Source organism: Hibiscus syriacus, unplaced genomic scaffold (assembly GCF_006381635.1).
Source record: "Hibiscus syriacus cultivar Baekdansim isolate YM2019G1 unplaced genomic scaffold, ASM638163v2 tig00112507_pilon, whole genome shotgun sequence".
Lineage (NCBI taxonomy): Eukaryota > Viridiplantae > Streptophyta > Magnoliopsida > Malvales > Malvaceae > Hibiscus > Hibiscus syriacus.
In genome coordinates, this window is record NW_024063351.1 from 471,873 (window position 1) to 543,961 (window position 72,089).

At 34.3% G+C, this 72,089-nt stretch overlaps 1 protein-coding gene, 3 long non-coding RNA genes, 1 other non-coding gene and 1 pseudogene across 6 annotated transcripts in view; 3 read left to right on the forward strand and 3 right to left on the reverse strand.

The window, feature by feature from the left end:
- Positions 1-2,988, reverse strand: part of LOC120181082 (pyruvate kinase 1, cytosolic-like) — a 16,428-nt gene extending 13,440 nt beyond the window's left edge. For both annotated transcript variants that reach the window (XM_039186297.1, XM_039186296.1), the window contains exons 1-12: positions 2,859-2,988; positions 2,647-2,743; positions 2,458-2,555; positions 2,071-2,226; positions 1,694-1,771; positions 1,434-1,565; positions 1,243-1,323; positions 1,091-1,162; positions 908-997; positions 486-630; positions 210-298; positions 1-29 (exon numbers count right to left, since the gene is read on the reverse strand). The exon at positions 1-29 is cut by the window's left edge and continues 67 nt beyond it. In XM_039186297.1, coding sequence (XP_039042228.1) covers positions 1-29; positions 210-298; positions 486-630; positions 908-997; positions 1,091-1,162; positions 1,243-1,323; positions 1,434-1,565; positions 1,694-1,771; positions 2,071-2,226; positions 2,458-2,555; positions 2,647-2,743; positions 2,859-2,927 — 1,136 coding nt within the window. In that variant the 5' untranslated portion in view covers positions 2,928-2,988. The remainder of the gene's footprint in view (positions 30-209; positions 299-485; positions 631-907; positions 998-1,090; positions 1,163-1,242; positions 1,324-1,433; positions 1,566-1,693; positions 1,772-2,070; positions 2,227-2,457; positions 2,556-2,646; positions 2,744-2,858) is intronic.
- Positions 2,989-19,116: 16,128 nt separating this feature from the next.
- LOC120181081 lies at positions 19,117-19,585 on the forward strand. Its single transcript, XR_005521731.1, has 3 exons — positions 19,117-19,251; positions 19,341-19,394; positions 19,493-19,585. It is a non-coding gene; the product is annotated as an uncharacterized LOC120181081 (long non-coding RNA).
- A 277-nt stretch (positions 19,586-19,862) lies between these two features.
- LOC120181069 lies at positions 19,863-20,707 on the forward strand. Its single transcript, XR_005521727.1, has 3 exons — positions 19,863-20,095; positions 20,237-20,351; positions 20,434-20,707. It is a non-coding gene; the product is annotated as an uncharacterized LOC120181069 (long non-coding RNA).
- Positions 20,708-23,063: 2,356 nt separating this feature from the next.
- LOC120181047 lies at positions 23,064-24,572 on the forward strand (annotated as a pseudogene).
- A 16,587-nt stretch (positions 24,573-41,159) lies between these two features.
- TRNAR-UCU lies at positions 41,160-41,232 on the reverse strand. The gene has a single exon. It is a non-coding gene; the product is annotated as a tRNA-Arg (tRNA).
- A 3,102-nt stretch (positions 41,233-44,334) lies between these two features.
- LOC120181066 lies at positions 44,335-50,576 on the reverse strand. Its single transcript, XR_005521726.1, has 4 exons — positions 50,555-50,576; positions 50,411-50,453; positions 50,286-50,333; positions 44,335-44,386 (listed from the first exon to the last, which is right to left on the reverse strand). It is a non-coding gene; the product is annotated as an uncharacterized LOC120181066 (long non-coding RNA).
- Between the last annotated feature and the right edge of the window lie 21,513 nt (positions 50,577-72,089).

Consider the following 72,089-nt stretch of genomic DNA (forward strand, 5'->3'; position numbering starts at 1 on the left):
TACAAGTCTTGGTTGAATACCTTCTCTGCCTGTGAAATTTATAATAAAAACGAGAAAACTCAGATAAAATGCAGTCTCATCAGCGGCTATTGTGTGTCAAAACCATATTACGCCTATGCCGTCTCTCGGAGGGCATCAAGGACATAGATCTCCAAAGTGGGAGCTGTTTATGACGAAAGATTCAACCATACACATTTACAACAATTTACCTCTGCACAAATTCTGCCAACAGTAGAAATTGTTTCAACAGGGTACAATCCACGGAGCGTCTCAGCGCCGAGAAGGATAGCATCACTTCCTGCAGCAGAGTAAATGGATCATTTATAGGTTTTGAGGTGTTAAATATTAAACAAAAGAAACAGATTTATGCCTCAATGGAAACAATTTGTCAGTTTCATATAATTTGAAAGATATATAATATATGAACCAAAAGGAAGTCCAAAGCAGCAAATGTCCACATTCCACAGTAAAGCATATTAATATACCATCAAGAACAGCATTGGCAACATCAGTTGCCTCAGCACGAGTTGGCCTCAAGTTGTCAGTCGTACTGTCCACAACACGGGTGACCACCGCAGGCTTTCCAGCCATGTTACACTTATAAAGGGCAGCCTTTTGAAATAAGAAAACCTGCAAGGGAAAAGGAAGTTGATCAGCTGCACGCTCCGACAAATTACACGCATTTAAAACTAGGAACAAAAATCCAAGGTTGCTAAAAAGCTATAAGTTATACATACTAGAACAGACCACGAGATCTATTCAATGAAAACATTTTGCAGAAAAACTTACCACATAATATCCCCTTTACAGATTGGATCTCTGGTATTTTATATAGATGACTCGCATACTTTATAACAAAAACTTCAAGACTAGCAAATTACAGCTGGTTCAAGTAAAAGGAACATACCTTCTCAGGTGGGAGATCGATGCCCAAATTTCCACGAGAAAGGATTATACCATCTGCTTCTTGTAGGATCTCATCAAAATGGTTTAAACCCTGAAAATATAAAAGAATCGTCATTCTTATTTACAACTACGGTAAAGAAAACCTACATGTTCATCATTCACAATAACATAACATATAATGCACCTCTATATTCTCAATCTTAGCTAAAATTTGTGTCTGAGAGAGTTCACCCAGCTTTGAAAGGAACTCGCGAGCCTACAAGGGGCATACCAGGAGCAATCAGAGAACTGCAAAAACTTCAAAATATCACAATGATATGCAAGAGTGATACTTACTTGACAAACATCTTCCGCATGCCGTGTGTATGATAGAGAGAGGAAGTCGATTTTGTTTTGAACTCCCCAAGAACTTATAACCTGAAGTATCACCAGGTCAGAAAAGGAACTATCTGGAAATTATCAATGTAACAACTTACAACGAGAGAAATTGCTTTCTGTAACTTGTTAAATGGGAATAATATTCTTACCTCCTTGTCTTTATTAGAGAGGGTAGGCAACTCAATACGAATTTGAGAGGCGTGCAAAGTGAACAACGGACCAGTTAATGTTGCAGTATTCTTTATCACACAAACTACATCATTTCCTTGTACCTCATTAACCTGCACAATTTAATTCACAGTGTAAGGCTTTAAGCAATTGAAAATGTATAGGAATTCTGATTGTAATTTTCAGATTCCCTAATTAACCACTCCGCAAATAGTAGTATTAGTAGTTCCTCTTTCCTTACCTCCAGCCATACAGATGTGGTTTCACTCCCGGTAAACAGGTACTGACCAATAAAAATAGTGTCTCCCTTCTTCACTGCCTGCAAAAGCCAGATTGACAAACTTTTCAGAAAGATGCATGGACTTAGGGCAACCACCACAAATATGAACTCTTGTGAGATAAATCCAATATAAATGATACGGAATTATCCGTATCATGAATCCATAAGCATTGCACTAGCCGATACAAACCTCCCAACCCCTAATTAATGAAAAGCTGTTCGTAGAGCCATGAAGTCTAAAACAGATTGTGTTTAAAACAGGGCTCATAGATACTTCTCAGAGCCAAACACAAAATTGGATACAGAATACAATGGGAGGTAGGGGATTAGCATTAGACCTTTGATAGTCCATCAAAATTGATTGGTAATAAGTTTGAAGACGCCTCTTGTCCATCATCTGGTGTCAAAACAACAGTAGCATCAGCCTCGAGTGAAATCGCTTTCTCGCTTTTATTTACAACCTGCAACTCAGGCCCCACTGTATCCAACATAACCTGGTAGGCAAAAGCCAAATACAAATCACTTTATCATCATCTTAAGTAAGAATTTACAGCAAAAGTGATAATTGATAAAAAAGTCCTAATGTAACATAAATAACCACTTAAAAGAGAAAAACTTGACAACTATTCTGTGTTTTTTCCCTGAACACATGTTACATCAAGACAGACAATTTTTCTAGGAAAGAAACACAAGTTACAAAACCAACAAAAATACAAAGAACGTACCGCACAAAGCTTTTTAGTTAGCTTAACGGATGCCTTTAAATTTTCTAAAGTTTCCTGATGATACTCCGGGTCATGCCACGAGAAATCGAACCTAGCCACTGAAGAAAAACATACAACCAGATAAAATAAATATTACTTCCAATAACACAGTGATACCTAAACACAAAGGTTGGCAGAAAAAAACAGTACCAGACATTCCAGCTTTGAGACAACCAGAAATAACCTCAACGGATCGGGACTTTGGACCTAAAGTTCCCACTATCTTCGTCATTGCCGGGAAAAAACTCTGAAAAGAAGACGATCAACCAATCAGTTTCCAAATCTACTCGGATCCGATCAGGTTCGCTAAAAAAACCAAAACCCAAAACAGATTTGACTTGAAAAACGAAAGTGTAACTCACAGCCTTAGATGGCTCCAGGATTGAAACCATCCTGATGGGCTCTTCCAGAAGCAAATGACTCGAATGCATTTTTTCCGACTAAAACAAGAACAGATTTACTTTCTAAAGAGAAGCAAGTGTTTATAATTTAGTTACTAATTTTGGTTTCTTTTGGCTTCGTAAAACCTTGAACCCGAAGAATAAGCTCTTGATCCGAGTAAAGTAGCTCCTTTTTATTGAAGGAAACCTGCCTCCAGCAGCGCCCTGGTGGTACAGTTTCTTGGAGAAGGGGTAACCGTAGCTGGAATAACCAGTCGAGACCATAGCGCGTGTTTCAAACTAAAGGGTTGGATTGGGTAGATGGAGGCACGTGGTTTAGGGAGCAGCCAATGGTGGAAACTAAAACAACACACACAAGGGTCAAATCCTATGGGCGTGTCTCTTCTAGAAGGGGCGTTGGCCGTTGCGGCTTGCGGGGGGTGTTTGGTCGGGCACGCTTTTTTAGTCTATACGCACATAGTAATAGATCTAGAAGGAAGGATGGGCCCCAACTATACCATCCATTCCAATTTCCCGGAATTAGAGTTTGTACTTTTTTTGCACGACAGTTTTACGTCAAACTCCAAGACCCTCACAAAATTTCGATTTAATATATTTTTTTGGATAATTAAATTTCGATTTATTATAGTATATGTATTAGAGTGCATTTAAATTAATCATACATTTTTATTTATAAATAGAGATAAGTTTAAATAATTTAAATATGGTCTTTATAAAAATATTTATAATATTATATATAATTGTTAAGACAAGGACATCAGCCTTCAGCTTACGGTGATGAAAAGTGATTCTAAGACGGTAATCACCAAAATCAAAGGCCATGAAGATAATCTTTAAGAAATTGGAGCATTCACAAGAGATGCAAAGTCTTTAGCAGGATTTTCCCCCTAATTTTTTCAACTAAATACTTAAAATATTTTTTGATCAAAATTAGTATTTAAAATGATCTTTTTGGCCAAAATAGGTACTTAAGGTATTTAATTTTTTCATCTAAGTACCTAAAGTATTCTTTAATTAATATCGCATGTTAACTTTTTTATATCCCAAATGAAAAAGATTCAATATTTTAGGTATTTATTTTGATCAAAAAATACTTTAGGTACACTTTTTGACTAAAAAGATAAATTTAAGTACTTATTTTGATAAAAAAAAAACTTTAGGTACTTAAATAAAAAATAACAATACACTTTAAGTAATTATATGTGATATAAATCTTTTTTTTTTATGCTTTCTTAAGTTTTCAGCCAGACAGAGGTTTGCTATCATGTTCTGATTGTTGAAACATGGAAAAATTTGTTTTCTTTTTTAAAATAATAAAAGCTATCAGCTATTATAGAAAAAAGTTGTTAAGAATCAAAATATAACTATATCATCTTAAAGAGAAATTCAATTAAAATAAGTGTTCTTTTAAAGTGAATTTTTGAGTTAAGATTGAGCAAGGAAATAAAAAAAATGATCCAAATCATATTATGCGATTCCATTTTGTTCCAGTTATTCATTTAATTTGATTCGGTTTCAATTTTTTCACGTTTAGACATTTAATTTACAATTTGATTCGGTTTCAATTTTTTCATATGAATCTTTTTTGTTCTAAATCAAATCGAATTTAAAAAACAATGATCCAAATCAAATCCATTTTGAATTTGTCCCAATATAAACTTTAAAGAATAATATTATTTTTTGTGAATTTAAACTTGTGTGTTTGCACTCAATTTAATCTTGAAGTTTTTTTTTATGTTGAATTTAAAAAATAGTGAATGATTAAAAATCACAAAATCGAATTGAAACGAACCAATCCAAACCGAGAATTATGCTTTATGTAATTCGATTTCGATTTCATTTTTAGAAAAACCACATAGTATGATTTTATTTATCTTTTATAAAAAAAACCTAATCTCTATTCACCTTCCATTCATGTCCTTTTCTTAAATCTTCCTACTCGGCCTTACAAATTGCTCTAAAATCTCGGATTGCTTTATGTTTTCAGCTCGTTTATGTTTATTTTTTCAAGCTATCTTATCTAGCTGGGTACAATTTCCTTTTGTTCAAAGCTACTCAAGAGGTTTGGCTTAACATTATGCTTCTTTTCAGTTATAATTGCAAATGTTTAGGAAATGTTGAGACAACTAGTCCTCAGAAAACTGATTCTCTAATATAGGGTATATGAACCCCTATCATGCCGAGATGGAAACCCGATTGTCACCCTCTTTGTAGGGAACCTATCTCCGTCGTTGCATTGGAGTGGCCCGCTGCAAGCTTTTGATTTTCATGGAGATGTGTTTGATTTTTACATAGCGAGTAAAATAGATATGGAAATAAGTTCGGTTTTGTCAGATTCAGCAATAGACGGATGCGAACAGAGCTCTATCTCGTTTGAATGGCTTTAGACTTTTTGGATCTCGTATCTTTGTTTCTTATGCCAAGAGCATCAGTAGAACAAAATATTGGAGAGAAGTGTGCCCGAACTCGAAGAATGCTCCGGTGTCTATTCAAAATAATTGTAATGGTCAAGCAGGAAAGGAAAGGTTAGGCAAAAAGGTGAGGGTTGGATCGGTGGAAGACACAGTTATTAAATCTGTTGAAAGCGGCGAAACCAATAATCAAAATTCAGAAGCTCAAGTAGTTTACAGAAGAATCAAAGGGCATGCAGAGGACGAATTGTTGTGGAAATATGGTCGATGCTTGATTGGTACTATGGCTTCTGTTTGTAGTGCAGATTCGATAATGGACAAATTGAATTCATGGGGTTTAGGCGAAATTTCAGTAAAACACATTGGTGGCTTCCAGTATCTCATTCAGATCAAAGACAAGGACTACTTGAATTGCTTGAAGACTTAAATTGGTCTTACCCGAAGGAAATCTTTTTGGATATTTTCCCGTGGACAGCCTCTTTTAAGCCAGCTGAGAGATTTGCTTGGGTGATGATTTCAGGCCTGCCATTACATTGCTGGAATTCAGAAACACTCAAAAGAATAGCAAGTTTATGGGGTTCCATGGAGGGGCTTGGTGAGAATGCTACACAGTTTTTCGACTGTGAAAAAATTTCAATATTGATTGCTACAAAACAACTCAATTTTATTAATGAAGTGATGGAATTAGAGGTGGAGAAGGAGTTGTTTCTTATTAGAGTAGTGGAATGTGGCCCTTCATCTAATCGTTAAAGGTAAGTCGGAAGTTCAAGGTAGTGCATCGGAGGAATCTGCATCGTCCTTCCAGATTCCGGGGAACTCGACTGACAGACAGACAAGAGACAAATCTGTGGATTCAGTCGATGCAATTAATGCAATCTATTTGGAGAAGACCGAAATGGAAGAGGGCGTGAAAGGCAACATGGAAGCTATTAATTCCCTAGATGAATTTGAAATAAATGGAGAAACAAAAAGTAAGCTTGAGAGTCGAAGACAACTGGGTGGAGAAGATGCAATGATTATAACAGATCTGGGAAAGAGTCCTGTCGGATGCAATCCTGATTTGAAAAAGTTAAATGACAGCTTGCTAGAAGAGGCGGGGGTTTCTGTTCTGGAATGTGAAAATCACGTGTTTGGTATAACGGGTTTCAATGAAGGAGTTAGATCGTTGAGCATTGAGTCGAAGTCCAATCAAGAATCATGTAAAGAAAATTTTCGATTACCTGTTAGGTAGTCTACAGATGAAGTTGAGACCGATGGATTAAATCCAAGAGAATTGGAATACATAAGAGGAATGGGCCTTAGTGGTCTTGGGATTAATAAGTGTCCATTAACGTGGGCCTCTATGAGGAAATGAATGGTAAGGCAATTGGGAATTGTGATGTGTTATCTAGTCGTAGCCTTGAGGAGGATGTGCCTGCTTCTTTCTTTCCTGAACTTGATCAAATGAGTGGTAGGAAAAAAGGAACAAGGAAATTCGGCTCTTTAATGAAATTACAAGATAAAGTGCTTTCGATAACAGACAAAAAAAAGAAGGGACAGAGCTTTAAAGAAGAGCAAATCGAAAAGCGGCGAAAAGGGAGGCGGAATTGATTCTGGAGCTGGGTAAAAAGTTGGGGTTACAGGTAATTGCGGATGAGCACCCTTTTTGCTTTGCCAGGAGTTGTTGGTCAAAGAGGTGGACCCCGAAGAGTATATACAATCGTTCTTCCCGCAATTTGATAAGGTTGTTCGGATGATCAAAGTGGTGCAATGTTGTTACGTGCCTTGTGATCGAAATGGAATGGCGCCTTGGATTGCGCTTGTTGATGTGCGTAGAATCGATTGCTTTTGGGTTAGTTCTGATGGAAGTTGGTTAATATCGTGCATAATTATGGTGCTGGTGTTGTCATGTCTAGAGGGAGAAGTGTTGTGATGTTGCTAGTCGGTATGGAGGACCTCTACAGTTGCTGGGGTCTTCGTTAGCTGCTCTGCTTGTTATGTTGGCCTTGTCTTTGTCGGTTAGGTGATAACCAATCAAAATTTCTAGGTACGGTTAGGAGCGTTGTTGTCGAGTCATGCAGCCGTATTTTGTTATTCATCTAGATGATGTTGGCTTTGTTTTGTTCTGCTCGGTTTGCTGTGTTGGTTGTAGAGATGATGTTTTTGTTAAGTCTTTTAGAGTGTCCGTTGAAGGTGTTGTTTGTCGTAATGTTGACATGTTCTCAGCCTTGTCTTTGATCGAGTAAGTAGTCTTTGGTCAAGGGACTTGTTTTGAAGGGGCATCACCGAGTGTTTTATGTTTTGTTTCGTTTGTTGTAAAGAGTACTCTTTTCCCCACCTAGGTCTAGTTAAGAGTACTCTTCTCCCTTTAATACATTGATTAAACTAATTTTATAACAAATTTTCTCAAGAGATAACTTAAAAAATTTTATGGTGTAACCCAATACTCTGAACTACATGATCTCACCTTTAATGGTGTTTGGTTTATTTGAGAAAATCAGGTAATTTATGATGGGTTACTCCAAAGGTTGTTTAAGTGTAGCTTAGCTTAACAGCTAAATTGAGGAAGTATTGGATTCGTTTCTAAATTATCTTTCAAAGTAAGGTAGTAAAAAAAACCCTAATTTCAAAGTAAGGCATTCTGGAAGACGAGGAAAATTTGTACAAGTAGCTGGCTAGCAATACCGGAAGCAAGCAACAATAAACAACAACACTACCACTATCCTCAAGATTACAAACGACTGATAGCATGTAAAACTGACACACACTTGGGCTTACTTAATATGGAAAAGAGGCTTTCGTTACTGTTAAAGAGAATCAACCTTATTTACAAAATGCAATAACCAGTATATTTATATTTCTAACTCGACATAAAAAAATCTAACTTGAAGATACTCGTTGATAGGTTTCAATAGTAAAATAAAATATTATTTTTTATAGATGACTCGAACTTAAACAATTGGGTTAAAAAGATGTACATATTTTGTTTATAATTAATTTTTTTTTTGAATAGATGATTTTCTTTTAAAAATGTGACTTCAACTATACCAGCTGAAATGCCAACAAAGTTGCCCGCTAAGGATCGAAACAGGGTTAAAGATGCTTCGAAAAAGGGCCAACGCCTGGCCGCTAAGGATCGACGTTTCCTAGACCTATCGTAACATTTTTGAGATGTGGGTTGGAATAGGGTTCAGTTAGATCTAGTGACAATATCATACATCATCTTTTTGAAGTTGTCAATCGCATCCACCATCGGATTCCCTTCTCACGACACATGGATAAATTAAAGTTGTCAATCCCGCTCTACCATGTCAACCATGTGTGGGATTATATGGGAGGGACCATCCGTAACTTTACCTTGTTGAAGTAAGTCGTCAACCTCTTTGCAATTTGTCTCGACAATGATGTTTCGTAGTCCTAACTCTCACGCCAAGTTTAAGCCTTCAAGCACTCCCCACAGCTCTGCATCCAATATCGAATATCCCTCTACTACAAGAAAATTTTAAATTATTGATGGAAAATTTCCGACTGATTTAAAATCTATCACAATTTACCGATGAAAATAAATGATTCCGTCACAAAATTATGACAATATTGTAATTTTCGTTCGAATTATTTTTTCCGTCAGAAAGTTTATTCATTTCAATAAAAAAAATATCAATTTAATTTATGACATGACAATGATTCCGTCGCAAATTTTGTTCAACTTTAATTAAAATATTACAATTTAATTTCTGATGGAATAGTCATTCCGTCGGAAAAAAAATATCAATTTAATTTATGACATCACAATGATTCCGTTGGAAATTTTGTTCAACTTTAATTAAAATATACCAATTTAATTTGTGATGGAATAGTCATTCCGTCGGAAATAAAAAATAACTACATTTAATATATAACTACCTATTTCTCTTTTCAACCCCACCACTAAAATTAATTATATGTAATTAAAACTTATTAAATGTTAGAGTTGTAAATAATTTTAAATTATTTTAACAACCTACCCGTTTTCTTTACCTTTCCCATTTCTCATTTCCGTGGTATCCCATTTTCCATTCTTTCTCAATTGGCACTAGAAATTCTACCAACTCTTTCAAATCTACTCTGCGATACCACACCAACAAAGCCACTCTTCTAAATATTCTCTGCGGGACCACACTAACAAAGACACACTAGAATCTTAGTTGAAAGTAAATGTGTTAGTATTTCTTTTTTATTTCTATTATATATTTTTTAGATTATTTTTCTTACAATTTTTTTTTGCAAAATTTTAATATTTTATGGTGAATGAATTTTGAAGGTGTAAATTGATTCATGTAAGTATTTCTTATTTTTATTTTATATTATCTTAATTATTTAATTTTTCATTTATATGTCCACTTGAAATTATAATGTAATGATTTATGGATTTATCTTTTATTTTTTTATTTATATGCATTTTTTTATTTGATATTGTAATTTTAGATTGGAGAATGTTGTTTTATCTAAATGATTTAGATATTTACTTTCATGACTTATATATAGCATACTCAATCATCTTGTTATAAAAAATAAAATTTTTATGCCTCGACTTGTCGCACCTAACCAAACCAGCTTCATTCAAGGCCGTAGCATCTCAGAGAATATTATTATTAATCAGGAGGTTATTCACTCCATGAAATTCAAGAAGGACAAAGAAGGTTGGATGGCAATAAAGGTGGACTTAGAAAAAGCTTTTGATCGTCTGCGCTGAGACTTTATAGTCGACACTCTTTATGAAGAAGGCTTTCCACCAGCAATTACGCGACTTATCTTACATTGTATTTCATCTTCTTCTATGCATGTTCAATTTAATAGAGGCCTTAGCAATGATTTTAAACCATAATGTGGAGTTCGACAAGGAGATCCAATCTCTCCTTACCTTTTTGTTCTTACCATGGAAAGGCTTGGACATCGTATTCACCTTGCTTCTGAGGAGGGCGCTTGGAAACCATTTAAGCTAATACATGGAGGTCTTCCTATCACTCACCTATTATTTGCATATGACTTAGTATTGTATGCCAAAGCAACTGCAGCACAAGCAATTCTAATTGACAGTATCCTACAGGAATTTGGTCACTACTCGGTCCATAAAGTCAACAAGCTCAAATCTCATGTGTACTGCTCGCCCAATACAAGCGTAGAAACAACAAATGCAGTCTGTTCTCATCTCGGCATCAAGCAAGTTCCTAACTTGGGTGTCTATCTTGGAATGTCGGTGATGCACAAGTGTGCCACCTGCGAATTCTTTAGCTTCATTATTGATAAAATAAAATCAAAGATCCATGGATGGTCGGTTAGAACCCTATCTTTTGCGGGACGGATTACCCTCGCTAACTTCGTGCTCATGGCTATCCCTACTTACTTCATGCAAACTTGTCACTTCCCCTCTCAAGCCTGTCAAGACATTGAAAAGCTTGTTCAGCATTTTATATGGAGTTCTAGTAATCAAACTCGAGGCATTCCCCTTGTTAGCTGGGAAACCTTAACTCAACCTAGGCACAATGGAGGCCTTGGCATTTGGAGGTTACAACAACATAATTTTGCCTTCCACATGAAACTTTGTTATGCCATTGCTTCGGATACGAAGAAATATTACATAAAGCTTCTTCGCCAAAAGTATAATGTGCTCTCTAATTGCCCCCTCCATATTCCGGCCGAGTTGCTCTCATTTGTGGAGGTCGTTATCCAAAGTCTGGAATAGTTTCTACAACTTCTTATCTTGGTCTATAGGCGATGGAACTACAACCAGATTTTGTCATGACAATTGGATGCCGAAACTTGGGCGTCTCTCAGAATGGAAACAAGAGCATATTACTGTTGAAGATAATATGTTGGTCCGTGATGTTGCTCTGCCGAACGATAATTGGAACTGGAATATGCTTCGGTAGTCTCTCCAGCCCTCCACAATTTAGCATATGCTGAATGTTCAACCTCCTAATTCGAATGTTGGTAATGATCGTTGTTACTGGTCTCAAGGAAAACACGGTCAGTTCACAGTAAAATCTACTTATGATCTTATAACCAAGGATCTGTGGGACCCTAAATATATCAAATGGACTAAGCTTAGGCGTATGACTATCCCGAAGGGCATTAAACATTTCCTATGGCTTTCATATAAAGATCGCTTGCTTACGAACGTTAATCGTTGTGCAAAGAAGCTTACGGATGATCCTTTATGTCAAATATGTGGCTTAGCTAACGAAAATACTCTGTATGTTCTACGTGACTGTCAGCACTCTGTAGCTCTTTGGCAACTGATTATCCGAAAGCAACCCCTACCGAACTTCTTCACCACTAACGCCTCTGATTGGATCACGATGAACCTAGAATCAAATAGTCTTTTTGCTAGCTCAAACATCCCATGGAAAATACTATTCTCTTCCATAGCCTGGCAGATCTGGAAGCGAAGAAATTCTTACATATTTTCATATTTGTTCATCCATAATGACCAACTCCTCTACCTATGTAAAAATTGGTCCCTCTATATCATTGTAGTAAAGACCATCTCCCCAACAGATTATGTTGCTGCTCGTCCAAAACTTATTCAATGGAAGGTTGCACCTACAGACTGGTACACTCTTAACACAAATGAAGCGGTACACAAAATTTCCTTTCTCGGATCGATGGGTGGCCTCATTCGAAATATGAATGGTGGCTGGATCATTGGATTTAATAAACCGGTTGGAATCTCAACTCCACTTCAAGATGAACTTTGGGGAATTTTTGAAGGACTTCAATTGGCGCTGTCCCATAATATCGAATGCCTTCAATGCCAAACACACTGTGTCGAAGCTCTTAATCTCGTGTCTTCGCCAATGGCTAACTGCATCCCAATAGCCCTTGTTCGCTCTATTGCAAATCTCATATCAAAACAATAGACGATCGAATTCATTGTCATTCGCCGTGAAGCTAATGTTGCAGTAGACTCCCTTGTAAAATCTACCGTTGTTACAAATGAACAAGCACAAACCTATATAGAACCCCCAAGAGTTTATATCACTTCTTCACCGTGACCTCTATGGTCCTGCTTTCCTCCGCACTTAGTATTTCATTGTAATAGTCTTCTTTATAATTTAAAAAAAAAATAAAATAAATTTTTTCTCTATAAAGGTTACTGTTTTGCATATGCTCAATGATAATATATATAGTGTAAATTGTTTCTTATATATATATATATATATATAGTTAAGGCATGTTGCTTTTGATTAATTAATAAACTTCTTTTTAATGATATTGATAATATAGTTATTATTTTTTACATTTAAAAGAAGAATAATATTCTTTTTTTTGTTTTTTTTGCAGAACTCTGAAATTTTTTACTGAATTTGTGAGCTAAGATAAGTTTTAATTTATTTTTTACAATATAATGCTATCAATTTATTAGTATTAACATTTTAATTAAAAAGGTGCAAAATATATATAAAAAAATAGAGAAAATATTTTTGCATGTAACATAGTTTAACAATGTTCTTTTTTGTATGTTAATAAAAATAATAATTAAATTTTTTTACATGTAATGTACAATAATAATACCAAAAGTCCTTATTTTTTTATTTTTTAGGAAATTTTAAAAATAAAATTTATTATTTAAAATTTTACTAATTTAATTATCTTAATTTAATATTACAATAGAAACAGGTTTTGGTATTCAATATGGATCGATCTTGGATGTACAAAATTGATAGGCTGATAAATGATCACATTATTATTCCAGGTTTTGAGCGGCCACTGTTGGAATTCATCACATTTGCGTTAAGTAAGCCTAGATTTTCGGATTGAGGAAATATTAGGTGTTCATGTTATCGACCTAAATGCACAAATAAAAGTTTTCGAGATCCAAAAACGGTTAAAGTTCATGTGATCACTGAAGGGTTTGTTTCGCATTATCACAATTGGGTGCATCATAGAGAGCCACGTTTTTCTTATACTGGTTACTATAACCCTATGACGGATTTTAATACTCCAGTTCCAAAGGATGCATACGATTTGTGTGGTAGTAATCATGAATCCAATAAGATAGATGTTGATTGTCATAGAAGATGATCAATCACCATCTGATTCGACGTAGATATTGTACAACAGACTTAGTGCTTCTTCTGAACCGATATGGCCTGGTAGCAATCAATCCAAGTTATCCGTGGTTTCTGAATTAATACACTTAAAAGCACAATATCGGATTCCTAATGCATGCTACGATGACCTTTGTCGAATAATGCAAAGGTTAATGCCCAAAGATAATGTCATGCCCAAAGATAATGTCATGCCCAAAAACATTTATGAGATAAAGAAGTTGGTTCGTGATATGGGTTTGTCGGTTCAAAAAATCTGTTGTTATAGAAATTGTTGCATGATTTACTGGGGTAGTGATTTTGAATTGAGCTAATATAAGTTTTGCGATCATCCTAGGTACAAGGATAATGCTAGTGAAGAATCTAGTAACATAAAGGAGTATAAAAAGATGTATTACTTCCCCTTAACTCATCGGTTACAAAGGTTATATGCCTCAGAAGTTACTGCTAAGCATATGAGGTGGCATGCTGAGCATCAAACTGATGAAGTCGGTCTCATGTGTCATCATTCTGATTCTCTTGCTTGGAAACATTTTGATCAGGAGCATCTAACATTTTCTTATGAGACTCGTAATGTCAGGCTTGGGTTATGCACAGATGATTTTTAACCTTTTGGTCAATCCGAACAACAATATTCTTTGTGGCCTGTTATAGTAACACCGTACAATTTGCCTCCTTTTATGTGCATGAAAGATGAGTTTATGTTTTTTTACAATAATTGTGCAAGGTCCTAGAAATCCAAAATATAATATAGATGTCTTCTTGCAACCCTTAATTGCCAAGTTGATATATTTGTGGGAAATAGGGGATGTAACATATGATTTGTCAATGAAGAAAAATTTTCTGCTTCGTGTTGCCTTGTTATGGACTATCAATGATTTTCCTGGGTACGACATGATGTCGGGTTGGAGTATAACTGGAAGAATGGCTTGTCCATATTGCATGGAAGAATCTGAAGCATTTACTCTTCAGCATGGTGGGAAACAATCTTGGTTCGATAATCATCGTAAATTTTTACCTCATAATCATCATTTTAGAAGAAATACTACAACTTTTAGAAAAGGTTTTGTTGCATGATCCTTTTGCTAAGTAAGTATTGGATTATCTAATTACTAACTTTATTCAGAAGCTCAAATAGCACTTCAATGCCTTTGCACCCACAAACGAGAGATGTCACACCTTTGGCACCTTTTGTCTAGCCACCCAACAATTAAGAAGAAGCTTATTATCCTATTCCTCCATCACAAAATTGCAAATAGGATAATGCTTCTTGAATTTCTTATGATATTTATTTTTAAGTTTCTAACTTTATTTCAAGTTTTTTAATATTAACTGGTGTTTTGTTGAATTGTAATACTTCTATACTTTTATTTTCTTATCAATGAAAATACAACAAGGTTAATGCGCTTTTCCTCCCTTAGGATATATAGGGATGTTTTTAGAGATGGTTACCTTGTTTATTACCAAAACAAATTAATGCCACACTTTAAACATATAATATACTACAAAAATAATTAGATAATACTTCTTGAAATTACATTTTATTGCTATCTATTTTACTAATTTTTTAAATAATTTTTGAATTTTTTAATATAGTTATTTAGACAACTAGATTAGAGAGATGGAGTTGGTTATTCGATCCAACTTGTCCGTCTTCGTTCTGCTGCTTGTGGCATTAGTTACTGCAGGAAACATATTTTTTAAGTGGTTGGATGATTCTTTTTTATATGATATTTTTAAAAAAAAATATATGATTTTTAGAAAAAAAATATTTTTAAATTTGTGATGGAATATGTGGACCCATTACAAATTTGTGATGGAATATGTGGATTCATCACAAATTTATGACAGATTCACCTATTCCATCACAAATTTCTAACAGATTCACCTATTCCGTCACAAATTTCTTACGGTCCTACATGTTCCGTCACAAATTTTAGAGTTTTTCACATGCTCTGCCTTTTCAATTTCCCTCCATTCCACCATCTAATTTTAATCTAACCTATTCCCCCCTTATTTTCTCCTATTTAAACATGTCTAAACTCAATCTTCTCTCATTTCCTTCATTAATCTCTTATTAACTTTTTTTTTCTCTCCAAAAGTTCTCTTAATTTCATCATCTTTTATTATCATCAACTATCAATATTGATATAAGTTCTAATTTTGTTTAATGTAATTTTTCTTAATACATACTTTATTTATTATATTATATTATTTTTAATTATTCACTAACATCTTTCATTATATTTTGTAGGTTGCTTAAAAACTTTTAAATGATAATAATTATTTAGTGTACAAACTTTGTATTTTACTCTTTCTTTATTATTGAATATTGTATTTTTATGTATAGTGTACAACCATATATATTTATATTTATTACAAACATTGTATTGTGAAATATATGTTGTAAAGTCATGTTTATCTTAGTTAATATGATGAATTTAATTTTGTATCATATGCTACTATTTTCTTATTAATGCATTATCAAAATACAATATGAACTTGTTAGTATTATTATTACCTAATTTTTCAAATTAATATAATTATTTGAATTATATTATTATTAATTTTTGGTACATTAATTAATTAAACAAAAATTTGGATTCATAATAATTTTTTTTGGAGGGAATGAATATATTTTTCGGGTAGAATCCCAATACATTTTCCTTCTTTTTTTTTATAAAAAATTAAGATTTAAATTTCCGACAGAAAAAATGTAATCTATCAGAAATTAAAAATTTAGATTTTCTTTTCATTTTTATAAATCTCCCGAAGGAAAAGATATGTTCATCAGAAACATAAAATATATTATTATTATATATATAAATATTCCGAAGAATTTTAAATAATTCCTTAGTAATATTTTGATGGATTTCCGTCAGTAAATTTATGACGGACTAGTTTATTTCCTCGGAAATATTGTTTTCGACCAGCGTTTTACTAACTACTCTCTTTCCTCAGAAATTCTGTTACTAAACTTAAATTCCGTCATAAATTCCCACATAAATTCCATCAGCAATCACACATTTTTATTAGAGTAGTGCTTTGGAAAAACCCAATTGCCATCTCCCTTCCGAGTCTCTCAGGGAATCCTCGCAAGTTGTAGGTCTCGTCATCATATTTCAAGCTCCATCCGTGTTCAACTTATTCCATCCAGGCGGAGATGGACTCCAAGAGACTATAGTTCGATTCGGTCGTAAGGCAACCATATGTAGCAAGCCATAAAGTCCAGCTGCATTTGTTGCCTCCGAGCATAGCTTTCGGGCACGCTATAAGATACTCTCAACGTCCATACCATCTGGTTCGAAGATAACTTTATTCCTTTGAGTCCAAAGGCACCATAAAATCGAGTCAAATAACACATCCCAACTATTTAAATCCATAGTAAGGAACTCATTTAGCACTTCGGGCTTGACAACTTCTATCCAAGTCGAGAGGGCATCAACACCCCCCGTAAGATGCGCGAGAGGGACTTCATAGTCGCACCACAATCAGGATCGTGTCTAGATTATCTAGGGCCCTGTACAAATTTTTATAAAGGGACCTTTTTATGCATCCAAGTTCCCCTTTGATTTCTCCCAAATATTTGACCACATGATATATTTTTTATATGCCCTTTTTTATATATCAAAACCCTTTTTATGCATCCAAGCAAAAGTTGTATGACACTAAATTAATGACGTGGTTCTCCACTGACTATTAATGAACAATATTATATTAATGAGCAGTATTAATACAGGTGTATTACACCAAATGGGTGATGTTTTCCAGTTTTCGTGTTCCCCAAAGACAGGGGCAATGCTTAGCTGTATTACAGCTGTTTTCGTGTTCCCCACCTTTTCTAATGGAGTTTCGCCTTACAGTATTATATTAAGGCCAATCACCCTTTTCAAAGGGTGACGTCAAACACTTTTTTCATTTCATTTGACATGAGGTGATTACATATTAATAAAATAAGCATTTTAACACACAACAAGCCTTTGTACAGTGAAATGCTTTGCCCCAGTCGTGTATTGGACTGTCCTGGTCCTCTTAGTCTTCGTTCATATGCACTCATTGTCGGAAAATGACGTCACTTATCCCACTTTCATCCCAGACGATCATTTTCACCATTGACCAATTGAAGCTTAACCGCAGCAAGAGCGAGTACTGTACCATCATATAGTAAGGTTAAGAGTTCTCCCCATCACCAATCACCATCCTTGCCAGCCATAGAGCGAACCAAGGCCTGGTCCGATGTGTCCTACATATTGACCAAACGTTGTTTTTAAAGTGGATCAATATCACCAAGCCATTCATCTCGTCAGAAATCAACAGAGTCATCGCTTATAAGGTCCATACAAGGTTCTCTCTAACTTCTGACCATACTGCACTAATGCACTTCCAAACTCGAGTACATCATTGTCAATCTTGTATTTGAAGCAAAACAAGCGCGCCAATAGCTGGGTTTTGCAATGTTGGAAATATTGAATGCAAAATCACACCGTTTGTTTTCACTAGAAAATAAAAAAAAATAGATAATTCATTTGTTGTAAACGGTGTCGAGGTAAAAAATCACTATCTTAAAAATGAATTCGTCCCGATGTGTGTAATCGTTGCGTCAGGCGGATCGTCCTTCGAGGTTAACACGGTCGCTCCAAAATTACGTACATCCAAAATTGGAGTGGATCGCTGATGTTATTGCTCTTCTGATCGAAAAGAAGCTAAAAAGAATATCTTAAAACACTTGAGAATGATTTGTGAGCTATAGGATGAGTTGAGAAGCCAAATGAGTTCTCTATTTATAGGCTAGATATAGGGCTATTTTTGTCCAACAAAAAATTAGAATAAATTTCTGATTTTAATTTTGAAATAAAAACCCTAAAAAATAACAACTAAAAAACAAATGAACCTAGCCTAAAATTAGTTCGTTCACCGCATCAATACTCAACAACAACCTATAAATAACAGAAGACTTTCACATTTTTTTTCATTTGTTCAAAAAAATTTCTCTAAAAAGATAGCAACCGCACGAACGTGTCAAAGACACGTATTACCACGACCACGTCCACGTCTATTTCCACGAGCACGAGAAGAGACGGACGGCGGGGGCGCACGAGAAACCCCCTTGTTCTCTATCACTCAACAAGGGAGTGAAGAATGAAAGCCTTAAATACCCAAGCCCAATGTATTTCCCACTCTATGTGGGATTGAGCATTACTAGCATTCCCCCACTAATACAAAGAATTCTTCTGAAACTCGAAAACAATCTTTCCAGAAGAGCAATAGCGAGATTTGTTGCTTAAGCACTAGTGAACGTATCTTGAACTAGTACATAGTGATGATGAGCAATCATTCTCTTAAATAAGTGAAACTAGTCTTGAACTTTCTAAGATAATGGTAAACTCATAACACAACTAACCCTTCCATCCACCTGAGTCCTCAATGTGTAAGATATATATATATATATATATATATATATATATATATATATATATACAAAAGTATATATTTGACCATCTTACCTCAGGATTCTAGTAAGTATAAATATATATATATATATAAAAGTATATATTTGGCCATCTTACCTCAAGATTTTAGTAAGTGTACTAGAAAAATGACCCATCTATTTAGGAAAATGACCCATCATTTTCATAGAAGGTGGCTAACCCTTCTCATTTATGTAGTTTATTTCATCAGGTTTATCTCAGGTATGTCTCGTTTCTTCTTCTCCCTTTTCTTTTTCCTTATAAGTTTCTCATTTATCGACTTCCCCCTCATTTTTGCTTTTGAGCAAATAATGAATCTTTCAACTAAGCAGAGTGTTAATAGAGCTATGAATCCTTGGGCTCTTCATCTTCAAAAACTGGGTCTGGAGCTTAAATGTCCTCTCTGGTTTGTTCTCTCTCATTGTGCTGTATTTTCTTTGTTTTTTTAATTTGAGGTTTTGAAGTTGATATTATTAAAAATTGTTATCTTGACAGTTTGAATTTGTTTAAACGACCATTGTTGATGCCGTGCGACCATCTGTTTTGCGAGTTAGTACCATTTCTCCTTCTATCTTTATCTTCACTTCTGAAATTTTTTGGTTTTCATTGCTTTCTTTTCATTTTTTTTGTTTTTGAAATTGTTACAGTACGTGCATAGCCAGAACTGAGTTTGGCTCAGAGTGCCCTATTTGCAAAGACCAATCTGCAGATCGAGGTAATTTTCATTTAATTACTTCTATTTGTTTTTTTTTGGTAAAACATTGTTGGTAGCTAAATAAGGTTAGTATCTGGGTTATCTTATTTCTAAACCCTATTATTTTTGTTTTGACCCATTTATAAGTTTTGAGTAGTTATTTTTTAAGTACTGTATCTTTGAATTGTTTGTGTTTTATCAAGTTGAAAGGTGAAACTGGTATATTTTTCAAGCATTGATTTCTTTTAATCTATCTTTTTGGTGTTGGAAATGGACGCATAGTATCTTACATAGAGATTATTTCGTTGATAAGATATCCTTGAATAGGCTTTTTATTTTAACAACAATGTACTCTTATTGTATATATTTATTGTTTTACCTTGTTGCAGTTCCTTTTGATCAAGTTTGCGAACATGATTGGTGCAACTGTATCCAAGTGCTGGAAGCCGGATGTCACTCATGTGATTGCTTCTACAGATGGGAACGGTGCATACACCAGGACACTTAAAAGTTCTCATGGCCATTTCAAACGGGAAGTGGATTCTTAATATAAATTGTAAGTTCAATTGTTCCTTTTTCCACTCTATATTCATAAGCATCTGTTTCTTTTACTTTGTTGAATGTGTGTTGGTTGAAGTTCAAACACTAAAACAATAAGTTGTATCGTCACCACTGATATGTAAGCTTAACTTTACAGGGGTAAAGGAGTGCTTGAAAGCCATGCATCCTTTGAGTGAGGAACCTTACAGTTAGTCTCGATAACCACAGGTGTCGTGATGGCCCTAAAACTGGCAGACTCGATATTGAATGATGTAAGTTATGTCTGCTAGTTTTTAAAGTTGGCAACACTATTACCTTTTGCTTCGCAAGCAAAGTAATGTGTTCCTCTAGCAGGCACCAAAGCTCTTTGATGGCTTTAACTTTTATTTTGTGGGCGATTTCGTGTCTGGTTACAAGGAAGATCTTTAAAATCTGGTTGTCACCGCGGGTGGTATTGTTCTGATGAGAATGGAGGAACTAATCGAACATAATAACAGCAGTGATCAGACATCTCAAGCAAAGATGGTTGTTGTGTATAACCTGGATGCTCCCCAAGGATCCGAGTTAGGAGAAGAGGTTTCAATTATTTGGCAGAGGGTTAGTGAAGCACAGGATTTAGCCTAAAAAATTAGAGGAACAAGTTACTTTCAAATGTGAACTTTAATGTGTTGTATTATTATTTATGACTTAGACAATATTTTAGTTCTAATGTGTTGTAGTATAGATTTCAGTATTTGTATTGTTGGTTTGATGTGTTTAGCACTAATTATGAATTAGACTATGTATTATTACGGTTGAATATTATTGTTGGTTTAATTTGATAAACCCTTTAATTATATATTTTGATACTATTATTATTAGTATAATGTTATGTACTATTGTTGTTTTAATTTGGTGTACTATTAATTAAACATTCTTAGGATTTATAAACTTTTATAATATATTTTTAATCAATTATTAATATTATCTAAAATTCATATTTTTATAAAATATAATTATATATAAAAAATGAACCTTTAAAAATAATAAATAATAAAACATATTCAATATGTACAACTTCTTCATTAAAAACATATTCTGAAAACAGTTTTCAGGAAAATTATCTAAACAGTGTAAAACATTTTACAATGTACCATCCAAACACTGAAAAATATTTTCTGAAAAATGATTTACATTTCTGTAAAACATTTTCCAGATTTCATTTTCCAGAAACTGTTTTCAGTGAAACAAACAGACCCTTAATAAGTCGTTCTCATTAGGACCATCCAAATTTTTGGATTTGAATTCATTAAGGGAGTGTTTGGTTCAAGGATTGTGGGATTCCCATGGGATGAGAATCCTACATTCCCATGTTTGGTTGGTCGGGAATCTCATTCCCGGTAATGTTTTATTACCAATAGTAGATTTTTGGGGTATATTACCGGGAATGTCATTACCTCCATTCCCTTAGGTATTGTAACATTACTGGCGTTTTAGACTAAAATGCCCTTAATTTTTTTATTTTTTTTTCAAAAATATCCTTCTTCTGTCATTGAATAATAAAAATTCTACGAAGGTTAAATTACAAATTTATCCTTAAATTATTTTAGATTTACAAAAAAAAAAAGTCTATAATTAAAATTTTATATGAAGTTCATGGGTTAAATTTTTTTTTACCCTTTCATTAAACCTTTTTTATATTTTTTATTTTGTAAAAAAAATTATATAAATATTATGAATTTAATTTTTTAAAGAAAATATATAAATATTTTACAATTTGTAATATTATACAAATATATAATAAGTACAATTTGGTCAAATATACATTCCAATAATCTTTTATTCCTTTAACCAAACACGGTAATCTTACATTCCTGCTAAACCAACCAAACACAAAATACAACATTCCCAGTAATCCTATTCCCTAGTAATCTTTTATTCCCACTGGTAATCCTACATTCCTTGAATCAAATGCACCCTAATAGTTTTCATAAAACTCAACCTTTCTAGTGGGTAAATTCAGCCAAAGTTGGTAAATTCATCAAGTTTTTCTCACTAAGACCACCCAAAGCCTAGGGTCTGAATTTATTAAGAGCAATTAAGCTCAACCTGGGTATGTACATTGTTCGTCATAGGGATAGGTAGGAAAATGTACACTATGAGTCTTTCCATGGTTTTGTTTGACCACATTAAACTTAGATAACTAAGCTGTGTATCCACCATGAATTCCTCAACCAATGGGCTTTAAACTCACCCCCTCGATGAATCTAATACCAGTTTTCGACTTAACCCTTTTAGTAAGTAGATTTGCTAGGTTTCTTTCTCACTTTACATACTCTAAGGAGAGTACTCCATTATTTATTAAGTGTCTCTTATTACTATTGTAAGCTTAGATAACTAAGTTGGGTATCCACCATGAATTCCTCAACCAATGGACTTTAAATTCATCCCTTTACGAATCTAAGACCAGTCTCTGACTTAACCCTTTGGTAAGCATGTCTGCTAGGTTCCTTATATGAATATGCCTCTTCTTACCATTGTAAGCTTGGTTCTTAGCCACACCAATCGCAACTTGTGAATCATACAATAAGGAAACAAGAGAAGTCATCTTTCCTACAACGAAATTTCAACTAATAAATTTTTGAGTCACTCAACTTCTTCTCCAGATAAGTCAAGAGCTATAAACTCTGACTCCATAGTAGAAAAAACAATACAAGTCTGCTTCACTGATTTCCACGAGATTGATGCTCCACCCAAAGTAAAAACATACTCACTTGTAGAGCTTACTTCATCATTGTCAGAAACCTAGTTGGAGTCACAATATCCTTCCAGTACCGTAGGATAGCCAACAAACTCAAGTTTCCAATCTATTGTACCCTTAAGATACTTGAGTAAGCGTCTGAGAGCAAACCAGTGCTCACTACTCGAATTATGGGTATATCTACTAAGTCTGCTCATAACATAAGCATTATCAGGCTTAGTATAATTCATTAAGAACCATAATCATGATTTCTGCAATCGTAAATGTTCCCTTGCACTGACTGCTCTTGATTACTATCTATGATCGCTTGCGTTCGGGAGATATGGCGAGTCATGACGCATGCTTCGTCGTATCTGCTCAAAAGAGCTCTTAGTGAACTGGTGAACCAACGAGACGACTCATCTCCAACGAAAGTGTATCGACGACATGATTCGATACATCGAGGAAGATGCAGTGGCATCACGTGAACGGGGAGAAGAAGGTAAGGTAAACTTGCCTCACTTCTTTTTCCTCATGCCTTTTAACCTTGTTGGCAACCTGGTGTTGTCAAGAGATCTTTTGAGTTCTCGATCAAAGGAAGGGAAAGAGTTCTTTGACGCCATGAACGAGGTGATTGTATTTGCCGGAAAGCCGAACTTGGCCGATTTCCTAACGGTGTTGAAATGGTTGGATCCCCAGGGGACAATGGTGGATCTAGAAATTAAAAAATGGGTGTCCAAAATTTTAATGCTCATATTCTAAAAAATTTGGGTATGCAATTTTTTTTTATTTTTTTCTATTTTCATTAACAAATTAAACTAAATTTAATATTTTTCTCAAAATAATGGGTGTTCAGTGACTCCCCTAGGGAGCCACATACATCCGCCCCTGCCAGGAGATCAAGAGGAACATGGTTCGGGAGATGGGTCGAGCCATGAAAATTATGAGCAGCTTTGTTGAAGACAGGATCGATGAGGTAAAGCTCCGCAAAGAAAAACCAACAAAGGACTTGCTAGATGCATTGCTGGAGCATACAGGTGAAGGAACAATATCGAATCAGAATGTTATATAATCATACTGGTAAAACTGCATCAACAACAAGTAGATTATTGTGCACTGTTGAATATGTTACGTATAATTCTTTGTATATTATTGTGTAGGAAATGTTCTTTGCCGGCTCAGAAACAACAAGCAGCACCATGGAATGGGCAATGGCGGAGCTGCTCCGTAATCCTGAGTCAATGAAAAAGGCGAAAGAAGAGCTCGACCGAGTTATCGGGGTGTACAGGAAAATTGAGGAGGGTGACATGGATAATCTGTCATACTTGCAAGCTGTGACAAAAGAAACGCTGAGATTACACCCTGCACTTCCTTTACTAATTCCTAGAAATGGCATGCGAGAGACCAACTATTTTGGGTATTTGATACCAAGGAGACACAGATCTTTGTCAATGCATGGGCGATCGGAAGAGACCCGGAATCATGAGGATCCCCTGGCATTCAAACCCGAAATATTTTGTCTTCGAAGATAAACTACAGGGGACAGAATTTCGAGTTGATTCCTTTTGGTTCAGGGAGAAGAATTTGTGTAGGCATCTCATTAGCTCACAAAGTAGTTCATCTTGCTCTGGCTAGCTTGCTATATTACTTTGACTGGGAGCTTGGGAACAACATGAGCCCCGAAGCGATTGATATGAACAAAAGGTTCGGGATTACAGTTATAAAGCTCATACCACTGGAAGCTATATCGAAGAAACGAGTCATGTATCCATGATCATGGAAGTAGACAACTAATATGCTAGGCATGAATATACTTATCATATTAATCATGCAATGCTTGAGTAATGCTGATTCTCTTATGAGGGTAAAGCAAGCTAATGTTATTGAGAGTAATATTTGTTACAAATGGCAAGCAACCCAAATTCAGAAACTTTACAAACAAGCTAATGTCAAAAACTGCGCACAGCCAACGCCAGCAGAGTCTCAAAAAGCTATATTATTGTGTGCTCTATTGATCCTACAGACATAATTAAGGCCGACAAGAAGATTGGTAATAACGGTTTCTGTTTTCGCTCGATTTGCAAAGTGGAGTGTCTGTACCAAAAGTACATTAGACCGGGAAACCATATGCTGTTCCTTGAAACTGCGTTCGGAGTGCCACCTGATCATGTTGTTAGCAAGAGGAGCCAACAATCCCAATATCCAAACCAGTACCAGACTCCGTTCTGCAGCAACGGAAGCACTAGAGATAAACGATGCGACATCTTTGTATTGGACTTCAGTTTAGAATGCAGAGCATTTCTCAAAGTCGAAGGTAACATATTGTACAGGTCATCCCTTGCGTCGAGGCCGATCATGTGAGGTGCTGAAACTAGTTTCTCTATGAAGAAAATAATGTGTGCATACCGGAGAGCTAAAGCAGCATCACCGAGTGTCGAAGTAGGAGCATCCAACAATCGCTTGGTATTACAATAAATTTTAATATTCTGAACACTGATTCAATCGTCGATTCGTTTAGCTTGCCGATCTTTCCAGTGTAAGCACCAGTGAGCCTGAAAGATCCAGTTCCAATCTGCTTGCAGCTGTCTACAATTGGGGAATTACTTCCGACCGACATGCATCTTTTAAAAGGTCCAATTCCGACAAGACCGTATCGTTTTCGAATATGACATCTTGCCACTGATCTGTTCGGACTTATTATTATCGGAAGGATATGCTGAACATCGTTGGGGAGCGGCAAACCAATCGCTGGACGAAAAACAGAGACTACTAATAGATTCAAAATCTTTGTTCCCACCTATGGATACCATTTGGTTGTTGTGGAAGACATATTTTATCCTCTCGAGTATTGTTAAAAGTGATCTTAACAGAATTCGAACAACATAATCATTTGTTCGAACCCACGGAGACATCTTCCGTAGATGTTTCACTTCCTGGCGCTGCAACATTTTGAAACTCGAACAATTTCACTCGATTCCACCCGGCATTTCTCCGCATCCTCCTAAGAGTTCGCTCCTGTTCCTCCAGCACTTACATCTCTCGAGTCAACTGTATTGTAACTGCGACGAATCTTTCCATCTTCTTTACTTACCTCTCCATCTTCTTCAACCGATATTCCCACCTGAGCCAATACGAATTGTTCGAAATCGGGTCTCTTACCAAGTGTTCCAAAGAGTGATACACGGGGTCAGTGCATTTCTTCCCAAGCCTGGCCACGGATGTTACTAAATTACCGAAATTATTGATTATCTCATTCAATGCAAGATCCATAAGGTAATTTTCATCGTCAGATACAAGTCTTCGAATTCCGATCGAGTTCATGATCTGTTTCCTCAAATCAAGATCTCTCCATCGTCCAAAAATGCCACAATTTCACCACCTTCGATATCAAACCAGCGACTTCAAATGCCAAGATTCCAAGTATCTTACCATTACTCTCTGAACTACTCTCCCTTGGATTCAACCATGAGCCGCTAAACCACGAGTCCATCACCATCTCACGTCCCATCTTTCGGATAAATTACAGGTTAAGCACTAAGCAAAGATGTGAGGGAACATAAAACAAAGGCAGATATTAGACAACTATCTCAACTACAATTGAAGGCAGAATCACTTGAATAGGGCGATGGGAAGGATTTAAATACCCGTTCAATAGCACTCATTATATAGCGGTAGTGGTGTCGTCCAAAATTATTATTGCATGACCGCGATACTCGGAGTCACCGTAATAACGTTCACTATGTCCACAATCACGATAATTGCAACGCAACAAAAAAACGACTACAACCGTAATTTAAATCCCTGGTGAAAGAAAAACCATTCATTGATCAGGATCATATGAAACACTTGATGTCTTCTGTCATTCACTTTTTCATCGCTCGTACCCATACCTTCCCTAGGAGAAGACTTCGGTCTTCTGTGCATCTTCAGTAGACGTCAGATACTTCATTCATTTACATGAAGACGACAAATACTCTATACATCTTCCATTATACAATGTACAATACCTTAATTGGGAAAATAAATTCAAAACATCGTTAAATGGGAAAATGTATTTTGTCATCACCCTATTCCAGTGATTTTGCCCATCCAAAATAAACCAGCAGTTAAAAGCGCAAAAAGAAAACAACAAACCAATAAGCAAACCAGTAAAAAGGTTTCACTTAAATTGGAAGGCATATAAACTTACAAGTGTAAAAAAGGAAATTTTAAGTTACATCCCCTCGAAGAGATGAATGATTTGGGAGGTTTTCCAGCAGCAAAAGCTGCGACCGATAACGCATAGAAGGAAGAGAAGAGGGGTTGCTTATAAGCGTGAACAATATAAAGGATGAGACAAAAGATACATAAAAACTCGAAACCGGTCGAACAAAAGTTCAAAATAGAACGGCAATGTTTTGGGTTTATGCTGGAGGATATCAAGGAAGATGATGTAAAACTAAATGTTTTATGAATAAATTAATGCCATTGAAGTATCGCTTCATTATGTTTTATACTTTGTTTCACGTTAGTGTCAACTCTCAAGTGAGCATTTTGAGAGCGTATGCTTTTTTTTAAGCATTGGAAATGGATCCATTCAATTTCAACAACTCCAATGTATCATCATTTCCAGCAAATGTGACTCTAGTTTTGGATAAACTACCTTTTAGGTCACTAAACTATGTAAACTAAAATAATTCCTCAATTAGATGACTAAACATTCAATTTGATTTCAATTAGATCATTAACAAAATTGATGACATGTCCCTTTTTTTAATTAGGATAGTAATAAATTCAATCATTATTACGTACATATTTTAACAATTTTATCATTAGAAATAATTCATCTAATAAGATGGTGACACAACGTCATCTTATTGGTGACAATATAAGAAAATATGGTTTGAGATTAGAATGGATTAAACTTAAACCTAGGGCAACATTTAACCGTTGTATGAAGATAATCGTTTGCACTCATATCCGTCAGGGTTAGCCCACCAAGTCCAGTACTCCACGAATTAGGAGTAAGCAAAACCCGATTTGATTTAAAAAAATATATATATATTTTTTTAATTTTTGAGTTATTTGAGTCGACTTGAATTTTAATTTTAATTTTTGGGCTTGAGTTGAGTTTGGATTTACTAATTAAAAAAACTGAATTTGACTATTTTACAATTTAGTCATTAATTTCCTTATTTCTTCAATTCCTACTTCATTTTTCTTAAACAGTTGTAGAATATTTATGTAGTTTCAATTCCTCCTTTAGAAAACTAGTTTCTTATTTTAGTCCCTCAACTTTACATGATTTTCTTATTTCTTCATTTACTCTTTTGCTTTAAGTTCATTTTGACCAAATTTAAACCACATAATCAACTAACACTACAATTATCTAATTTCAATTCCTATTATTAACATTAAATTTATTCTTGGTACAATTTATTCCTAGTTTATTCAATTTGACGTAAGATTATTTTTTATTATTTTTTCATCCTACCAATTCATCAATAATTTTATAAATATATTTATATATTATATTATTAGAGAAACTTGTTTTAATTGAAACCAATATGCACCGTAATATAATAAAAAATATAATATGTTATTTGAAGACACCGGTCTTTGACTGAAAATGAAGAAAGAGATTGCGTCCAAGTGATTTCGTAAGAGTGTTTGCAATTTGAGCTTTGAATGGAATGTGTTGAACCAATAGTGAATCAGCATCAACTAAGTCACGAACAATAAAGTAATCGATAGCAAGATGTTTCATACGAGAACGAAGACTAGATTTTTACATTAAGGTTATTTAAGATTAAGATATAACAATAGTGATTCCATAATTCACGCTATCAAAGGTATTTTGAACATTTTGATTCCTGAAAAATTCTTATTAACTTAATCCAATAAGGGTAAACAATGATTTATGATAATCAGAATTTATGTCGAATTATCATGATATCAAGTCAAATCAAACTAAAAAGATCTTAGCACTGTGATACATGTTAATCATTCGGACCGAGATACTTCACGAATATTTGCTTCTTACTACTAACTACACTAGTTGAATTGATTATTTATCTAAAGATATTTACTTATTCCAAAACGTAAGTGTAGACACCTATTTTCGTCTGATTTTTATTTATATATACATATCTATATATTATATAGTTTACAAATGTTTTAAAATACATATAATATATATTTTGAGAATAGCTTTTTGAAAAGTATATATATGATATATAATATAGTTTTTTTTCGAAAACATTTTAAAATATATATAATATAGTCTTTGAAAACATTTTGAAAATGTATATATATATATATATATATATATATATATATATATATATATATTTTTTTTTTTGAAAACGTATATAATATAGTTTGAAAACATTTTTGAAAATTTATATGATATATAGTTTTGAAAACATTTATATATTATATAGTTTTTTAAAAAATATTTTAAAAATATATAATATATAATTTTTTTTAACATTTTTTAAAATCTATATATTATATAATTTCAAAAAAAAAAGACATTTTGGAAATTATATATATGTTTTTTAAAATATTTATATATATTATATTATTATATATTATCATTATTTATTATTATCATTATTATTATTGTAATTATTTATTTATAATTATTATTATTTCTTATTTAATTATTTTGTTCTTGTTTTTCTGTTCAGGGTCCAGAACGAGGTCCAAGCAGATCAGGTGGGCCTGACCCAACCCAGTTGCCAAGCTAGGGTTTCTAAACTTAGTCCCAGCGCCGCACAACTTACAGCCGTTAGATCAAGCAGTGATCAACGGCTCAAATCACATGATAACTAGGGTTCTGAATCTTCATCAAATGAGCAGCCAGATCTGGACCGTTGGATCTGACCCAATCCAACGGCCAGAAGCAATTTCAACGGCCAGAAGCATCAGCGTCACCGGAAATGAAACGGTCAAACATGCAACAACACGTTCCATAACAGAACGCAAATCTCGCAAGAATCGAGTCACAACAGCTCAGTCTCCCACAGGCCGAAAATCGCGCCACCACACGGGACTGACCCATCCCGTGAAGTTCGGTAACGCTCACCGGCCGAGAGAGTATAAATACCCCCAGACAGAACAGGACAGGGGGAGATGATGAGAGAACACATAAACCAACGGCAGAATCACGGCCACAAAGAACCAAACATCAACACAAAACAGAGAACACATATCTACACCAAACGTCAACCACATATATAACCACAGTACACCGAGAGCCATAACCAAACACAAGTCCAAACGAAACACAACCAGAACGCAAAATAAACCAAAACAACAGCAAAAAACAAAAACAAAAGCAGACAGCCCCGATCTAGGCCACGAAGGGCCATTGGAAGCGGAAAGGTCGCTGGAGACGGGTAGGTGTCGAACGGTTTTTTGTAGATCTACGGTTATTTGGGTGTGTTTTAAAGATTTGGGGCTCAGATTCGGGTGCACGACGTTGGGGGAGTTATTTTTGTAGGTTTGGGTTTCCTACGGCCGCCGGCAGTGGCGGCCGGCACGGCGTTGGCACGACGGGGAGACCACCGGAGCTGTGGCCTGATATCTCCCATTTGAGAGAGTTTGAGAGACGAGAGAGAGCGCAGAGAGAGAGGGAAAAATAACCAAATGAGAGAAATGAAGAAACAGAACCCTATTTTCGGCTTTAAATACGAAATTCAAAACGGCGTCGTTTTACGAAGGATTGGTATGCAAATAGAGGATTTTTAAATCCTCTCCGCAGTCCCTGGTATTTTGGATCGGTTTTCATTTTGGTCACTATTTGTAATTTTGACCCCGAATTTGCAATTCAATTAATTTGGTCCCGGTTTATATTTCTTTTATCTTTGTGAATTGGCTCCTAACTTTTTCAATTTTTTTTGCAGTCCATTTTAATGTCAATTTGGCCCGCTAATTTTATTTTTTTTAATTTGGTCCCCCTACGTCTTACTGTATTTTATCGCTATCATTATTATTATTATTCCGTCATATTTTTTGTTACTATTAAACTTTACCTTTTTTTTCTTTTTCCTTTTTTAATTTTAATTTTATCTATCATATTTTTCTTTCCTCTTTGACTTATTTCTATCTATTTATTTCTTTTTCACTTATTAATTTTTTTCTTTTGACTTGTTATTATTACTATTTTGTTTGCGATTCATTTAATATTTGTTTATTGTTTTTTATCTAACATTTTCGATTTTTCTTTTAGAAGAATTTCAACCGATCAAAGGTAAGTAATTCGAATCGGATTTCTAAATTTCAATTTAAATTTTCTAATTTTCGTAATTAAAGACAATCGGCAAATTAATTGGTACCGAAAGGGCGGTTCAAGGGTGCTAATCCTTCCTTGACCGTAACCGACTCCCGAACCCGATTCACTTCTGGTAAAACGCAGATCAGGTAAGATGGTGTCCGACCTACCTAAATTCGTTTTAAAATGGTCGGTGGCGACTCTAACCCAATTCATTCAAGTCGAAGCCCAATTCCGGGGCCCCACTCGAAAGACGGTTGCGACAGCTTGGCGACTCTGCTGGGGGACGGGTAACTGAGTCAGGCCGACTTTAATTTTCGGTTGTCTTTTATGCGAAAACGGTAAATTTAAATTTTAATTTATTTATTCGATTCCAATTATTTATCTTTGATTATTTTTCAAATAAATAGTTGTACTAACCGTTTTCTCAATGATTTCAGCATTTAAAGTCTTTTTCATCTAAGGCTCTATACCCGAGCTCCGAACCCTATTTAAGTGGGGGTGAAAGCGACGCCTTCGTGTGAATTTATTCACCGTGCGGGCCTAGCAAGTAGCCTTCGAGATTCATATACCTTATGTTTTCGTGTGAATTTATTCTCCGTATGGGCATAAGGGAATGTTTCCTCTCGAGTTTAACTTAGTCCACACAAGCATGTGATGGGTTTAGGACTAAGGGTCTGGTAAGCCTAAGGAGGCACCAGCAAAGAGAACTCGGGTACCGTTTTTTTAGAACCTAACTCGGGAGACTACAGGGAATTAGAGCCCACCCCAAAACCTCATTCCAAACCCGAGGCTATTTTTATTTCCTACTTTATTTTCTGTTCAAAGTATGCGAACTAGACAAACATGTGGTTAGGTTTTGTTTGAAATTAGCATGCGGGATAGAGATCATGTCCGGGTAGGAATAATAAGCATGTGGGGTAGATATCATGTGGGGTAGGACTTTTTATCATTTTTTTTATTATTATCCTTATCTCATTAATTTTTTTCCTCCTTTCATTTTTGTTATTTGACATTTTTTTTATCATTCGCATCATTTAAAAAGAGGTGTTGATTCCCCAAAAATGTGTTTGTTAAAACATGAATAATCTGCATTAATGGATAATGGGGTTGTAATACGAAGAGATGAAAAGCTCAGAAGTCCAGCCGTGGTCAAAGAATACCCAGAGGAAAAGGTTGCAGGGGCAAGACGAGGAAAAGGTTACTGACCCGGGCGCTCCTTTCGAAAACTACGAGAACAAGATGGTGAAACCTTAGCTGAGCTAGATGACATTGCTAACGAATTCAAGAAGCAAGCTTCGTATAGTCTCTATCGATGAAGGGCTCAAATGGTGTTGCCGTTAGGGAACAGACTCGACATAGAGTGAAAGACGAGGATGCAGTCCTTCGAGACCTTTTTGGGGCAAGCAACTCGTCATCTGCACAAGTTTAGCCAAAGGAGCCGGAATGGTTCGACAGGATATTCAACCGGTGAAAAAAGACGGAAGACGAATCAACTTGTCGGAAGCTGTCATGATATTTTTGTCTCTTAAGAGATAAAACACTTTTGTCCCCAATAAGGATTATTTATAATAACAGACACATTTTTCGGATCAATGCCTCGAACATTTCATGCATCATGCATTCTTGCATATTTCGCATAGTTTTTTTTTCCACTGTATTTACATGAACTAATAAGATATTTTCATAACGGAAGGGTACAAACACTGGACATACCGCCTCAAGCGTTGGACACACCCCATCCACATAACACTCGTTTGAAGAAGAAGAGGATGGAAGCCAGAATTATACAAATCGAGGAGAATATGTTGAAACTACAAAAGGAGCTAGAAGACAAGATAAACCAGAACAGTCGAAATACTCTGGAAACAATCACAAAGAACCAAGAGTCCTTGGTTGATCAGATCGTTGCCAAGTTGGTTGGCCTACAACAGACCAGTGCGCCCGGGGCGGGTTCACTGGAAGGGATAACTATACAACCTATCCCGCAAGTGGTTATCTCACCTGAAATCTTACCAGAGCTCCAAGGGGACTCATTTACTGAAAAAGCGAAGCCCTCGTCCTTTGTATTTAACCCTAAGAACAATCCGGGTTATTACTATATGTCGGATTTGGACGAAGATGACAAAGCGAAGAAGATGGAGAAAAAAATCAAACAATTGGAGGACCAAATGAATATAGTCAAAGGAGACCGTGACTACCATGAAATCGATGCAGCGGAACTAAGTCTAGTCCCGGACTTGGTTCTTCCCCCGAAATTTAAGTCCCCGGAGTTCGAGAAGTTTGACGGGAACAGTTGCCCATCCGCTCACATCACCATGTTCTGTCGAAAGATGACAGGATATGGAGGAAACGACCAACTCCTGATCCACTGTTTTCAGGATAGTCTGTCGGGCTCAGCCATTCGGAGGTACAACCAGCTCAGCCGATCAAATATCAAGACATGAAAGGACCTGGCCAAGTCATTTCTGGAACAATACAAGCATAACAATGACATAAGGCCAGATCGAGTTATGCTACAAAACATGGAAAAGAAGCATAACGAGAGTTTCAGGCATTACGCACAAAAATAGAGGGACTTGGCTGTGCAAGTTCATCCACTGTTAGATGAAAAGGAAACCCGAAAACTTTTCGTGCAGACCCTGAAGGCTCCATACTTCGGGCACCTGGTGGCGATCACATCAGGAAGCTTTTCAGACTTGGTTATGGCCGGAGAAATGATTGAGTCGGCCATAAAGCAAGGCAAGATTAAGGATGGGGAAGCCAGTAAGAAGCCTCCTATGAGGGAGAGGGATGGAGAGGTTAACAACATTAAACACTTCAGCAAAGGTGTTACAATCTCCAGCCCAAAATCAACTACAGCTGTACCGTCAGGTACTTCTAAACAAGATTCCAGGAGGGAAAGGGAACATTTTGACCCTATTCCCATGACCTACAAAGAGCTTTACCAGCAACTTCTTGACACCCATGTAGTGTCACCATATCCAGTAGAACCCATGGAGCCCCCATACCCCAAGTGGTATGATGAGAATGCGTATTGTGAATATCACGGCGGTGTCCCAGGGCACACAATTGAGAACTGTTACGCATTCAAAAGAGACGTACAGAAGATGCGAAACCAGAACTGGATCGACTTCAATAACTTGGGGGCATCCAAGTGAGGAAGATCATTTCACTTGAGGCATTCTGTTTGAACTTGTTTCCCCCCCCCACTTTTTCAAGTTTTTGTAAAAACATTTGAATAAATTTATGTTACTTTAAAGATTGTAAGCAAGGAATCACATTTGCAAACTTACAATTCTTTGAATATCATCTGAATTAAGAAACTCTGTAAATGGTTCAAAGTTACATATCTTTGACGAAGTAACATGATTTAAAAACAAGGACTTTGACCTTACCCAGAATATACACTCGAACACCATACCCTACTCTTGCAATTAACCGATATAACCTTTTACTTTCATAAGGTGCAGACAACATGGGGCATCGTTTGCATATGACGATTACTATATTGTTTAGGTCAGTTGCTTGGAAATTGAACTCTAAAAATGAAATTTTTTGACTTTCAACAAAACACTTAGACTATAACAGGTTCTTCTTTACAATCTTAAGAAATTAAATCCGTAAAACTAAGCTATTCCACTAAGGCAATTGGTTATAGAGGAAACTCGAAAGCCCTGGCTTTATGAATAGATTGCATTCAAACCATGACATTGCTCAGACACTTGGCAATTCGGTGTCTGCTCCACTGCTTTTGTCCGGTCGAAGACTTTGTGATGAGATGAACCCTTCAGTTAACTTGATAAAAATGATTATAATGATAAGTTGTCCCTCTAAAGCAATTGGTTAAACGCCCCAGCTTTATGGATTCAGCTAGCCAGATAACGGCAAATTAAATCGAATTTATCTAAGCATGAAGTTTCGGTAATGATGGACTAAGGGAGATAAGGAACACCTGTTATAGTCAAATTTCACACGAGCACTCAAGAATTTTATTTTTATACGATATTTCTGCACTACCTTTGTTAGAAGAGCTTGCAAAACTTGAACAAATGGAAGATTTCAGAGAACCGAAATAAAAGGTCTAGTAATTGATCATGCTAGTTGCGTCATTTTGTCCGCATCCAATTGAAATGCCAAGCCAAAGAAAAGCATGTTACAATAACCGAAAAACGACTCTTTTATGGCCGAAACCTTAGGTCAACCTAAAGTCAACTCATCCTTTCGAACATTTGTCAAAGAGCTGTAACTCTGAAAGCATTAAAAGAGCTATTGATTCCTTTGATATTCTTTGAACTCATGTTTATAATTTGATTCAATTGTGGACAATATTTTACAGAATTTTTATCATTTTCCTTCCTAAAACAAGAAAAAGGAGAAACATTTTCAAACAGAACAGTCTCAGATTTGAAAGGTCTATAAAGCCAAAGCCCGAGAAGCAAATGGGGCACGATCGATTCCATGAACCTAATTGGCAGGCAAAATACGGGACTCCAGTCCAAGAGATAAAACATAATTCATTCATGTTGCATGCATCTTAGACATACTTAGGTGCATCACATTCATCATTTTAGCATACATTTTTTACAGCCCTTTTAGTCAGGTTTCAATTCTATTTCAATATATACTCGATTTGCAAGTGCTTTTAAGGAACGATGGTGGTCGCTTAACTCGGCAGTGAGAAGCTACACCTCAACCGACTTGACATATCTACAGATCTCAGAACCAATTTTAGATAGGTTCGAGAACCAATTCAGATCAAATTCAGTTCAACTCAACTCAACAATGAGCAACATATTTCCAGTTTATGTCTTCAAGCCAGATTTCAATTCCACAACAGAAGACATTCGACTGTCAGAATTCATCAGTGGGATTTCCCGTAAAAGGAGGAGTCATCAAATGATCGTCTTACTTGGTTCAGACTCGCTCAGAGGAACCGCCTGAAGAATCATGACCGGCTTCGACCCGTTAAGGGAAGCCATTTTTTTAAACAAACTATTTGTAGCATAGCTTAAGTCGAGAAGGGCTATCTGCCAAAGACCCCCGAGTTCGATTACGCTCAGCTTCGATGGAACATCATTTACAGCATAACTCAAGGCTAGAAGGGTTATCTGTGACCAAAAGACCTTTGAGTTCGACTACGCTCAGCTCCAAGGCACATCATTTGCAGTATAGCTTAAGTCGAGAAGAGCTATCTGTCAAAGACCCTTAAGTTTGATTACACTCAGCTTCAAGGGCATAACATTTACAGCATAACTCAAGGATAGAAGGGTTATCTGTCAGCAAAGACCTTTGAGTTCGACTACGCTCAGCTCCAAGGCACATCATTTGTAGTATAGCTTAAGTCGAGAAGGGCTATCTACCAAAGACCCCCGAGTTCGATTACACTCAGCTACGAGAGCACATCATTTGCAGCATAACTGAAGTCGAGAAGGGTTATCTGCCAACCAAAGACCTTTGAGTTCGACTACGCTCAGCTCCAAGGCACATCATTTGCAGCATAGCTTAAGTCGAGAAGGGCTATCTGCCAAAGACCCCCAAGTTCGATTACACTCAACTTCGAGGGCACATCATTTACAGCATAACTCAAGGCTAGAAGGGTTATCTATGACCAAAAGACCTTCGAGTTCGACTACGCTCAACTCCAAGGCACATCATTTGCAGTATAGCTTAAGTCGAGAAGAGCTATCTGCCAAAGACCCTCAAGTTCGATTACACTCAGCTTCAAGGGCATAACATTTACAGCATAACTTAAGGCTAGAAGGGTTATCTGTCAGCAAAGACCTTTGAGTTCGACTACGCTCAGCTTCAAGGCACATCATTTGCAGTATAACTTAAGTCGAGAATGGCTATCTGCTAAAGACCTTCGAGTTCAATTATATTCAACTTAGAGGCAAATCAAGTTTACAGCATAGCTCAAGGTAAGAAGGGCTATCTGTCAATAAAATTGTCGAGTTCGACTCTATTCAGCTCGATGACACATCAACTAGACAACTTTCCGATGGCAGTCAAGGTTTTCAAGTCAAGGAGAAGACCGGGGTTAACTGCGCCTTGGTGACAAAAAAAACTGCTTTCCGGCAGCATAGCTTAAGTCGAGAAAAGTCATCTTTCGACGAGGACCTTTCGAGTTCGGTTTTATTCAGCTCAAGGGCCTATCAATCACATGGTGGAGTCAAGGAACTGCTTTACAGTCGAATTTTTTACCAATGTCTTTAAACCGAGAAGAAGACTGAGGTTGACCACAATTGGGCAACAAGAAGCCGCATCCGGATTCAAATTTTAAACTACGTTTCAATTCCATATCATTTCAAGATGAACTCGACTTCGCGACAGAGGAGCCATCCGCAACCCAATTCGACAGGGAGTTATTCTTCAACTCCACCGAACGAAAATTGGTGTCTTTCTATCTTTGCCCTATTTTTCGTTCCACGAAAAAGAACAAAGAGGGGCAGCTGTAGACACCTATTTTCGTCTGTTTTTTATTTATATATACATATCTATATATTATATAGTTTACAAATGTTTTAAAATACATATAATATATATTTTGAGAATAGCTTTTTGAAAAGTATATATTATATGATATATAATATATGTTTTTTTCGAAAACATTTTAAAAATATATATAATATATAGTCTTTGAAAACATTTTGAAAATGTATATAATATATATATATATTTTGAAAACGTATATAATATATAGTTTTGAAAAACATTTTTGAAAATTTATATGATATATAGTTTTGAAAACATTTATATATTATATAGTTTTTTAAAAAATATTTTAAAAATATATAATATATAATTTTTTTTAAACATTTTTTAAAATCTATATATTATATAATTTCAAAAAAAAAGACATTTTGGAAATTATATATTATATGTTTTTTAAAATATTTATATATATATTATATTATTATATTATTATCATTATTTATTATTATCATTTATTATTATTGTAATTATTTTATTTATTATTATTATTTCTTATTTAATTATTTTGTTCTTATTTTTCTGTTCAGGGTCCAGAACGAGGTCCAAGCAGATCAGGTGGGCCTGACCTAACCCAGTTGCCAAGCTAGGGTTTCTAAACTTAGTCCCAGCGCCGCACAACTTACAGCCGTTAGATCAAGCAGTGATCAACGGCTCAAATCACATGATAACTAGGGTTCTGAATCTTTCATCAAATGAGCAGCCAGATCTGGACCGTTGGATCTGACCCAATCCAACGGCCAGAAGCAATTTCAACGGCCAGAAGCATCAGCCGTCACCGGAAATGAAACCGGTCAAACATGCAACAAACACGTTCCATAACAGAACGCAAATCTCGCAAGAATCGAGTCACAACAGCTCAGTCTCCCACAGGCCGAAAATCGCGCCACCACACGGGACTGACCCATCCCGTGAAGTTCGGTAACGCTCACCGGCCGAGAGAGTATAAATACCCCCAGACAGAACAGGACAGGGGGAGATGATGAAAGAACACATAAACCAACGGCAGAATCACGGCCACAAAGAACCAAACATCAACACAAAACAGAGAACACAGATCTACACCAAACGTCAACCACATACATAACCACAGTACACCGAGAGCCATAACCAAACACAAGTCCAAACGAAACACAACCAGAACGCAAAATAAACCAAAACAACAGCAAAAACAAAAACAAAAGCAGACAGCCCCGATCTAGGCCACGAAGGGCCATTGGAAGCGGAAAGGTCGTCGGAGACGGGTAGGTGTCGAACGGTTTTTTGTAGATCTACGGTTATTTGGGTGTGTTTTAAAGATTTGGGGCTCAGATTCGGGTGCACGACGTTGGGGGAGTTATTTTGGTAGGTTTGGGTTTCCTACGGCCGTCGGCAGCGGCGGCCGGCACGGCGTTGGCACGACGGGGAGACCACCGGAGCTGTGGCCTGATATCTCCCATTTGAGAGAGTTTGAGAGACGAGAGAGAGCGCAGAGAGAGAGGGAAAAATGACCAAATGAGAGAAATGAAGAAACAGAACCCTATTTTCGGCTTTAAATACGAAATTCAAAACGGCGTCGTTTTACGAAGGATTGGTCTGCAAATAGAGGATTTTTAAATCCTCTCCGCAGTCCCTGGTATTTTGGATCGGTTTTCATTTTGGTCACTATTTTTAATTTTGACCCCGAATTTGCAATTCAATTAATTTGGTCCCGGTTTATATTTCTTTTATCTTTGTGAATTGGCTCCTAACTTTTTCAATTTTTTTGCAGTCCATTTTAATGACAATTTGGCCCGCTAATTTTATTTTTTTTTAATTTGGTCCCCCTACGTCTTACTGTATTTTATCGCTATCATTATTATTATTATTCCGTCATATTTTTTTGTTACTATTAAACTTTACCTTTTTTTTTCTTTTTTCTTTTTTAATTTTATTTTTATCTATCATATTTTTCTTTCCTCTTTGACTTATTTCTGTCTATTTATTTCTTTTTCACTTATTAATTTTTTTTTCTTTTGACTTGTTATTATTATTACTATTTTTGTTTGTGATTCATTTAATATTTGTTTATTGTTTTTTATCTAACATTTTCGATTTTTCTTTTAGAAGAATTTCAACCGATCAAAGGTAAGTAATTCGAATCGGATTTCTAAATTTCAATTTAAATTTTCTAATTTTCGTAATTAAAGACAATCGGCAAATTAATTGGTACCGAAAGGGCGGTTCAAGGGTGCTAATCCTTCCTTGACCGTAACCGACTCCCGAACCCGATTCACTTCTGGTAAAACGCAGATCAGGTAAGATGGTGTCCGACCTACCTAAATTCGTTTTAAAATGGTCGGTGGCGACTCTAACCCAATTCATTCAAGTCGAAGCCCAATTCCGGGGCCCCACTCGAAAGACGGTTGCGACAGTAAGGGTATAGATAACAATATATTAAAAGGTAACTAGTTAGTTTTTAAACTAAATTTCTTTTTTTTTTTTTGAAGTTGTGTGGTCAGTGTGGGTACCTAAAACAAGAATTATTTATGTTAATTAAATATTTCAATTTTTAATTTTTTATAATAGAAAAATTAATTTGTATAAGTGAACCACAATTAAATCATTCGAATTAAAAAATATCTCAGTATTGTGATACATGTTAATCATTCGGACTAAGATACTTCACGAATATTTTCTTCTTAATACTAACTACACTAATTGAATTGATTATTTTTAGAATCATCATTGAATAGATCTTGGCGAGATGAATATGTAACCCAACGATATTTATTATATTTTGTATTGCAATAGTATCAATAATGACATGTTTAAGTCGTGTTCCATAACTTTTAGGGATAGTACAACATTTACGTTCATCGGTATCTTCAAAATTTATCTAAAGATATTCACTTATTCCAAAACGTGAGGGTATAGATAACAATATATTGAAAGGTAACTAGTAAGTTTTTAAACTAAATTTCATTTTTTGAAGTTGTGTGGTCTGTGGGTACCTAAAACAAGAATTATTTATGTTAATTAAAATTTTCAATTTTTAATTTTTTTATAATAGAAAAATTAATTTATACAACTGAACCACAGTTAAAAAATTTGAAATAAAATTAAATTTAAAAAATAAACATCAAAATAATAATAAAATATAGGCTTATATCACAAATAAGTACCTAAAACATACTCTATTTTTTCATTTAAGTACCTAAAATATTTTTTGGTCAAAATAAATACCTAAAATTATATTTCTAGCCAAAATAAATACCTAAAGTATTTTATGTCAAAATAGGTACCTAAACTATTCAAACTTTTTTATCTAAGTCCTAAAAAGTTGACATGTGGCATTAATTAAAGAGTACTTTTTGTACTTGGATGAAAAAATTAAATATTTTAGATACCTATTTTGATCAAAAAATACTTTAAACTTATTTTGATAAAAAAATACTTTAAATATTTAAATGAAAAAAATGATGTATTTAAATACTTGTTTGTTATCTAAGCCTAAAATATAACTTCATGATAAAAACATTACTCAATCCATTAAAAAAATAAAAATAAAGACTCAGTTAAATAAGATAGCTTTAGTTCATTGAAAATTATGAACGATAACTTGAAGTCAAACAAATTAAAAAGACATTTAAACACACCCAGTGGGACTCGAACCCACAATCGCTTGATTAGAAGTCAAGCGCCTTATCCATTAGGCCATGGGTGCTTGATGCAATTAATAGCTGCGATTACTAGCTGCATTTAGGTTATATGTTAGTTTATATGTTTTTTATAGCAGGACGAAAATGTTATACAGTTGAGAATGAAATGTTAATATGGTTTTTAAAATTAAATTAAATTCAAATCTTTCAAGAGAAACGAACACATTTTATCCTTGAAATTTGAGCCCATTTTTTACTTCAGATTCTCTAAATAATTCAATTTTTTTAATGAAGCTTTAATTCAAACTACAATTAATTTCATAACGGATAAACTGAGCTCTACCAAACCAAAATCCTTACCATTTGGTTGGTTACATGAAAAATTAAACAGAAAAGTAGAAAAAGATATTTCATCTCAACTAAATCACATGATGCATCAAGCTTAGTTCAAAAGAAAAGTACTCAATTGTTCATATAAAACTAATCAATTCAATGGGATTATTTATTAGGGTGTGTTTAATTCACGAGATATAATTTTATCTCAGAGAATAGAATTCTCGAAATGTGACATTGTTTGTTACATCACTGAAAATGTTACATAATCTTATTCGATTTATTTGGAGGGTAAGATTGTAATATTTAGTACGAGAAATATAAAACTATTTCATCAAATTGTCGTTGTGATATATTTTTTTTAACAAATTAGACTTTTCAATATATTTTTTTATTGAATAGAAGTCGTTAGTATTATTAAAAAGGTGAAAATATATGAAATTACAATAAGGATTTACAACTATCATCGTAAATTAAATACTTAATTTGGACTTTTCCTATAATATTGAAACTAACTACTTTAGATCATATAAGGACCATACATGGAAAAGGTTAAAAACCCAACCAAGAGACTTGAACAAAAATAGATACGAATACATCTGATTGCATCGACAAACAAACCTCAAAAGGGAATTAAGTTATTGAAAGACCATCGAGAACTGCAGATCAAAGCCAAGCGTCGTGAGAAACTATCCACAAACGCAAAATCACGCATCCAAATGTCCATAGCAAGGAAGATAAAAAAGATTTCAAATAAGCATCATCTTGATCAGTCGTGACGTCTTCAAATTCAACCCTAAGAAAACATATATAAAAGAACGGACAAACGACCGAGAAAATAAATCAAAAAACGTGCCACAAAGGCAAAGATAAATGTGCAACACAAGGATAGATAAACTTTATCTCTGCAACACAGATAGAGATAAACATGCAACATAGACAAAATTATTCTTATTAAAAAAACAAAAAGAAAAAAAGAACTAGCGATCGTCAACCAACATCAAAGCCGATGTCACCATCGATTAAATAAAATCAAAAAAAGAAAAAGTTGATCTGATTTATGAAAAAGATACAAACTCAAAGAAAAAAGAAGACAAAAGAGAGATCGAACTTTCAATATTAAATTAAAAATATTTACATGAAAATCATAAAACCATTTTTGTAACACTATAAAAAATGTTTAAAATTTTATATTTAAAATATTATTGATATTAAACAATATTTAAAAAATAAAGTTACATGATTGAATATCTTGTATTTACATTATCATATTATATAGGGTTAATTATATGTTTTAATATCACTTTTGTTTCGTTTTGGTTACCAAATTATTTTTTCAAAATTATATCTAATATTAAATTTTTATTCTATTTTAGTCATACAACATTAAAAGATTATCATATTATATAGGATAATTATATGTTTTGTATCCTAACTATCACATCTGTTTCGTTTTGGTTACAAAATTATTTTTTAAAGTTATATCTAATATTAAATTTTTGTTCTATTTTAGTTAAACACCATTAAAATATTAACAATGATAATCACTGCAGTAAAACAAAGTTTTAGCGGCATATTTTTAGTCCTATAGCGGCGTTTTTAAGCGCCGCTAAAAGCACTTGCGGCGATAGAAAAAACGCTGCAATAAGCGCCGGCCATACCAGCGTCGCTAAAGTTAGCAGCGTTTGAGAACAAAAAATGTCGCAATAGGTCAAGATCTATAGCGGCATTTTTGGAACAAACGCCGCAAAAGGTTGATATCTATAGCAACGTTTTTGGAACAAACGTCGCAAAAGGTTGATATCTATAGCGGCGTTTTTGGAACAAACACCGCAAAATATTGATATCTATAGCAGCATTTTTGGAACAAACGTCGCAAAAGATCGAGATCTATAGCGGCGTTTTGGAACAAACGCCATAAAAGATCGAGACCTATAGCAGTGTTTTTGGAACAATCACCGCAAAAGATCAAGATCTATAGCGGCATTTTTGGAACAAACGCCTCAAAAGATAAGATCTATTGTGGCGTTTTTGGAACAAACGTTGCAAAAGGTCAGATCTATAGCGGCGTTTTTGGATACAAACGCCACTAATTATCTTTCAGCTAAGATGATTTTGCATATTTCATTTCTGCTATATATATCACCTAAATTTAATATCATCTAGCTTTATCTAATTAACAACCATACATTTTAATAAAGACACAAGTTATGCACAAAAATACTAAACAACAAAATAAATTAAAATTTATAAATATTAAAAATAAATGTATTGTAGTTTGACATTGTTCTTCATTACAATAATCCAATAAGACATTTTTAATAAATGGGTAATGGTATTTACCCAATGGCTTTCTCTAGAATAGGTTCATCCTCGTCAATCATGTGATATGTCTTTGTCAAGACAAAATTCTTGAAATAAGGGTTGGTATGGAAGTAGAACTCAAGCTTAAATCCTTTAGGTTCCTCTACCCTAAACCACTTAATATATTTGAGAAATTTTAGAGCTCCCTCATCACGCTTTGTAATCTGATTCCGAACACAAAATGCAAAAATAACCTCATTAACAAGACTTCATTGTTCTTCATTGCAATAAGCCAAAAATCAGGAACCCCTTTCTCTGCATAAAGCATAATTTCTTAAATACAATCCACATGGAAAGAAAAGACTGTTATGGAGGGGGGGAAAAGAGGGGAGGGGCAATGAATAAGATCAAACCTCCATGGTTGCTTCAGTTTTTGTTCCTTTGACTTCAGCAACACCATACAGTTTTTATTCCTAGCTTGCCATATTCCTCAAGTGATGTAGAAGGAAAAATTTCACCCGCCCTACCATTTTCTTTGTTGGTTGTGTTTTTTGATGAACTTATAGAGCTACTTTGATTCATCTGTAGCACGTAAAGGTCAGCATCAAGGCATTTGACAGAGTAAAGTACTGGAAAACAACAAAATGTGAGAAAATGGATTGCTTAGGTAATTCATTCTCCCAAAGAGAAAGTATGCATTTTAGCACCTATCAACTACCAAGTTCATTGACAATGATGATTGAAGATACTAATTTCTTTCCATCCATTTGTTTTATTTTTACTATTACTATTATTATTATTTTTTTATTATTATTATTATTAATATTATTATTATTATTTATTTTATTATTAATAAATTTTATTATTACAAAACAGGCCCAAATACATTACAAGCCCAACCCGGAAACATAAGGCTTAGCTAAACCCTAAAACCATATTAGGGTTTCTATCTCAATACCCTAGCCGCCTCAGCATCACAGCCGTTGGATCTGAGAGATCCAACGGTCCGCAGGCCATCCAGCATGATACAACTAGGGTTTTTAAACCCTAGCTTCTGCACTACCACGCCCCAACCACCGCCTTCAAGAGCTTCCAGAATGGCCACGCGGTGCCATTTCTGCCAGGTTCCACCTCCAGCTGCCTTGCCGACGCTGCTTCCACGCCTCAAGCCTCCCCGAGCTTTCCAAAGGATCTAGCTGCCCCACACGTCGCAACTAGTAGGGTGAGTCACCACATAGCTCGGTGACTCACCAAATAGCCACCCTTTACCCGGTCCAAAGCCATCACCGGTGATGGTTATAAAGAAACCATCAAACCTAAAAAAAAGGGAGATTAACGAGCAATACAGCAACCACCAAATCCACAAAACAAAAAGAAAGAAAAAGGAAAGAAGAAGAAGAGGAGCTTACCTCACCGGAGAACCCCAAACATCACCAAAAAACTAAAAATACGAAGGTATTTTCTTAGATCTAGGAAATTATAGGGATTTTTAGGGGAAATAGATGTCGGATTTGACCTTAAAATAAATGGATCTATATCCTAGGGAATTTTGGAAATTTTCGACCACCGTTGACGGTGGCCGACGATGGTGACCGGTGCTGGAACACGGCTTCCTGCCGGGAATTGCCTCCCTCCGGTGGATGGTTTAGAGAGAAGAGAAAAAAAAATTCTCTCTGTTAGAGAGAAAAGAAGAAAGGAAGAAATGAGAAGGGTGGCCCTTGGGGCCGGCTTAAATGGGTATAAATACCCTCATCCGACGCCGTTTTAGTGAGGGTATCTGTGTAATTTCACATATGGGTAAACCCCATCCACAGTCCATCAATTTTATAACTTTATATTTTAGACACTAAATCAAATTTTAGATTCTTTTAATTCGATTTTCGAATTTTACATATATGTATTTTAGTCCTTAATCGTAATTTTATATATTTTCGGATAAATATTATAATTAATTCCTTGTAATTTTGTTAATCATGAACAACATGTTTTAATTTCTTTCAATTTGATGTTCGAAATTTATATAATTTTATTTAGTCCCTAAATAAAAAATAGGAAAAATTACATTTTTAGTCATTGAAATATTAAATAATTATTTACTAATTAGATATTTAATTTTAACATGTTATGATTTAGTCACTACTTTTAATATTTTCATTTATTACTGATTACAAGTTTTTTTATATAGTTTTAATTAAATTTATTCATTACTAATTTATAGTTTAATATGTTTTATTATTAGAATTTAATCATAAATATATATAATTTTAACAAATAATATATTTTACATGTTTATTTTAATATATTATTATATTTAAATACATATATATAGTTTTATTAAATAATATTGATTTATTTTATTAAAATACTATTTAATATATTATTTTTAAATCATTTTAATCATGTTTTCATATTTATTTTTCAATATTAAGAAAGGACAGTCTTAAAGCAACTGGATGTCTATTTTCTGATATTTTAAATAAATATTTTTAAATTATATATATTTTAATTATTTTTAGATAAATGTTTTATTAATATTTATTTATTTTTTAATATTAAGAAAGGAGTTGTCTTAAAGCACCTAGAAGCCATTTTCTGATATTTCTAAATAAATAAATATCTTATTTAAATTAATATATTTTCATAAAATTATAAATTTGAAAAAACAATATTATAAATTAAATATATCTTTGAATTTTTAAATTTCTGATAATAGAGACAATTTATAATTAATAAAGGAGAAAATAACCTCAGTGACCAAAAATGCCTTATAATATACGATTTTAACCAACTTTTTTTTGGATTTGCCAAAATGACCAACTAAATCGCAATGCGATCGATAATTCGCAACGCGATCTCCGGTATCGCAAATCAGTTTCCAGATTCGCAACGCGAACTTCGACTATCGCATTGTGATTTACATATTCGCATTGCGATAGTCCAAGTTCGCATTGCGATAGTCGAAGTTCGCGTTGCGATTTTCCAAATTCGACTATCGCAATGCGAACTTCGACTATCGCATTGCGATAGTCCAAGTTTGCATTGCGATAGTCGAAGTTCGCGTTGCGATTTTCCAAATTCGACTATCGCAACACGAACTTCGACTATCGCATTGCGATTTACATATTCGCATTGCGATAGTTCAAGTTCGCCGATAGTCCAAGTTCATGTTGCGATAGTCAAAGTTCGCGTTGCGATTTTCCAAATTCGTTGCGATAGTCGAAGTTCGCGTTGCGATTTATTCCAAATTCGTTCCGATAGTCGAAGTTCGCGTTGCGATTTATTCCAAATTTGTTGCGATAGTGCAAAATCGCAACGACTGGTGGTATTGCATTTGTTTCTTAAGAATTTTCTCTAAAAAGATAGTATTCGTGCGGACGTGTCGAAGACACGTATTACCACGACCATGACCACGACCCGAGACGAGACGAGACGGACGGCGGCGGTGGCGGCGCGCGAGAGTCCCTCTTGTTCTCTATCACTCAACAAGGAAGTGGGAAAGCCAAACCTTAAATACCATTCCTAATAGTGTTTCCAATACTATGTGGGATTGAGCATTACCAACACTTGTTTCCAATACAATGTGATTATTCAGGAAACAATTAACAATCATGCACCTTAAAACAACTGAATCAGCAACCAATTGCATTAGTATTATACGATTAAATATGTCATAATTAAAAGTCAATCTACAATCAATCGCGATTATTGCAATTTTAAGCAAAACATTCAAAAATAATATCACTATTTAAGGCTCAATCCCACATAGTATTAGGAACAAGTGTTGGTAATGCTCAATCCCACGTAGTATTGGAAACACTATTGGGAATGGTATTTAAGGCTTGGCTTTCCCACTTCCTTGTTGAGTGATAGAGAACAAGGGGGACTCTCGCCCGCTGCCGCAGCCGCCGTCCCGTCTCGTCTCATCTCGTGGTCGTGGTAATACGTGTCTTCGACACGTCCGCGCGAATACTATCTTTTTAGAGAAAATTCTTAAGAAACAAATGCAATACCGTCGTTGCGATTTTGGGCTATCGCAACGAATTTGGAATAAATCGCAACGTGAACTTCGACTACCGCAACGAATTTGGAATAAATCGCAACGCGAACTTCGACTATCGTAACTAACTTGAAAAAAATCTGTTGAGTTAATCGATTGACGGAATTGGCCAAGAGGGGGATGAATTGGCAATTAAAAATTTGGTAGAAGCTTTTGCAGAAAATTGAAAGTAATTGCACAGCGATTTAGAGTGGTTCGACTTTCTCAATCAAAGTCTACGTCCACTACCTTAGCTATCCACACTAAGGATTTTCCAACAAATTCACTAATTTGTTCTTTCTTTTGAGGCCAAAGAGATAACCTTACAACACCCTCAAGAATATACCCCAATTCTTGAGAACACTCTTTCCCAAAGAGAAGATTACAAATTTGCAAACTTACAAGGAAAACCTCACAAGGTAAGATGTTTGCACAATTCTAGAACAAGAAAAGAACACTCACAAATAATTACAAATGAGCACAAATGGTGTTCTTTGAAAGCAAGATGAATATTGAAAGGAAAATTGGATTGATTTGCACAAACTTGGTGTTTGATGCTTTCTCTCTTGTTTCTCTATAATTTCTTGTTGATCAAGGGCTTCAGAACTTGTTTAAATACACCTTGAATCACTTATGAACGTTGGGGATGATTAGTGAAGATCATATAGCCGTTTTAGTGTGAAAACAATTAATAAAACAACTTGGAGCGTGGGGGAATCGGTTCCCCCTCATAGGGAATCGGTTCCCTAAGTGTAAAATTCAAATATTTCGACCGTTGAACAGGGGGGAATCGGTACCCCCTATGGGGGAATCGGTTCCCTCCAAGCATTCTGAAAATCTCGGAGCCAAACCATTCAGGGGGGAATCGGTACCCCCTTGGGGGGGAATCGGTTCCCTCTGAGCAATCTGGAATTTTTGGCTTTGAAATGGTTCGAAATACTTTGAAAGATTATTTTGAAATTGTTTTAAGATTAAAAACTTAATTTTACACTTAAGTAAGGATTAAAAATGATTTTTGAAATATTTGGAGTAATGTTTTGATATTCGAATAATTATATCGAATATACTTAGAAAATCATTTGGAAAATCTTAAAATTCATTTAACTTAATTTGTTATATCGAAATATCAAAATGTTTTCAACAAAATCACAACGCGAACTTGGACTATCGCAACGAATTTGGAATAAATCGCAACGAATTTGGAATAAATCGCAACGCAAACTTCGACTATCGCAACGAACTTGGAATAAATCGCAACGAATTTGGAATAAATCGCAGCGCGAACTTCGACTATCGCAACGCGAACTTCGACTATCGCAATGCGAACTTCGACTATCGCAATGCGAATATGTAAATCGCAATGCGATAGTCGAAGTTCGCGTTGCGAATCTGGAAACTGATTTACGATACCGGAGATCGCGTTGCGAATTATCGATCGCATTGCGATTTAGTTGGTCATTTTGGCAAATCCAAAAAAAGTTGGTTAAAATCGTATATTATAAGGCATTTTTGGTCACTGAGGTTATTTTCTCTTAATAAAGTACCAATTTTAGGGGTTATAGGGGTGCTAATCCTTCCCTAAACGTAATCGACCACGAATACTTTTTTTTTACTAAAATTTTTGGTTATAAGCAGATCAGTTTTATCTTTTAAATTATGTTTTATTCAAAACTATTTTAAAAGATTATTTTTTATGTATTTGACCTACCTAACCCAAAAAAGATCAATGGCGACTCCCAAAATATTATTTTATAAAAATTATTTATTTATTCATTTTAAATTTTCCCCGCCAAGTAGTAAAAGTAAAAATTCGTACCCGGGCGAAAACCGGTTACGACAATGATATATCAAGAATTCAAGTATATATGTCCTGCTCAGTTAAGAAGCACTTTAGACAATACGAGTACAAAAACAACGTTAAATTTTTAAGGTCTCTAGCATAATTCACATATTATAGCATGTGAAACTTGCCAATGCAGAGTTATAATGATATATCTAAGAAAGTTTGCATGCCTTGTCAAACTAAAAAAGATTGAATTGCTTATCCAAGAATGATATATCTTTTTTATGTGGTAGGTCATAGTCAATAGCAGTTTTTGGTCTAAGGTTCTAATACCCTCGCGCCATTGGGTCTTGCAAAAAAGAACTATAACGTCTCAACCAAGGGAAATTCAAATAAATAAAACCTTATATAACTTATAAACATTTATTTAGTATTTCCTTCACGAGTTACATCAAGGTAAACCCCTTCTATGCTTCTGCTATATTAGAAGTTTGGATCCACTAAAACTTTACTATAAATCATAAAAGTTATGATTAATTGGATAGAACTCCTAATTATTAGCAGAATCATGAACCATCTCAATTACTATCGTCAAACAGTTGTGAATTATTTCCAATAGCAGGAGACTGAAATCAGTATCAGAATCGTAATTGGAGACTTACAGCACGTAACAATGTTCTTCTATCCCTCTCTCGAGCATTTTTAATTGCCTGAAACAATATTCACACAAATTAATCAACGAAACTAACATAAGAAAAACACATCGAAAAGATTGCTCCAAACCAACCTCTTCAAGCATCTTTTGCTCTTCTTCAACCTCTGCAGAATCCCTGTAAGAGAAACGCAGTCAGAAGTTCAATGTTAAATCTTTTGCGCAAATATATGTATCGGAAACTAGAAAAAAAAAATCTCAAGTGATTCAAGGACAAACCTCCCAACTATTCGATCGACACTTAGCACACATTTTTTGTTCCTTAGCACATCCTATAACAAAATATCCAAACCCAGCTGATTAATTTTCACAAAATAACTACATTTCACATACATTTCGCTCAATTTGACGAGAAACTGTTGAATCAAAACAATCAAAGAACTAATAGCAGAGGAAACGAACCAGAACAAAGATTATGATAGGCTTGACGCACATTACTTTTGGAGCAAAGCTGACTGGAAAAATAAAAAATCATATATATAAATCCACAGAAACCATTATTTTTCTTTAAAAAAACTTGCCATTTTGCAGGCTCCGTTAAGGGTTTATATTTGCCATAACGACGCTTCCAATCGATTTGTTCTTTGCATTGAGGGCAAACTCCAGTTATTTCAGAGTAATGCCTTAACTTCCCTCCAACTTCCTATTGAAAATAAATAAATTTTTAAAAAATATATATGAGTAAAATGAAAAAGAAAAATATCAGTAATTAATTACCTTCTCGTTGATTTTAACACCGGCTTTTTATTTCAAGGCGTAGCGATTTTGGTGCTTCGGTGGCCCTCGAGGACTGCTCATCTTTTGCTTGCAGGCTGCCGACTCAATCACTCTTCTCTGGCTAACGTTTGGAATTTGTTAATAAAACCTAGACCATTTTTGTTGGGATTGTCTCAGGAAAGACGGACTAATATACGATTAATATACGGCGTTACCGGATACATTATAATATATTTAATAAATTCGGTTTAGCACTACCGAAAATATTGAGTAATAATAATGTAGTAGGATTAAATCATGAAGAATTATTAAAAAATTTGACAACCGGCAAACTTAGCTTGTCGGTTTGTGTCGATACAAATAAAAAACGTATCGCTCCATAGCAATATTACAGGTAAAAATATGACAAAATCGGTAAAACGATACCGGATATGTTGAAAGTGTCGATAATTTAATATAAGTATCAACACTTTTGGAATTTAAAAGAGAATAAGTTATAGCGCCTATAAAGTGTCGATACTTTAAAAAAATGTATCGATCCATAACAATATAACAGGTAAAAATATGACAAAACATGTCTAAAAAATGACAAAACCGGTAAAAAATACCGGATATGTTGAAAGTATCGATAATTTAATATAAGTATCGAAATTTTTTTGGAATTTAAAAGAGAAGTTATAGCTCCTATAAAGTGTCGATACTTTAAAAAAATGTATCGATCTATAACAATATAACAGGTAAAAATATGATAAAATCGATCCCAAAATGACAAATCCGGTAAAGCGCTACCGAATATGTTGAAAGTGTCGATAATTTAATATAAGTATCGACACTTTCTAAATTTAAAAGAGAAGAAGTTATAGCGCCTAAAAAGTGTCGATACTTTATGAAAATTTATCGATCCGTAACAATATAACAGCTAAAAAAAATGATAAAATCGGTCTCAAAATGACAAAACCGATAAAGAACTACCGGATATGTTGAAAGTGTCGATACTTTAATATAAGTATCGAAACTTTTGGAATTTAAAAGAGAAGAAGTTATAGCGCCTATAAAGTGTCGATACTTTAAAAATATGTATCGATCTATTACAATATAACAGGTAAAAATATGACAAAATTGGTCTCAAAATGACAAAACCGGTAAAGCACTATTGAATATGTTGAAAGTGTCGATACTTGAATAAGTATGCGTAATAAATTATCGATACTTTCAAAGAAATATGTAAATATCCTATCGAAAGTATCGACACTTGACAGTAAAGTATCGACATTTAGGTAGTTGTATCGATTAAATATAAATAACATATCCGGTGTAAATATAAAGGCATAGCTAAATTTCCTCTGAAAATAGATAGAGTTTTTGAAATCGAAGCGTAATTGTTGCTGCATTTCAGAAGGCGTTTTTACGACGAAGTTTTGTTTGTTTGTTGTTGCAGTCGAATCGAAAGGTACGTTGTTGAAACCCTAATTTTTTATTATTACAGTAATCGGAAATAGGGTTTTTATGTGTTGTTATTTGGGGTTTTCGAAGTAAAGAAGCATTTGTGACCGAATACATGTAGAAAGTGATATTCTAGGTAGATGATAAATATCGATACTTTTATTTAATATTATAGGTAAAAAATGATATTATAGGTAAACAATGATATTACATGTAGAAAGTGATATTCTAGGTAGAAAATAAATATGGATACATGTATATAATATAATATTATAGGTAGAAAATGATATTTTAGGTTGTATAAATATGCCGACACTTGTTGTAGTGGGCATTCAAATTCTTTTGAAGACCAACCGTTTTACCACAAGAGTGGTTATTGATTTTTGTATATTGAAAGCAGTATTTGATTTGATTTACGTAAACTGATATATGAAGGAAAAATGAAGTCAATGGTGGAAAGCAACCAAAGGATAAATATATGTACTTCTAGTAAGTATCAATGTATTTTTGTTATTATTGTTGAAATGGTAATTGGATTAAATTATTTATGAACTTTAAATTGATTACAAATTTTAAATGTTGATAGTATGGCCGAATGCAAAAGGACGAAGGAAGATGGCACACACAGCGATTCGATATGTAAAATGAAATTGACATTGAGTATCGTTTAGCGTTAATGTATTGATTAAGAAACGTTTATGCTTAATATTAGGTGACAAAAGATGTGAGGTCGAAATGGAATTCGATGAGTGATGCTGAAAAGGAACCTTACATCACACAATCAAGGAATGATAGTAAAGAATACAAAGAACAGAGGAAAGCACATGAAAAGAAGGTATTCATGAAACTTGTAAATACGTTGATACAAGATATATAAGAACAATAACATTATATATTGTTAAAAAAATGTAGGAAGTGTCGACAATGTGCAGCATAAAAAGGGTGAATTTATTAATTGAACACCTTAAAGGGTGAATTTATTAATTGAACACCTTAAAGAGAAGGATCAGTTAAAGAGAAGTCTGTAGGAGTAAGAACTGGAAAGCACTTGCCTCCAAATATGGTTTGAATCAGAAGGTGACATATGCTGAAGTTGAAGAGGATATCAAAAGTGGATCTTACGGGGGGATGACGTGAAGGCCCGAAGTCTATTGTACCTTGTTGGGATATTTATTTGTCCAACGGGTGATACGTCAACAAACAAGGACAATATGAAGCTCATTTGTGATGAAGGCTTGAAGGGTGAATTCAATTGGGCTGAATATGTCCATTCGAGATTGCCAGAGATACCTCAAAGAGTGCATAGCAATCTTAGAGGTAACTAAGTTGAAGAATGTTTTTGTTTTCTTTATATAAAATGATAGTATAGTTATTATATAAAATGATAACTTTTATTATAAATGCATGGTGAACTGTTCGATTTTTGGTCGGGCTGTAATAGTTTGCCGGCTTATGAAAGAAATGAAGTGGCACGCATCTGTGCATGGGGGAAGGAAGAGGTGGTTAGAGTGATGGCGAAGTTTAAGTTGGATAGACCGAGTAAGCTAGAAATAGTAATAAATGTAATTAAATAATATTAAGAATATAATCAATGTCTTAATACAAATTTAATTTTGAAGGTTATTGTCAAGGAGGCAGAGGAGGTAGAGGAGGCAGTGGAGTCAGTGGAGAAGGAAAAAGAGATGGTTGGAGGGGTGGATGACGGTCAGGGGGATTACGATGAGGGAAAATAGAGTAAATTTGACATTCTGATGTATGGATTGGCTGATATTAAAAAAATCATTTTTGATATTCATCAAAGACAATCAAGAGTCGAAGAGACACTTGAGAGGCATAAGGGGGAAGTGGAAGGAAAGATAGATGTAGTGGTGAATGAAGTTGAGGTGTTAAGGGAACTTAATCTGTTGACGGGTAGAAAAATTGATGTAGTTGTCAAGGAGGTTGGGGAATTGAGGAGTGAACTTACGGGGGTGAATGAGGTGGTTGAGAAAAACTTGGATGAAGGGGGAAAATGAAGGGTGAAATAAAATAGATGAAGAGCTATGTAGAGCAAAAATATGATGAACTGAAAAAATTTGAAGGAGAGAAGATGGAGGAAGTACAAAAGATGGAGGAAATGGGGAGAAATGATGTCACTAACATCTATACACCAGAGAGTGTTATAGATGCAGATTTGGATTCGGAATGTCCTGCATCCCAGAAGAAGAGCAGAAGGTAAGTTGAATAAAAGAAAACTTAATTTGATTTTTATCATGTTGTTGTGACAAATATTTGTATGCAAAACTATAGGTTGAAAAAGTTGTTATTCCAAGCGGAATTGAACCGGTCGAAGCTGTAATTTGTGATTATTTATGGAATAGTGGGTTAGAATCGGGGTAAGTTAAATATATTGCTTTGTGAGTGATATTTAAATATTTCATGACAATATATTAATCCTAATGATTCATACAGATATTCTGTAATCTCAATGGGAAATCAATACGCTAGTGTATCCGACATTGCAACGTTGAAGCCTAGTGAATGAGTTGGTGGTGTGGTAAGTAGAAATCGATTAAAAGTTAAAACCTATTGAATATATTCTGATTGTGTAATTAATTTTGTTAGGTTATTGATTTGCTCGCCTGGACAGTATGCTACGATTCTAAAAAGTCAGGACGGATGATTGGCTATATTTCATACCACTTAGCGGTGAGTTAAATTAATAAATGTTGAAAAGTAATGTTATAGACGATAAATTAATAATGATTGTCACGTAATTACAACAACATGCATTGGACAACATCTATAATGTTGAGGGTATTACGAGTTTTTGGGGTCCCATGTTGCATAACTATGTGAAATTCACCAACTGTGAGAAGGTAAGACACCATACAAATAGTCATAAATGATGTTTTTGGATATATAATGTTGAATTTTGGCAAATTGGGTGTGAAATTTGTTGCAGATCATGATCACAATAAACCACAATAATTCACATTGGTATCTGTTGGTGTTGGATATGGTAGACCGTGTTGCAATTGTATATGATAATCTGTTTACATCTGAAGCAGCTAAATAGAGAGTGAATGATGCTAAGAGATTGATATGTATGAAAGGAAATTATGAAAATTATAATGCATGATTTGTTTGGATCATAACTTCATTTTTTTTAATGCACATGAAAATATTAGATAGTTATAATAAGAAACGCATTTGGGTAGAAGCATGTGGATCTCTAGGAAATTTCCCCTTGCAAAGATTCAAATTCACGGAGCATAAGATGAACGACCAATCGAATGGATATGATTGTGGCATTTATGTGATGACGTGGATGGAATCGATCGGTTCTAGAGGGGCTACTGGTGATTTTGTAAGTAGAATTAAAAATTAGTTTGCGGTTAAATTGTTAAAAGTCGTAGATTGAATGTTGTGGTCTACAATACTTAATGTACTGACAATTTGAATATAGGTTGTTGGAGAATGGGATCGTATGCGAATATTAAATGATTTCATAAGCCACAATCAAAATCAACTAAAAGCGAAGATGACAAAAGCTGTCATGCTACACAAGAATAACAAAAGGAAGGGATGATGTAAATATAGGGTTAGTTTTGTATAAGATTTATAATTTTGTATACGATTTATAATTTTGTATGTGAATTTAATTATGTATGAGATGAGAAAAGTTATCCAAATGTTTTTTGTACATGTTTCTTATACACAGTAGGAGTCATGTTGATAGTTACGATATATGGATATCGTTTTATGCATTATTCCAAATGTCACTAACATAATTGTCATCATGTGCGGGACTGAATGGCCATTCCATATTTAGGTATGTTCAATAACTACAAAATGCAATAACTTTAAAGTAATAGGTAAATTTACAATGTAGGTGGTAAAAATAGAATATAATAATGACAAAATTAATAAAAACAAAGATTTGATTCCAACATTTTGTCCAAGTATGGTTCCCAAACTTAATAGGTAAAATATACCGGTTTAATGAGAGAATAGGTAAACTTATGTGTCGATACATTTATAACAAGTATCGATCCTAAAAACATCGAAACCCATAATTATAATGTAAAAGGTAAATTAACAATTTAACCGGTCTAAATATACCGATTTTTGAGAAAATAGGTATACAAAAAATATCGAAACAAATAAAACAAGTGTCGATACTTTTGGTCCAGAATGTATTTCTAAACCAAGTGCACCAAAAGATGTCGATACATTTATAACAAGTGTCGATCCCAAAAACATCGAAACCCATAATTATAATGTAATAGGTAAATTAACAATGTAACCGGTCTAAATATACCGGTTTTTGAGAAAACAGGTGTACAAAAAGTATCGACACAAATAAAACAAGTGTCGATACTTTTGGTCCAGAATGTATTTCTAAACCTAGTGCATGAAAAAAGTGTCGATACATTTATAACAAATGTCGATCCCAAAAAACATGGAAACTCATAATTATAATGTAATAGGTAAATTAACAATGTAACCAGTCTAAATATACCAGTTTTTGAGAAAACAGGTGTACAAAAAGTATCGACACAAATAAAACAAGTGTCGATACTTTTGGTCCAAAATGTATTTCTAAACCAAGTGCACAAAAAAGTTTCAATACATTTATAATAAGTGTCGTTCCCAAAAACATTGAAACCCAAAATTTTAATGTAATAGGTAAATTAACAATGTAACCGGTCTAAATATACCAGTTTTTGAGAAAACAGGTGTACAAAAAGTATCGACACAAATAAAACAAGTGTCAATACTTTTTGTCCAAAATGTATTTCTAAACCAAGTGCACGAATAAGTGTCGATACATTTATAATAAGTGTCGATCCCAAAAACATCGAAACCCAAAATTTTAATGTAATAGGTAAATTAACAATGTAACCGGTCTAAATATACCGGTTTTTGAGAAAACATGTGTACAAAAAGTATCGACACAAATAAAACAAGTGTCGATACTTTTTGTCCAGAATGTATTTCTAAACCAAGTGCACGAATAAGTGTCGATACATTTATAACAAGTATCGATCCTAAGAACATCGAAACACAAAATTTTAATGTAATAGGTCATTTTGCAATGTAACCGGTATAATTATACCGGTTTTTGAGAAAACAGATGTAAAAAGTATCGATACAAATAAAACAAGTGTCGATACTTTTGGTCCAAAATGTATTTCTAAACCAAGTGCACGAAAAAGTGTCGATACATTTATAACAAGTATCGATCCTAAGAACATCGAAACCCAAAATTTTAATGTAATAGGTCATTTTGCAATGTAACCGGTATAATTATACCTGTTTAATTTGAAAACAGGTCACCATAATGTATCGACACATTATTAACTTGTGTCGATACCTTTTTAAATTACTCTTTTTTTTTCATTCATTATTTATATGATACAAACTCCAAATCGAAAAACCCTAAACCTAAAAGCAAAAGAGAACTCATCGACTCCGACGAATACCAGCGTTCATAACTGTTACGATCAGATATTCAGGTAGATTTGTCGATAATTTACCATAAATTAGGGTTTGTTTGATTTACAGATTGGTCTTTTTTTTCCTTAATGTGTTTTTGTTCCAATGTAACACCATCCACACCCAAAATGGCTCCAAAACGTCAGCGTCAGAAGCGGGGTCTTTCTCAAAGCTCTTCCCAACCTAACTATTCTCAACCACAACCTCCTTCTCAAACAATCGCCCCTTCTGAGGAAATCAGGTCGTTCGAAGCTGACAACTTTAGATCCGATGTGGAGAAAGAAAGATGGAAAAGGAGTTTTAAAGTAAGGAAGATTCGTCCCGAATGTCTTATTGACTTGGGTTTCTTGTTCGATGATAAATATGATTTTAGTTTTAAATCTACGTTTACATCTTGGGGTTGGCTTGAATTCCTTGGTGTAGAACCAAAATATTACCCCAACCTAGTTAGAGTCTTCTACAACAATGCTTCCTTCGAGTATGAGCCTAATAAGAGTAATATAATAGGAATTAATACACATGTCATGGGGAAGGATATATATATATCTCTGGAAACTATTGTGAAGGGTTTAGGTATGGCGAATAAAGGGGATTCAGATGAAAATGATGTAGATTGGTATACAATTAAACAGGTTACTAGAAATAGCCCAATTCACCTAGATGTAGAGTCGAGAGTGTTTCATAAAATGCTGACTTGGTTTATTCGGCCTAGTGGGGGAAAATATTCAACGATTCGAGACAGCGATTATTGGTGGATAGCAAAGTATAAATCCAAACCCAAAACGGCTCCAAACATTGCTAAACTGATTTTAATACAATTGTATATATGGTCACAAAGGGAACATCAATTTCAACTTCACTACCACATGGATGTGTCACCACCCATCTGTTGAATAAGAAAGAAGTTGATTTTTCATTTGACTCCCCTGTTCGATTAACCCGCAAGATTGACATGTTATTTATTAAAAAAACGGGATATGATTTTGTTGAAAAAGTCGGTTGGAAGCGTGTCAAGGATGTTGGATTAGATATAGAGAGGGACGACAATGAAGACGACCAACCAATGGGAGACGCAATGATGGAGAAGCTGTAGAAGCTCAAGCTGGACAAGATGTCACAATTACGACAGTGATGGAATACATGGTCAATTTTCGGGAGCATATTGATTCCCTTATGAGTGGAATGCGAGCCGATATTTCATCATTGCTCAATGAAGTCTCCATGTTGCGTGATGAAGTCTCTATATTGCGTGACGAATTACAACAACGACATCAAAAGAGTTAGGTAATTAATTATTTATGTTTCTAAACATTTACACGTTCTGAAATGTATTTTATTTTCTTTTAACAGATGTGGATAACCAAGCGGTCAATGAAGATGACGATGAAGATGAAGAAGATGATGATGATGATGATGATGATCCAAACAAGTATATCGTGTCTGCAACGCCGCCTGCAAGAAAACTAGTAATTTTTTTTATGTCAATGGTGTCCTTGCCTACATCCCAAGACATCCAGAAGGTTTCAATTCTGTTAATTTGTATCCATCATTTTAACATATAAGCGTACAACTTTAATCTCATTTTCTTCATGTTGTAGATGTTATCATCAGAAATAGATTATATGAATTTATGCAATTTATGCAATTTTGTTTACAAAATTTTGTTGTTGTCATTTGGTCATCCAAGATGAGGTTAGAACTATTGAGAAATTCAAATTACTATAGCCAAAATCGTTAATATACAATTAAATGTTAACATTCAAACTTGATTACAATCTCAGACATAACATGGACTGTGTACTTGAAAAACTACGTTTGTTCTCTGACCATTTTCTATTCGTTTGGGTAAGATGATTATCATTACACTTTGCTAACTTTAATTTGCCTAAGATTCCTACATATTTATGTTCGACTATTTGTAAACAAGATCAAAGTAAGTGCAAAACAGAAGATAAGTTTACCTACTGTAAAGATCTCAATGATGTTTGGAACGAGTTTACTGATTTTAACGCCCTAAATACATTGTTGGTCGATGATTCATCGCAAAAAATGATTCATAATCCGGTAAGTTACATTCATGCCATATTTTCATAGTTAAACAGTTTTCATAGATTGATTGATTAACAATTTATGTTTTTTATTAGATAAACAATTACATATGTCCACATTCTTTCGACGCTGTTTCCCATTTGGACGACGATGTTCTAAGTATGACACAAATTTATTCCTGATTATGCTTATTTAGTTTCTTGTTAGTAAAATTTCACCTGATTAGTTTGATAATTGAAATTATTTATTTATGTCCTCAGAAAAATGTGGTAAAATACGCGAGTATTTGGAAAATTTGTTGAAGGCACCTAATGTTCCGGACTGCGTTAGCGATAACCCTTTTCCATTGGATTAATTTAGTTGTAGGTACATTATTTGAACATTGTTATCTATAAATTTGTTGTGTATGTATGTTTTGGTTTGATTATATTGTGTGTAATTTTCATTCCATTCAAAAAAAACTAAATCATATAACACAGTAACTGTGTCTTTTAATATGAATATTACATTATATCATGTGACTTATACAGTAAATATTCCATTCGGATGAGTCTATCTATCTCTTCCATGTGACAAGTGTGACAACCCCATCAACTATGAAATTTCCATGTTCAATTTAACATGAAATTTCATTTTCATTTCATTTATAATTAGAGTTTGAATTTAAATTTCAATTTGAGTTTGAATTTAAATATAAATTTCGGCTCCACTATAAATATTAGCCCTAAATCGAAATTTCATCCATCCAAAAAATAACTTACTCAATGGATGCATCGGGAGAAAACATCAAATTCCATTTGTAAGGTAACAACATACCTTTTACAAATATCAACACTAGTGATAATGTGCATAATGAATTTGTTTTATTCATTCATGTCGATATATATTGTCCATAATGTATTTCCAAACCAAGTGCACGAGAAAAGTGTCGATACATTTATAACAAGTATCGATCCCAAAAACATCGAAACACATAATTATAATGTAATAAGTAAATTAACAATGTAACCAGTCTAAATAAACCGGTTTTTGAGAAAACAAGTATACATAAAGCATCGACACAAATCCAACAAGTGTCGATACATTTTGTCCAGAATGTATTTTCCAAACCAAGTGCACGACAAAGTGTCGATACATTTCTAACAAGTGTCGATACTAAAATCATCGAAACACATAGATATAATATAATAGGTAAAATAACAATGTAATCGACCTAAATACACCGGTTTATGAGAAAAAAGTATACATAAAGTATCGACACAAATCCAACAAGTGTCGAAACTTTTTGTCCATAATGTATTTTCCAAACCAATGCACAAAAAAGTTTCGATACATTTATAACATGTGTCGATCCCAAATACATCGAAACCTATAATTATAATGTAATAGGTCACTTTACAATGTAACCGGTTTAAATTTACCGGTTTTATGAGAAAATAGGTATACATAAAGTATCGACACAAATCCAACAAGTGTCGATACTTTTTGTCCATAATGTATTTTCCAAACCAAGTGCACAACAAAATGTCGATACATTTATAACAAGTGTCGATACAAAAAACATCGAAACACATCGGCCTAAATACATCGGTTTATGAGAAAACAAATATACATAAAGTATCAACACAAATTCAACAAGTGTCGATACTTTTTGTCCATAATGTATTTTCCAAACCAAGTGCACGACAAAGTGTCGATACATTTATAACAAGTGTCGATACTAAAAACATCGAAACACATAGATATAATGTAATAGGTAAAATAACAATGTAACCAGACTAAATACACCGATTTATGAGAAAACAGATATACATAAAGTATCGACACAAATCCAACAAGTGTTGATACTTTTTGTCCATAATGTATTTTCCAAACCAAGTGCACGACAAAGTGTCGATATATTTATAACAAGTGTCGATACTAAAAACATCGAAACACATAGATATAATGTAATAGGTCACTTTACAATGTAACCGGTTTAAATTTACTGGTTTTATGAGCTAATAGGTATACATAAAGTATCGACACTTTATTTATTTGTGTCGATACTTTTTATCCATAATGAATTCCCAAACTATGTGCACCCATAAAGTGTCGATACATTTATTAAAAGTATCAACCCAAATACATCGAGACCAAAAATTATAATGTAATAGGTCACTTTACAATGTATCCGGTTTAAATTTATCAGTTTTATGAGCAAATAGGTCTACGTAATGTATCGATACTTTTTGCATTTGTGTCGATACTTTATGTCCATAATGAATGCCAAACGATGTCCACGCATAAAGTGTCTATACATTTATAAAAAGTATTGACCCCAAATACATCGAGACTGGAAATTATAATGTAATAGGTCAATTTACAATGTAACCGGTTGAAATTTATCGGTGTAAATAGAAAATAGGTCAACATAATGTGTCGACACTTTTTAAATTCATGTCGACACTTTTTAAAATTACGCATGTTTTTTCCCTTATTTATTTATATACAAAACTCAAATCGACAAACCCTAAAGCAAAGAACTCTTCCACTCTGATGGCGATGACCTTCAAATGGAGCCCAAGTGTATCAACATTGAAGAAAATTGAAAGTGACCAGTAAGTATCAATGTGTTCATGTAATTGTTCTTGAAATTGTAATTGGATTCAAGTTTTTAAGAACTTTTAATTGATTACAAATTTCAAATCTCTACAGTTTGACTGAATGCAAAATGATAAATGAAGCTCATAATAATGTTGACTGCATAGCCAATAAAACACCCTTTTAGGGTCCAAATGGTAAGATAGGAATTGGTAAGATAAGCTTTCCTTAAGGGTTTAGGGACTGAATCCCTACAACGTAAGGACTACATGATTGAACATTACATATAATAGTTAAAAGTCGTAGATTGAATGCTGTGGTTTACAATACTTAACGTGCTAACAATTTGAATGTGAATGTAATTATGTATGAGATGAGGAAAGTTAGCAATAACAATAGGTTGTTGTGCATGTTTCTTATACACAGTAAGAGTTATGATGATACTTATGACATATGGAGATTGTTGTCTGCATTATTCCAAATGTCTCTAACATCATGTGCTGGACTGAATGACCATTCCATTCCGTCTTCAAAAAAAATCAGTTGAAGTAGGCTGCGTGCTTGTATTCAAACCCAGCTTGACTTGAGGACATGTTAGTTTGTTATGTCCCTCACCGTTGCAGAACCCACATCGCCTAATTTTCTTCTCGACCTTGTTCTTGTTACTTCTTTTCGCTTGCGTTGTTTTCGTTGAGGGTCGCGAACATTATTTAATACACTGTTCCGATTGACTGAATCATTCAAACCAAACGAGTTCTCAAATTCTTCTGTTAGTCTTTTCATCTCATCTCTTGCGGTTTTGAAAGACGTGTCTGTCTTTGATGCAGCGTAGCATAACATACTTGTTGTTGCACGTAGAGAATCAAACCTTGCCATTTGCATTATTTCTAGAGGCACATTCAAATCAACAAAACTAGGTGCATAAGCCTTTGCATCCTTAGTCCACCTACTTTGAATCAAAGACCCAGGCAAATATGTGTAATCCAAGTGCTTCAAAACGTGAAGTTGATGGCGACATGGAAGTCCAACGGTCTTGAATTTTCTACATGAATAATTTAGGGTTTCTGTACGAGAATCAAAACTAATTTCAAATGTCCTATTTTTTTCTTTGTACTTTTTCAAATAAAAATATTAACATTCATCTGATAAGGACTGAATCTCTTCCTAAATCCATTACAATGTCTCCCGTTGAAGTTCTTCTTGGAACGCATAAAAAGATTCGCGCATAAAAATCTCAGAAGCATGACTTTCAAATTCAACCAGTTTTGTGATCTGGAAGGGCTTCGTCTGGGAACTTAAGTAATCCGCTTTCAACTCGTTCAAATGCATTCTAAATATGTCTTCTTGTGTTTCAGTGCAATTACGAGTGAAGCATTCATAGACTCGCACCTTTGTGTTGAGAAAATATTAGCAAAGAAATGACTGGTTAGATATGTTTGTGCCCATAAGTGCCGAGTATTTCCCTTCTCAATCACCCATGGATGCTTTTCGATGTTGAATTCTGAAACAACTGAACGCCATTGAATTTCAAATTCGTCAGTTGTCCACCAGGAAGCCATGCATTTTGAGAATGTTGCTGTAAATTTTAGGCCACCAATGTTATCTTGTGCATTGTGAGAAAGATGCCAAGAACATAATATGTGCTTAGCATTAGGGATAACAGATTTGATAGCCCTCTGTATTGCCCTATCCCCATCGGTGACAACTGAAATAGGCGATTTGTTTATCATGGCTTCTAAAAAATTATGTAGCACCCACTCAAAAGATTGGGATGTCTCGTCAGTGATTATGGCAGTAGCAAACACAATTGTGTTATGGTGATGATTGACACCGACAATAGGCATAATTGGTCGACCATAAAAATTATCTTTGTACGTTGTGTCGAACGCAATTACATCACCGAAGCATACGTAATCTGATCTCGATGTAGAATCCGACCAAATAAGATTATGCAACCCCCCTGATTCGTCTACCGAGTATGTCACAAAAAACGCGGGATCATCATGTTTCTTATAATCAAAGTAAGCAATAAGCGCATTCACATCCCCATCGACGATTTCCTTTGCTTTACCTCTTTGAAGTGCATTGTAGATGTCTTTATGTGTAAATCCAACATTATGATAGCCCCCTGCCTGCTGTGTTAAATAGTTCATTACTTGTGACGTGCCAACACCGACCTCTTTCAATGATGTTGCCTCATCGATATCAGCCTTACTTACAGCTCTATTAGAACGCATAAATGGTGTCATAGCAGGTGTGCACAATGCATGATTATGTTTATGATAAGACTTACTTATAACCCACTGATCGTTTGTATTTGTTGTTGTAACTATGACTTTAGCCTTGCATCCTGTTCTTGTGATTGGCGTATGAGCACGTTGACGATCAACGGTATTGACTTTTGATTCTTGAAACCCTTCTTTCGAACAACAAAATTCTTGTGTCTTCACATTCTCTTCTATATCAAGCTGTGTTGTTCCCCGACGTGCACTAAACCCATGTTCCCATGCGAATCCCTTGTAAAAGTACCAAGCTTGATCACGTGAAGAGAAGAGCTTACCAACCAATATGTCAGATTCATCAACATTATGTACTTCATGGCATTCATCGGTTGGCTTAACATTGTCTACATCAGTATGATCCATGGCAAAAATTTTGTTGTGCAATTTCAGTGGTCCCAATAGAGTTGATGGAGATGTAAGTAAAGGTTCATTGAACAACATGTTTTAGTGGTGCTTTCAATAGGATGTGGTATTGGTAGTGGTAGTTGAAGGGTGGGTACAACATTAAATTTGCACGACATATTCAAGTATGTACAATAACTACAACATTCAATAACTTTAAAGTAATAGGTAAAATTACAATGTAGGTGGTAATAATATACTTTTTAATGACAAAATTAGTAAACACAAAGATTTGTTTCGATACATATGTAAACATATATGTCGATACATTTTCCAAAAATATCGACCGCAAAAACATCGAAACAAATAATTATAATGTAATAGGTAAATTAACAATGTAACCAGTATACATATACCGGTTAATTATAAAACAGGTCAACATAACGTATCGATACTATTAGAATTTGTGTCGATAGTTATTGTCTAGAATGAATAGCCAAAAGATATGCACGCATAAAGTGTCGATACATTTACAATGTAACCGGTAGAAATATACCGGGTTAATGAGAGAATAGGTCAACATAAAGTATCGACACTTTTTAAATTTGTGTCGATATATTTGTCCAAACGATGTGTACACATAAACTGTCGATAAATTTATAAAAGGTATCGATCCCAATACATTGAAACCGATAATTATTAACATGTTACAATGTAACCGGTAAAAATATACCGGTTAATTAGCAAATATGTCTACATTATGTATCGACACTCTTTAAATATGTGTCGATAAGTTTTTTCCAAAATGAAAGAACAAACAGGTGCACGCATAAAGTGTCGATACATTTAAAGTTATATCGATCCCAAAAACATCGAAACGATAATTATAATGTAATAGGTCAATTTACAATGTAACCGGTTGAAATTTACCGGTTTTATGAGAAAATAGGTCAATATAAGCGCTACCTATTACATTATATAAGTGCTACATAATATGTTATTGTACTTGGTAATATTTCCGGTTAAATGCCTATTTTATTATATAAGCGCTACCTATTACATTATATAAGCGCTACCTAATATGTTATTGTGCTTGATAATATTTCCGGTTAAATGATATAACATAACCAGTCTAAATTTTAACCGGGCCACTTCTTTAACCGGTCACACCATTTTTTAACCATTTTTAGGCGCCGCACAACAGAAGTATCCATTTTTGCTAATTAACATTTGGGGTTTGGTAGTGAAGCTGTGACGGTCAACTATTCTTGTTAGCATATAATGGTCTAGTTATGTTTTCTGTCACACTTATTAACGACGGTTAAAGTCGAGTGACCAATTTGTACAAAACGATAACGTTAATTACCGGTTTGTGACTTTTTAAACATCAGTGGTGAAAACGAATACTACCCCAAACATGAGTGAGAAGAAAAGTGAAGAGAAAGAAAGAAAAGATGGGGTTGGGTTGACAAAGAAGAAGAGTCGGTCAAAATGGTCCAACTGTGACGGTCAACTATTCATGTTAGCATATAATGTCCACTTATGTTTTCTGTCACGCTTATTAACGACTGTTAACGTCGAGTGACCAATTTGTAAAAAACAATAACGTTAGTTACCAGTTTGTGACCTTTTAAACATCAGTGGTGAAAACTAACACTCCCAAACATGAGTGACCATTGGCGTATTTACCTTTTTGTTTTTTTTTGTTTTTGTTTTTAAGATTTGCACATGTATACTTCTTATGAGGGATGGTTGTTTAAACTCGGAGCCTTTAATTTTTAATCTGACTTTTCCTTTATGAGTTACAGTCTTAATAGATTTCATATTTTATGTTGGATTACAGTCTTAATTTTTTTAATTCTTAATCTTTTTTTGTACAGTTTAATTGATTTCATATTTTGCACACGGTTGTTAAAATTTAAGCCTTCAATTTGTTAAATTTGAAGCATAAGAGCTGTTCGTTTCAATGCATGTTAGTGATAATAACTTGTTAAAGGTTTAATGCTCAAATAATGTCTAATCTATACTTTTTGTGCCAAATAAGAGTCTACCTTTATTTTTTTGCCCATCTAGATGCCTAACGTTACAAATGTAAGCACTTTAGGTGTCCGGGCCATCAACGACGTTAGTTTTTCCCGTTAAATGACATGTGTTACAACATGGTAATTTTGAAATTTATTTTTTAAAATATTATTATATTTATAAAATAACCCCTAACTTTTCTTAAATTATAAAACAACCCCAAAATCCCAAATCCTAAGCTTAATCCGCCATCGCTGCCCTTTCCGGCCATGATCACCATCGCCAACGTAGTCCTTTCCATCATCCTAGTTATATGCCGCCATTGTTGTCGTCGATTCACCATTGGGATCACGATTTTCATCCTAGGGATCGCGATTTTCATCCTAGGGTTTGCGGGATTTAAAACGTCAATTTGTCGTCAATCGGTCACGATTTCATAGGGGTTTTGGTCGCCAAAGGGAGGGGAGGTCACATGGAGCTTCTTCCACGGCAAAGGTCGGCGTGAGTTTAGGAATTGAAATGAAGGTTTTCAAAGTTTAGGGGTTATTTTGAAATTTATGTGTTTTTTTAAAAATATATATAATTTTTTTTATTTTTTATAATTTTTTAAAATTAGCAGATTATGACATGTGTCCTTTAATAGAGAAAATAACGTTGTTGATGGCTAGAGCGTCTAAAGTACTAACGTTTATAATATTAGATCCGAATGAGTAAAAAATATAGTAACTTGTTTGACAAAAAAACATTAAGCCTTTGTTAAAAGAAGGTCATGATTTTCAGAACCGGATCGGTTAGCGAACCAGTCATGCTATCGGTTCACTGGTTCAACCGGTTAAACCAGTTCGACCTGTCGGAAGAATCGGACGACATCATAATTATTTAAAAAATTAAATAAAAATATCATAAATATTTAATAAAAAATAATTTTTTATATCACAAGTCATATTCAAAGCAAATCATAACATATATAAGTTAAAACCCATAAAATCAAGTGAAACAAAATATTCAAATTAACTACAACATAATATTTAAGGTAAAACATATTAAATAATAAATATAATTATATAACTATAATTAAAAAATAAATTTAAGGCTAAAAATCATAACAAAATGATATTGTTTGGTTTAATTTTTTTTTTAAAAATCACACATGGCTAAGAAACATAGAAGAGCATCTCAAAAATCTAAAGAGTAAAAATATGAGAACAAAACAATCTCACATGGCTAAAAAACATAGAAGAGCATCCCAACTAACTTCTATAAATAATAGAGGTAATTTGACATTTAAAATCATAAGCCTTTTGGTGAGCATTGAGTAAACTATTCTTTCACTTTAATCAAGCTCGAATTTTAGGCTTCAATCGAGCTTCTAAATTTTTTTAAGTTCAAGCCTTTTCGAGTTCAAGTTTCAATATTATATTTCGAGTTCGAGTTGAACTTGATAATTTTTAGCTCGTGACTTTGAGTCGAGTTGAGCTTACTTTTAAAGTTTTCAAGTTTGAGTCGAGCTCAGCAATACTCGAGTTCGACTTGGCTCGTTTAACAAACGACGTAGTTTGGTTTATTTTTTTTTAAATACAAAATTGGCGGTTTTTTCCGATTTTCAACCAGTCTAGTTCGAACGGTTCAGCGGTTCCGACTGATTCACTAGCAACGGTTCAACCGGTGTAAATTGAATCGGACTAAACAGCGATTTTCGATTGAATCGGTTGAACCGGCCAGTCCGATCCGATTTTCAAAACAATGAAGAAGGTGGTGGTGAGTGTGAGTGAGCTGTTTGTTTGTTGTATGTGGGGCCCTAGGGAGGTGAGCTGTTGAGTGTTGATTTGTGAGCTTGATATGTGTGACATCATGTCTATATAATATGTGTAAGTGTGATGCGCATTCGGTGTCTTAGTAAATAAATAGGCATAAAATTTCCTTCTACATTTCTTACTTTCTATTACGAGGAGGAGAAGATGAGTAAATGTCTGATCATTTTCTTCCCCCTTTCAGAGTTGTACTGGTTATGGCGTTTGAACCCTTGGTTTGGTGTTGTCATCCAGCAGCAAATGTGGCTTGGGAAAACGTGGTTTTGGTGCATATACACCTTATGCTATCAACTCTATTGTGCTTTCCATTTCTTATTTGGTCTTTTTGAGCCTCTGCTGTTATTGCATATTTCTCATAAAGAAGAACTCCAAAGTCCAGAGATTTCTTTGAGTTCAAAATGTTATATTTATATGCTTGGTTTGTTGGCTGGTTATTGCACCATTGAGCCACTACTAAGGTTGTTGATGGTTATTTCTATCTTTAATTTGAATGGAGAGACTGGTCTTGCCCCCTATGAGGTAAGTTTCTGTTCTAGCTTGTAGGCGTTGCTGTACGTATTTGTAGCCTTGCTGATTCGGACTATATCCTTTAATATAACTCATGCTGTCAAGAGCATTTTACAAAACTTTAGTAGTTACTAGTTTGGTTCTTATTTTAAGTTAAAATTTTGGAAAACTACTATAGCTACTATTATGGCTAAAAGGCTAGACCAATGGTGAATGGTCTAGTAATACTGAGTTTATTTGTTTATTTCATCCAATTTACTTTCTTTACTTGATTACTTGGATTTTTTTGTTTTTAATCCAAAAGTTAGCCCTTTTGTTGTTCCACTTGCATTTTTTCCACACACAGCCTCTCAATGATAACAATTTCGACCTTTTCAGGTTCCATAAATGTTGGGCAAAAGAAAGGTGTTTTTACCGAAATATCACCCTAAACCTATTAATTATCTGTTAGATACCATTTCTCCTAATATTACCAATCTAGCATCATTTCTGACAACGAGGTTTGCCCTCTGCGCTTTCGCAGGGTTCTATCCGAGCTGACGTCACGTAAGGGAAGGAGCGGATCATCATTTGTGCCTTCGCTGAACCTCTAACATATACGGAAGACGTGGATCATGAAGCATGCCTTTCATGAGAAATGTTGACATGGCACCATGTGAAAAGACATATTTCAAGGACACGCTTTCCAAAGTCCACATTATCTCCCAAAATATTTTTAAAAAATATACTTTAAGAAAATTAAAAAAAATAACGTCGTAACTTAATACATATTAGTTCTATGAGTTGAAGAGCTTAATGGGGTTAGCTTATATAGATATATTGGAGTGTTTATGTTATGTTTTTTGACAATGTGAGATAAAAGCTAAGAGGTATATTCTTAACTTTGTATCTTTATATCTAATAAATCTACTTATACATTATTGTTAAATTATATTATGTTAATATTTATTATTAATGTTTATATTAATTAAGATTAAATATTTTTTATATGTTAATATATTTAAATAATTACATTAGGTTAATATTTATTATTAAGGTTTATACTAAATTAAATTTTGAAGTTGATATATCAAAGGGAAACGATACACTCATGTAAGATCAAATATAAGATTAATTATATTCGGGCGGCTCAAACGCCTTAAGATATTGTATGTTCTTCTGTTTTAAATCTAGATTATGAGATAATGGGTAATTTTCATGTAATTTATTTAATTATATATTTTTGCTGTAGTAATTTGAGATGGAATAAGCTACAATATGTTATTCCTTATGAAATTGGCAATCTTAAGAGTCTAACACATCTGTAAGAAGCAAATGGAAGTATTTTTTTTACGTTATGATGATCAAGATTGTTGCTTTCTTCTAACAAAAAAATTGATTAGGTATATGAGCTTCAACAATTTTAAATGGGAGATCCCGAAGAAGTTAACAATAGTGTATAAGTAGATTTATTAGATATAGAGATAAAAAAGTTGAGGAATACACTTTTTAAATTTTATCCCACATTGTCGATAAACATAACATAAACACTCTAATATACCTATATAAGCTAACCTCATTAAGTTCTTCAACTCATGCAACTAATATGTATTAAATTACAATGTTAATCTCTATAGTTTTATTTTTTTTAATTTTTTAAAGCATATTTTTTTAAAATGCTTTGAGGGATGATGTGGACCTTGAAGACATGCCCCTTGAAACATGCCTTCTTACGTGGTGTCATGTCAACATTTCCTATGAAAGGCGTGTTTTATGATCCGTGTCTTTCTTATATGTTAGAGATTCAACGAAAGCGCGGATGATGATTCATATTTTGTCAAAAAAAAGGGTGTTAGATCGATAATATTAGAAGAGAGGGTGCCTGACAGGTAATTAATGAGTCTAAGGGTGATATTTCGATAAAAATGCTCAAAGAAACTCAAAGATCTAAGCCATGGCTTTTGAGAGCGTTGAACAGTAGCCTAGGCAGTAGGTCAGTCAACAAAATAGTTTCAATTTGTTTCTTTCCTTTCCCGTGTAGTTGTAATGAATACTTATGCATCCTGAAGAGTTGCCAAGTACTGGTGTCACTATCATCTTCTCTTATGAATACTTATGCTCTCTTGATTTTTAAGTTTCTGGACAGAACAAGTGCAATTAGGTAATCTGCATTCTGTGTTTGGTGAGCTCAAAATTGTTCTATCATTAAGTAATTTGTTTGATGTTTTTTCCCTCCATTTCTCTACATATAGAAGCTGCCTTGAAGAGGCTTGCATCATTTTTGTATGTAGTTTATGGCAAACTATGTACTTACAACAACTATTACTTCAGACTGTAATACTTGAGCATTTGTAGTAAATTTTTAGAATGACATCTTCTATACTAATTGTCATAACCATTTTTTTAAACAATTTAAGTTTTAATAAACAATTATGAATTATTCAAAGAAAATAGAGATTTTGAATTACTTTGAATTATTTTGAATTGGAGTCCCCATCGACCTTTGGGTTATGTTGGTCGAATACTGAAAACGTCTTT